The following is a 72,089-nucleotide window of genomic DNA, read 5'->3' as shown; positions in this document are numbered from 1 at the left end:
TCCCTCCAGTCCCACCGTCAGATGGTTGATACGGTCGACCAATGCTTCTTCCACCCCCGTCATTTCATCAATAGCCTCTCTTAGGGCGTAAACATAGTTTATAAGAGAGTCTTCCGCCATTGATGATCTCCTCCCATGTCAATTATTTCTTGATGAAGACGTTCCGCTTGTTCTGCTTGCCATTTCTGGGAAATAGACCGAAGAGAGTTCAATCTTTATGAAACAGAACCTCGGACAAGGCCCCGTGCTCGCTGAGCACGGCCCCGTGTCCAGTTGTCTGCAAGTTTTGAGATCAAGGAATCTTGGAGTTTTAAATTATTTTTATGGTTTTTATTCGAGTTTTAAGCACAGATAATTTAAAACAAAGTTATATAACTTACTTTGAGTAAGATCCCTTGGATAATAACCTTACAAACTTCACACCAAAGGCTGGAATCATGGAGTTTCCAAGCTTTAGTGGAGGAGATGTTATGAAAAATTGAAACAGAAGGCAATGAATAAAAGTGGAAAAGACAAGAGGGTTCTTTGGAACCTTCTTTTAGAACTTACCTAGGATAGTATGAGTGAAGATCCCAGGAATCTCTGTCTTTTGAAGTGGTAAAAAATGAGCAGGAATCAGGCTGCATTTAAAGAAAACGACAACGCATTGGACACGGCCCCGTGTTGGTTGGACACAGCCCCGTGTGCAGTTAAAATCCTGACACATTTTGTCCGTATTCTGACAAAATCAGCAGAGAATCTTTTAGGTGGGCACGGGGGCGTGCTGACCTGGACACGACCCCGTGTCTGGAAGCTGTCTTATGGAGTTTCTCCATTTTCTAAGGAACTTATTGATATCGGGTGGTTCCTTACTGGTTGGAACAACCCCAAAGTGCCTAAGATACCTTAATTGCCCTATACTAAGACGAGAACGCAAGAGGTTGTCGGTGAGGGTGATTCCTATTTTTATTTTAGGTGGACAAGTCCAACCCTTTTCTGGGCTCTCGTTAAAGAAGGTATATGTCGAATCGCTCAGGTCTATGTATGCACCGAACGAAGTCGATGGAGAGTCCTTCACGGCACAATCGGCACAGGGACGACTATCGTCCATGTCCTTGCTAGGTACGAAGGTAGGATTGGGAAAAACGAGGTTGTTTTCATGCGACCCTAACATTTCTTCTTGGTCATCGTCTTGGGATGGATCAATGAAATCCTTCCTAAGCTCTTTTAACCAATTTAGGACTAGATTTTCTAGTTGAAATAACTCGTCAAGGAGCATTTCTCCTAGAATATCTGGTTGGGCGCATTCGAGGGAGAGATAGTGATTATTTTTACTTTCGCCTCTCTTAAGGTTATAGGGAGACGGTGGGTCTATATAGTGGGGCTTATAATTTAGAAAGTAACATTCTAATTCTTTATGTTTGCCTCCACATAATTGACACCACGTACCATAAGAGTGCCGAAAGTAAAAAGAATTACCATCACTCATGTTTGTGTCAGAAATTACCAACCGCCGGGATCTAACGGTTCTGTTTTCAGTAACTGAATCTTGGGCACGGGGGCATGTTGAGTGAGCACGGCCCCGTGTTCAGCTTACTGTCTGACTTAAAACAAGATTGCCAGTTCCAATGATTGAGCACGGGGGCGTGTTCAGCAGGCACGGCTCGTGCTGAGCTCTGTAGAAGCTGAAAAACTAAGAAAATCCTAAAAACAAATTAAAAGAAAATAAAAAAATGATTAGGCCGTTGATTCCTAACTTTCTTAAAATCCTTGTGTCCCCGGCAACGGCGCCAAAAACTTGATGCGTGTGTAGTGTAATATATTTTAGATATATATTTTAAACTCTTTTTACACTTTTTAGCCAAGTTTTAAATTTATAAAACACGATATTTACTAACACTAAACACACATATGGGCAAGTGCACCCATCGTGGACGTAGTATAGTGTTGGTAAGATACCGAGGTCGTCCAAGGACACAAGAGCTTTTAGTACCGGTTTATCCTCAACGTCTAATCAAATCAAAATGTTAGAAAAATATTTTTTTTTAAACTAAGAAAATAAAACTAACTAAATGCTGAAAAATAAAATAAAAATAAAAACAGATAGACAAGATGAATCACTTGGATCCGACTCGTGTATTAGTATAACCTTTGATTATTTTCGCACTTTTGCACTTGTTTAAGAGATTATCTTAGTTATTGTAGTAGGCCCCTCTTTTGAAGGCGACGTTACCCTCAACCCAGTAGTTTGAGTCAGCAAGGATACAATCCTAAAGGGTCGGATTATTGAAAGATAATTAATTAAGTTATTAATGCAAATTATGGTAGGCCCCTCTTTTGGAGGTGACGTTACCCTCGACTAAGTAGTCTGAGTCAGCAGGGATACAGTCCTAAATAGCCGGGTTATAGTATTAATAGTAGTTAACTTATGAGGGTATCAAAGAGTTTGAACCTCCGCCATCCAATACCTTTGGGTATTGAAGGAGATCCTACTAAATTTGACCCAGGTCCCTTGCAGGACCTCTAAACACTGAACAAGGGCAAGACCCTTACCAAACCGTTCCCTTAACCCCCGACCAGGTAGCCAACATACCTCCATATAGACCGTGGAGATATGAATGGTGAAAATCTTTTATTTTATATAGACAGTAAAATAATGCCAAGACACCACGGACAAACGATAAGGAAACATCACCTTCAACATAAGCAACTAATTAGTAAAGTCATTAATACAAAACCAATTAAGAAGTGCAAAAGATTAAAAATAAAAAGTATTATACTAAACACTTGTCTTCACCAAGTGATGTAAGAGACTTAGGCAAACATGGCCTTGATTTTCAAGAACTCTTACGATCAATCTTGGATCCCGAGACGACTCACACACTCTATGATGGACAATGGATGGTGGTGTTATGGTGGTGGTGGGTGGTAGGTGAAGTGTGAGAGAGGTGGTGTGCCAAGGGATGAGTTGCAATGAATCCAAGCACTCCTATTTATAGGTTGAACAGAGGCCTTGGCACGGCCCCGTGTCCGCTGGGCACGGCCCCGTGCCTGTCTGACACTATCTCTCTTCATTAATTGTAATTCGCAATTACAATTAATGCGCCTGCAGTACTTTGGGCACGCACCCGTTCACTGGGCACGCCCCCGTGGTGAGCAATAGAAGATTCTACAGGTTTGTCTTTTCTGCTGCTTCTTGGGCACGGCCCCGTGCTCGCTGACCACGGGGCGTGTTCAGCCTTCTGTCTTCCTTGTTTTGCTTAGGAGGATGCTGTCGAGGGGTCGGGCAGTCCACTTTTGTTCCTTTTCTTGTATTTATGTTAGATTTAGCTATCTTTTTGCTTCTTTTGTTAATTTGAGCTCATTTAATCCTGAAAATACAAAAGGAAGACAAAAACACACTTTTTCCAACATTAGTACTTAAAAAGGGTTAGTTTTATGCCTCATTTGATGTAATTTATATATTACATTTTACACACATCACTTCTCTATTTAGAATTACACTTTATTGTCTATCATTTTTATAGTATTTCTCGTCTTTATATATGTTCAAAAGATTATGCTAATATATATCTATGTTAAAAAAAGTATATTTTATATATAAACACTAAATTAATATATTGTGAACATATTAGTATTATAAAAAATTGAATTAATATAATACTAATAGATCAGAAAGTGTATGTTCAAAAGATTATTATATATATTATTATAAAAAAATATCATGTTCTTATTCTCTATCATTAGGAATATTATAGTTAATAAAAGTAATACTTTTTATGATATATATATAAAAGAAGAGAAAAGATGGGTCTGATAGTTTGTACAATCGGTATATATAAAAGAGATTAGATTTTTAGAAGTAAAAGATATTACAAAATGAAAACATCTTTTCTTACCAAACTTAAATCAATAATTTAGTATTTATTTATTTATTTTTCCTGGCACGTTAAAATTTTCCTAAACATTCTTGTTTTTGTTTCATTTTTCAAACTAGAATTAAAATGGATACCCCACATAAAAATAATTGACCCAAATGTGCGTTTAATACGTTTGTTCTTTGTATAACTTTAAAAAAAAATCAATTTACAATTTTAATATTGTAATATCTTTAAACAGATTACTATTATATATATATTATATATATATATTGTTAGTGAAGGTTGATAAATATTAATTTTAATTTTATAATAATATATAGCTTTTTCTTATTTTTTATTTTTAATAACATATTTTTAATTATTTTTCCTTTTCTAAAACCATATATTTCTTATACCTTTTTTTTAATAATTCTCTTTTCTTTTTTAGAACATATATTATCGATTAATTTGATACTTCTTTAATATTATACGTTTATAACTTTACTTAAGTAAGTAGATATGATTGATTTTTTTTTCCCCCGGATATTCCGTTATAAGTTTTGTTAAAAACGAAATTGTATTTATAATAACGTATTTATTTGGTATCATAAAACAGTACGATGATAAATTAATTTGATACTTCTTTAATATTATACGTTTATAACTTAACTTAAGTAAGTAGATATGATTGATTTTTTTCCCGGATATTCCGTTATAAGTTTTGTTAAAAACGAAATTGTATTTATAATAACGTATTTATTTGGTATCATAAAACAGTACGATGATAAACTAAACCGTTCTAATAGTTTAGATTTATAAACAACATGCTTTATTTTCAAATCATGTTTGTTTTACGTTATCATTTGCTCGGTTTCACCGCAATGCGTGACGACAAAAAAAACTAGTTACTATTGTTTGATATATATATATATATATATATACATATTCTAATATATGTATATTACTTAATTACCTAATATATTTAGAATCAATTTTAGAAAACGTCAAACTTTGTACTATCTACTATAATATTTCTTTGAATTAATAATATAATATACAATAAATTAAGAATTAGGTTTTAATATTTTAAACCAATATGGTGCAAACCACTAATTAAAAATGAAATTTTTCCCATAAATTCAGAAAATTTATATTTGATTAATTTATTTCTTTAAACTTTTATTTATCCATCCTTTAACTCCTAAATATTATATTCAACAAATTTAATAGAAATTTACTTCAATATACTGTTACTACTATTATTATAAAAGGGTGAATAAAGTTATGGAAATAAGCTTGATGATTAGTACCATCGGTTATATAGTTAACTTTTTATAAAATAAAGATATTACAAAATGATTTAGTGTATATATATATATATATATGTATGTATATATCTTACTTAAGTTTTGATATTAACTAGAAAGTTGAAATTTTTGTGTTTCTAAATAATAAATATACACATGTATATACATAATAGAATCTCTTGATGTTATACACAATATAATAATCAAATATCTTCTGAAGATAAACATAAGAGAAAATAGCACTAGTGATTCTTATAAAAACATGAAGTTATATAAAAATAAATCATGAAACGTGTTATGTTTTAAAAATACCATATGTCTCAATAAAATATTCCTTGCAACGGAATCTAAGGTTATATATGCATAAATAGAGTTAGCTGTAAGTATACTCATCACATCGAACCTAGCCATAGTGTTAATGGAGACAATGAATTTTTGTCAAAACTCCATTTTCCAAAGAAAAGAAAGTTACAACCATAATAATACCTATGCTTAAACGAAAAAAGCTTAGGATTTTGATATTTACTGGTAACACCCAGGATAGTATTTAGACTTGAACCTAAGGAAAATGCCTTAGTATAAGCTTCAAGATAAGCTAATTACTTGCGTAGATAAAATGTGATGGATGTTGGTATGCCATGATGATGATGACTAGAACAGTGCAAGTATGATAAATAAGCGATAACACCTGGCCACTGTTATTTCTTGTTTATTAGTACTACTCGATTCTAGAATATGATCCATCATGAGAATACTAATTTCCTTGTTTCTTGATATAAGCCATAATAAATGATGCACTTTTAATCATGATTTGAGAGAAAATTCTATTTATGGAAAATACAATGATAATTACCTCTCCGGCAAGACTGGGTATGGTGTAGTAGACTCTCTAGTTTGTCCGAGTAAGATGGGGGTACCTCTCCGGCGAGACCGGGTAAGATGAGGTATATGTTATGGAATTCCCTAAATAGTACCATGACCTGCTGTCTGACCTGTTTTTGGAAATATGAATCTGTTAAATACATTGACTTTATGAATGGTGTGCATAATACTGTATGTGAAATATATGATTATATAGATATGTATATCGATAAGGAAATCCTAAGACCATATGATTGACAATTGGGGATAAATGACAAACAGGTGTGTCAATGATAATTTTAGATTTATTTATCAGGATTCTATCGTGTACATCTATCATTCCAATATCAAACATTATTTCGTTTGATCATCCGTATCGTAATTCGTGCGACAAGAGGAACGACAGGAACCCTTTAAATTGAGACGCCATCGAAAGTATAAGAATCTCAAAGCATAGAGAATAGTTCTGGTCAAAGTAAAGTGGAATTCAAAGCAAGGACCAGAATATACTTAGGAACTAGGATCAGTGACAAACTAAAGGTATTCCTCCATATTTCAGTGAATCTCGAGGACGAGATTTAAAACAAGGTGGGGAGGATGTAACAACTCCAAAATTTTTATTTATAAAATTTAAAATAAAGTATATAAAAACTTATGTTATTAAACGGATAGATCATGGGTAAGTTGACCGATAGAAATATGAGGTATTTTGGCAAACGTAGGAACCGTTTAATAGTTATAATAATAAAAATATGTTATTATTAACCTTACTCTGTTTTTAATGAAACTTAGGCCAAAATGTAGATAAAAATATTCTCATTCTAATGGCATATCTATCATTTTATAAAACGTCATATTTTAGAAGTTATAAGCGCCAAATAAGTGAAGCAGTTAAATTAATTATAATATATATATATATATATATTAAATAAAATAATAATATAATAATAATTCAAAATGAAATGCATTTGTAAAGTACAGTATGTGGAATTAAGGGAATTTAATGAAGATGTACGTGGCTCAATTTTGAAGGATCAGACCAATCTTGCGTGAATTTTAAGCTCACCAAATTTAGTATAAATAGAACATACCTTCAACCATTCTAATTGTTCAGCATCTATCTTTTCTCTCGATCTCTCCGCCTTTTTAATAATTCCTTTTTCTTTAGTACGTTGGGGTTCTGTCTCGTGACATATTGATAAAGTTGAATTGGGTTACTATACTTAACGCGAGTGGATTATATATTTTATTAAATAGTATAACAACACTCCTACACATCCTAAAATATACCCCGTATATGAGAAACGAGCCCATATACCTTTCATATTAATAAAAATAAAATAAAACAAGCAAAATGGGTCGCTCGCGGGCCGCGACCACGACTCTCAAGTCTGTCGCGGGGTGCGACAGAGTGTTACTTGCCGGTAGGCTCGATGCTCACCGCTATCTTGCTTAAGATCGTCGAATTCCCTTTCCAAGGCCCTGATCTCGTAACGAGGACAAAATTCCTTCATCATCAGAGCTCGGAGCTCTTCCCACATTTGAGCCAGTGCCACATCGGCACCCCTATCTCTCATCACACCATTCCACCATCTCAAAGCTCATTTCTCAAAGACACTAGATGCGAATTCTACCTTTCGCTCATTTGGGCATTGAACAAAATAAACAGGTCTTCATAATGTATCGCGAAGACATGCTCGCCTATTAGTGGACACTCACCCCAAGAGTTCCCAGGTAAGAGTGACTGGTCCGATATTGCGGATTTATACGAACACTCTAGCCTTAGACAGAAAGCTCAGGGTACAGGCATCCACCCTTCCAGTTTGCACGTGTTCACATTATGTAGCCCTAAACTTTGACGAGAATTTGAAAGCTTTGAAGGTTCAAAACCTTATAATAAACAATCCTAGAACAGATGATTAGTTTTCAAAGCAGATTCGAATTTTGTGTTCTTATTGTGGTTGCTGCCTAAAGCTAGGCAACGGTATTGTTTTATGACTAAACGCAAGTAAACTCACGTTAGGGTCCTAGGAAGGTTATAGTCTAGGTCAAAGCATTACTAATAACCTAATTCCCTATAACCATTAGCTCTGATACCAACTTTCCTGTCACACCCCGACCACGTAAAACAACAAAACGTGGCGGAAACGTCGGGGAGTGTCGTAACAGAATCATTGTTTCACAACCATGGATTAAACAGTTTTGTTTTATTGAAGTAAATGTATTACATTACATTGGAATAAGAAACAAAACATGAACAAATAGACTTTCATTGTTATTAAGTCACTAAGGCCTCGTCCATTCCTATGTGAGCATACACCGAAATCATCAGCAAACATCATCAACTATTGTACCTGAAACACATGTGAAAATACCTCAGCATAAAAATACCGGCGAGTACATAGGTTTTATTTGAGTGTCAGATTCATGGCTCGTTTTACATGTTGCAATACTTATTTAAAAACCTTATTTTGAAAAGTATAGTATTGCGACATAATTAACCAACTCAAATCAAGTTGGTTAAAATTTATAAAATCTCGTAGCCATGATTCTTAACTCCAAAACATTTGTTTTATTAAATCTAGATTGTAAATCGTTTTTGAAATAAAAACTCGAATAGTATATATATCGTTAGAAAAACCTTGTAGTATAACTTTGTTTTGATAACCTTGCCCAAGTGATCTAGATAACGCAACGATATATAATTTGTTAAAAGCACATATATATAGGAAGTACCAGCGGCGTATCCACCATGCTTTTAACACATTACACCCGCCCCGTTACCTAATCACTTCCCTAACCCAATGGTTCAAAAATTTATAAATGGTTCACACACATCAAATGGTTACAAATGGTTCACACACATCAAACGATTACAAATGGTTCACACACATCAAATGATTACAAATGGTTCACATACATCCAACGATTACAAATGGTTCAAAACGTAAAGCAATTGCGCTAGCATGTTAAGTGAACATACATAGCAAAACATAATGAAATCATGTACTAATAGTGTACTAATGAACATAACAAGTATATGATATGAAAACATGGAAAACACGAAATTAACAAGTAGACACATGTGTTTCACCCCAAAACAGTTTGAAAACAGTAAAAGAGGGGACTATGTACTCACTTGAGATTGCTCAATAGTCCTAGGATAACCACCAAGCAATGCTAGAAGATCACGGAATCAAGCGGCACCTAATACAGGTATCTATGTTAATAAACGGACCTGATCGGAGGATCGGGTAGCATGGGGGTTCGTAAACCAAATGAGTATAAGAACTCATGAAATATGGTTTAACAAAGCCTACATACTAAAACGGAACCTACCCTAAGTCCTTACGACCCTTTACGACTCGTTTAGGTAGCTTATGCTACTTTAACGCGTCGTTCGCGTAAAACGCGTTTGGACCGCCTAACTAGCTCTATGACAAGTAAAATATGCCTAAACATATCTAATATTGTTGTTTAATCAGTTTAGATATCAAAATTTATGTTACATATGCTTAAAATGAATTTTGGCGCAAAAGGGTATTTTGGTCATTTACCCAAGGCATATAAATTACCTATCATACAACTACTTAAACGAAGTGACCATAAGGTATAACCTCGGAAGGTTATTCCCTATACAACTATGGTCACCTAATGTGTTTGGTCGGATCCTAATGATCGACCAAACGGGTCGGGTTCGAAAGTATAAGCGATTGTTTAGATCGCTTACCTTACGACCCTATATAAGCACAATTATAAAAGTGACGAGTTAAACATGTTAAAAACATGTTTAACGAGGTTTGAAAACAAGTTTGATATCAAGACAAAGGGTCCTGATACCCAAAAGTAGTTTGGTTACAAAATAAGCAAGAATACGCATTTTGGCCGAAACTACGACTCGTCACTAAGCCTAGATAACATGGTAATCAGTAGGTATAGTCACTAGGGACTATAACCATCGTGATTACGCTCACGTTATGAAGTTCAAACGAACTTTGCATTGACCATAAACTGGTCAATGCAGAAAGTCAAACACAGTTTGACTTTTAAGCTAAAAACGCATAAACGAACGATGGAGAACTTACCAAGGGTCCAAAGAGATTTGATTTCCAAGTATTCTTAGGTATGAAGTGATAAAACACCCTAACTTATAGAAATATCAGAATCAAATGTGGGTTTTGAACAAAGAGGGTGGGGGTATTTATAGGAAAACAAGAACCATTATGCGCGAAAATGCAAACTTATGCACTTTTTGACGCTTTTAGTCCCTGATTGACCAAAAAGTTTATTTTAGCATACCAGACCCCTCAAAGCCTATTTCTAAGCTATATGAAGGATATTTGGGGTATGTTTAACTTATGATCAAGTTCCGGAATGTCCGTTACAGTACAAATCGGCATACTTTCGCAGTTTGTCGAAATTAGTCCCTGTAAGCGAATAAACTTGATTTCACCACACCAAACCCTCCAAAACTTATTTCTAAGTTATGTAAAGTTTATTTAAGGTATGTTAAGCCTATTTCACTATTCCGGAGTGTTTGTTGCATTAAACTGGTTATATTTACGCATTAGTGCGCGTATAACCTTCCAGAAAGCGATTTAAAGCATGAAATCGAACATGAATTGATATGTGCAAACGATACACATATTTTTACAATTCCTAAGTATGAAACACAATATTTCATTAATTTGGTACTTGTTTGATGGTCGTAGAGGCACAGGTGTCACTGTCTCCCCTACTTTAGGAAATTTCGTCCCGAAATTTATTCGTAGGAGTCTGACTGTGATGCTGGGTTAAATAATTGTCTTGCATGGAATCTAGGGTGTTTATCTATTTGCGTAGAATAACCCATCAAAGATATGCTAGGCATAATCCTCTTATTTCCTTCAATGGACATTCTTCAGAAACGAAAATGGACGGAGTCATTTTCAACAGGCATTCTTCAGAAAAATGGAAATGAAAGAATAATCAAGGATATTCATATCCTTCGATGGATATTCTTCAGAAACAAAAAATGAACGGAATAATCAAGGATATTCATTTCCCTCAATGGATATTCTCCAGAAACGAAAATGCACGGAATGAGTCATTTTCCTTAATGGGTATTCTTTAGAAATGGAAATGAAGGAATAATCAAGGATATTCATTTCCCTCGATGGATATTCTTCAGAAACGAAAATGCACGGAATGAGTCATTTTCCTCAGTGGGTATTCTTCAGAAATGGAAATGAAGGAAGAATCAAGGATATTCATTTCCCTCGATGGATATTCTTCAGAAACGAAAATGCACGGAATGAGTCATTTTCCTCAATGGATATTCTTTAGAAATGGAAATGAAGGAAAAATCAAGGATATTCATTTTCCTCGATGGATATTCTTCAGAAACGAAAATGCACGGAATGAGTCATTTTCCTCAATTGATATTCTTCAGAAATGGAAATGAATTGAGTCAACTCTAGACACATGACAAAACTTGCTGTGGTTTCTGTGCACTGAATTCCATAATTATGTATGCATCCATAATTATGTAATTCCTTGCACAGTCCGCACATTTTATTTTGTAATGTGAAGGGGAAGAAAATCAAACCTGTGATGAGTGTGACAAGACTACTATAGGGTCCTTTTAATTAGATCGACAAATGATTTCTTTAATTAGATCACCAAGGAGTCTTTTCAGCTATATCATCACATGATATTCCTAACCAGATTTTTGGATCAGTCTGTTTAATTAGACCACTCAAGGGGTCTAATTTTGGAATAGTACTTTATAATCCAAGGGTCTTAACTATTACATAGAAGCCCATTAAGGATTTAAGGTAGTACCTTTGGATATCATACTATGAATCCCTTATACGAAGATATGGAAGATTCTACGACGATTTGGATAACAAAAATTTGGATCACACAAAAATATAAAAGGGAACACATAAGCACATAATCACATAATTGTTTAACTTGACCTTTAATTTGTTATCTTTGGACACGGATATTTAAAGCACACCAGGAATCTAATCCGTGGATTTCATTTGGCACTTAAATCATTTTCAAGAATCTATCTATGAAGATAGGATGATCTTCCAAAAATTCGATTTTGTTTTCAAAGAAACGTAATATTCGAATTAAGGTACACAACAATTTTAGGATTTACGGAAATACCCTTAGGTACCATATTAAGGATTTATAGTGGTACTTTGGGTATTCGTTCAGAGTTGTAACTTGCGCCTTGTACTTCGTTTCCTTGGAAGAAACGGGTACTTAGGATTTTCATGGAAAACGTAAGAGATCATAAAATGGAAGATTTTTGGGGGTAGTCTGCTCTTCAAGGAATACGATTCCTTGATTGTCGGTATTATAGGGGATATGTTGTTTATACATGCAACCACATAAATACATTGCAATGTAAATAAAAGATTTATTTATAAACAACGATAACAACTGTTTCATGGACCTTGACAACAACAAAAGAAAATAATACATAAGACGTGATTATTTCTAAACGGTGTTGTCTTCTAGTCGGTTAGATGCTCATCCTATTGCTGGATTTGCATTAGCAAGCTTTGGGCAATTTCTTCGGAAATAACCCATCTCTCCACAGTTGTAGCAAGAACCTGGTGGAAAACGAGCTTGAGCAGGATTGTTGTCAGCTTGATTTGGTGCAACTGCAGCTCGGGAAACTCTTGCTGTATGACCTATAAGTCCACAAATTTTGCATTTGCGGCACTTCACACTAGCATGATGATGAAGGTTACATTGGTTGCATAAGGGTGCAGTTCCATTGTATGGCTTCCTAGCAGGGGGTTGAGTTGGTTGGTCGGGGGCAGCTTGATCATTGTGAGCAACCACAACGAAGTTCTGGGAAGCTTTTCGCTTCTTTGACTTCTTGGAGGATCCAGTCTGTTCATCTTTGGGTTTCAATTCCTCGATTGGTTTCTTATCACCTTTTCGGAAAAGTTTACCTACCCTGATTTGAGATTCAGTCAAGGTAGCATATTGCTCAATGGTCTGCCTAAGTGTAGTGGGGTTACTACCAGTCACAATGTCTTGTACTGGGTCAGGGAGGCCATCAATGTACTTTTCGATTGCCTTATCCAAAGGCGTAACCATATTCGGGCATAACAGACTTAACTCCTCATAACGATCCGTGTAGGCTCGATGCTCACCGCTATCTTGCTTAAGATCGTCGAATTCCCTTTCCAAGGCCCTGATCTCGTGACGAGGACAGAATTCCTTCATCAACAGAGCTCGGAGCTCTTCCCACGTTTGAGCCAGTGCCACATCGGCACCCCTATCTCTTATCACACCATTCCACCATGTCAAAGCTCGTTTCTCAAAGACACTAGATACGAATTCTACCTTTCGCTCATTTGGGCATTGAACATGCCTGAAGGTGCTCTCTAGACTCTCGAACCATTGCAGATGTGCAGTCGCTCCTTGAGACCCAGAAAACTTTGATGGCTTAGCCGAGTTGAATGTCTTGAAGTTGCAGGGGGCATTATTGTTGTTGAGAGCTTGGTTACATTGAGCAACGATGTTTGGGATTGCAGCAATCATTTGCTGTGTAATGACCGCTGCCAGCTCTTCAATAGGTACTTGATTTTCGTGTCGTGGAGGCATTCAAAAAAGGGGAAACAAGAGAGAAAACAAATGAAATGGCATTGGGCAAGAATAGGATGTTACAATTACCGACCAAAAATCATGGGTAATGGTCATTTGTTTGAACCACGATGCAAACAAACGACACACAAAGGCTGAATCAAAGTAAACAGGTCTTCATAATGTATCGCGAAGACATGCTCGCCTATAAGTGGACACTCACCCCAAGAGTTCCCAGGTAAGAGTGACTGGTCCGATATTGCGGATTTGTACGAACACTCTAGCCTTAGACAGAAAGCTCTGGGTACAGGCATCCACCCTTCCAGTTTGCACGTGTTCACATTATGTAGCCCTAAACTTTGACGAGAATTTGAAAGCTTTGAAGGTTCAAAACCTTATAATAAACCATCCTAGAACAGATGATTAGTTTCCAAAGCAGATTCGAATTTTGTTTTCTTATTGTGGTTGCTGCCTAAAGATAGGCAACGGTATTGTTTTATGACTAAACGCAAGTAAACTCACGTTATGGTCCTAGGAAGGTTATAGTCTAGGTCAAAGCATTACTAATAACATAATTCCCTATAACCATTGGCTCTAATACCAACTTTTCTGTCACACCCCGACCACGTAAAACAACAAAACGCGGCGGAAACGTCGGGGAGTGTTGTAACAGAATCATTGTTTCACAACCATGGATTAAACAGTTTTGTTTTATTGAATTAAATGTATTACATTACATTGGAATCAGAAACAAAACATGAACAAATAGACTTTCATTGTAATTAAGTTACTAAGGCCTCCTCCATTCCTATGTGAGCATACACCAAAATCATCATCAAACATCATCAACTATTGTACCTGAAACACATGTGAAAATACGTCAGCATAAAAATGTCGGCGAGTACATAGGTTTTATTTGAGTGTCAGATTCATGGCTCGTTTTACATGTTGCAATACTTATTTAAAAACCTTATTTTGAAAAGTGTAGTATTGCGACATAATTAACCAACTCAAATCAAGTTGGTTAAAATTTATAAAATCTCGTAGCCATGATCTTAACTCCAAAACATTTGTTTTATTAAATCCAGATTGTAAATCGTTTTTGAAATAAAAACTCGAATAGTATATATATCGTTAGAAAAACCTTGTAGTATAACTTTGTTTTGATAACCTTGCCCAAGTGATCTAGATAACGCAAGGATATATAATTTGTTAAAAGCACTTATATATAGGAAGTACCAGCGGCGTATCCACCATGCTTTTAACACATTACACCCGCCCCGTTACCTAATCACTTCCCTAACCCAATGGTTCAAACAGTTATAAATGATTCACATAAATCAAACGGTTACAAATGGTTCACACACATCAAACGATTATAAATGGTTCAGACACATCAAATGGTTACAAATAGTTCACATACATCCAATGATTACAAATGGTTCACATACATCCAACGATTACAAATGGTTCACATACATCCAACGATTACAAATGGTTTAAAACATAAAGCAATTGCGCTAGCATGTTAAGTGAACATACATAGCAAAACATAATGAAATCATGTACTAATAGTGTACTAATGAACATAGCAAGTATATGATATGAAAACATGGAAAACACAAAAGTAACAAGTAGGCACATGTGTTTCACCCCAAAATAGTTTGAAAACAGTAAAAGAGGGGACTATGTACTAACTTGAGATTGCTCAATAGTCCTAGGATAACCACCAAGCAATGCTAGAAGATCACGGAATCAAGCGGCACCTAATACAGGTATCTATGTTAATAAACGGACCTAATCGGAGGATCGGGTAGAATGAGGGTTCGTAAACCAAATGAGTATAAGAACTCATGCAATATGGTTTAACAAAGCCTATATACTAAAACGGAACCTACCCTAAGTGCTTACGACCCTTTACAACTCGTTTAGGTAGCTTATGCTACTTTAACGCGTCGTTCGCGTAAAACGCGTTTGGACCGCCTAACTAGCCCTATGACAAGTGAAATATGCCTTAACATGTCTAATATTGTTGTCTAATCAGTTTAGATATCACAATTTATGTTACATATGCTTAAAATGAATTTTGGCGCAAAAAGGGTATTTTGGTCATTTACCCAAGGCATATAAATTACCTATCATACAACTACTTAAACGAAGTGACCATAAGGTATAACCTCGGAAGGTTATTCCCTATATAACTATGGTAACCTAATGTGTTTGGTCGAATCCTAATGATCGACCAAACGGGTCGGGTTCGAAAGTATAAGCGATTGTTTAGATCGCTTACCTTACGACCCTATATAAGCACAATTCTAAAAGTGACGAGTTAAACATGTTAAAAACATGTTTAACGAGGTTTGAAAACAAGTTTGATATCAAGACAAAAGGTCTTGATACCCAAAAGTAATTTGGTTACAAAATACGCAAGAATACGTATTTTGGCCAAAACTACGACTCGTCACTAAGCCTAGATAACGTGGTAATCAGTAGGTATAGACACTAGGGACTATAAGCATCGTGATTATGCTCACGTTATGAAGTCCAAACAAACTTCGCATTGACCATAAACTGGTCAATGCAGAAAGTCAAACGCAGTTTGACTTTTAAGCTAAAAACGCATAAAAGAACGAAGGAGAACTTACAAAGGCTCCAAAGAGATTTGATTTCCAAGTATTCTCATGTATGAAGTGATAAAACACCCCAACTTAGAGAAATCTCAGAATCAAATGTGGGTTTTGAACAAAGACGGTGGGGGCATTTATAGGAAAACAAGAACCGTTAGGATCGTTTCTTGAAAAACGAGCTTTAATCCGGGCCTTACATGTGTACCCCCTGATTTGAAATACCTTGGGCACTTGAAAACAAGCCCACAGGTTCAAAAATACCATTTGCAAGCCCCCAAATCAGTTGGAACATCTGGAAACAGGCTGGAAAATGGTTTTTGTAGGTCTGACAGTTTTAGGCGGGCCACGTAAGAGTAAGGGGAGATCTTACGCGGGCCGCCTGAGCCTCTGATCAGCAAATAAGTTTCAAAAGCTGCAGTTTTGGTCCCTGCATGCTTCTAAGCTCATTTCCGACACGTTTAAGGCCCGTTAAGCCAAATTTAAGGCCCTATAATGATGCCTAAACATAGTGGACATGAAACATGCTCAAAAATATGTCGGATGTTGGTTCGTTTGGTCATACGATCGCGATATTCGCTTAATTACGACGAAATGCGCATGAACGCGAAAAACGATCCAAATTATGCGACGAATGGATTTTTCTCATGCCAAACACTAAAATAAAATATTTTAATGCTTACATAAATTTTTGGATGTTCGGATGTATTCAGAACGTAAGTTATGCGCGAAAATGCAAACTTATGCACTTTTTGACGCTTTTAGTCCCTGAATGACCAAAAAGTTTATTTTAGCATACCGGACCCCTCAAAGCCTATTTCTAAGCTATCTGAAGGATATTAGGGGTATGTTTAACTTATGATCAAGTTCCGGAATGTCCGTTACAGTAAAATCGGCCTACTTTCGCAGTTTGTCGAAATTAGTCCCTGTAAGCGAATAAACTTGATTTCGCCACACCAAACTCTCCAAAACTTATTTCTAAGTTATGTAAAGGTTATTTAAGGTTTGTTAAGCCTATTTCACTATTCCGTAGTATTCATTGCGTTAAACTGGTTATATTTACGCATTATTGCGCGTATAACCTTCTAGAAAGCGATTTAAAGCTTGAAATCGAACATGAATTGATATGTGCAAACGATACACATATTTTTACAATTCCTAAGTATGAAACACAATATTTCATTAATTTGGTACTTGTTTGATGGTCGCAGAGGCACAAGTGTCACAGGCCGCCCTTCAACCAGCTATAAAACAGGCCGCACAAGTGTCAATCGCCAGTATTTCTTGCTGATAAAACCTTTTTAAAACGCATTTCAGGTAACTTAAAGTAAAGCTAATAGAAGCCAACTGGAGAGCACTGAAGGCTTAAAGAAATGGCTATAAAAGTTACCTAAATAAAAAGGAGATTTTATTTCCAGTTATTAGGGTTTATCCCTATAAATGTATTGTAAAGGAATCTTGGGTTCTATCCCATGTATTTATTATTATATATGAAAAGTTTGGTGTTTTAAACTCTGATAAATATTTCCTTACTACGGTCCTGATGTTTAAATTCCGCTGCCAAATTAATAAACACCGATACCACTTGACTGGCTCGCGGCTCCCGCTCCCAGGGTAGGGTCGGGGGCTGTGACAGCGAAAGTCATTCATGTATTGTCACCTAATGGGGCTCGGGTAAGTATTCGTGGGGAAAGAAAATTAGAGGCGAAATTGTGCACGATTGTCGAGGCGTTTAAGTACGCAAGAAATGAGGGCAAGGCATTTTTGGCCTACGTAGTAGACACTAGACAGAAGACGCCTGAATTTGGAGAAGTAGAAGTTGTGAACGAGTATCCGGATGTGTTTCCGGATGAATTATCGGGATTACCACCTGAGCGAGAGGTGGAATTCCGAATCGAACTAAACCCGAGCGCCAAACCAGTGGCAAAGCTCCCTATAGACTAGCTCCCGCTGAAATGCGAGAGCTAATGACATAAATACAAGAATTGCTCGATAAGGGCTTCATACGCCCGAGTGTGTCACCCTGGGGAGCCCCAGTGCTTTTTGTGAAAAAGAAAGATGGTTCGTTGCGCATGTGCATCGACTAGCGAGAGTTGAACAAGTTGACAGTGAAGAATCGATATCCCCTACCCCGAATAGATGATCTTTTTGATCAATTGCAAGGAGCAAACTGGTTTTCAAAAATTGATCTGTGCTCGGGATATCACCAACTACGGGTAAGAGAGGAGGACGTTGCGAAAACCGCGTTTAGAACCCGATATGGACATTACGAGTTTTTAGTAATGTCATTCGGACTAACTAACGCGCCGGCCGCTGATGTGTGCAAAATGCAACATATAAATTACATCAAATGAGGCATAAAACTAACCCTTTTTTAGTACTAATGTTGGAAAAAGTGTGCTTTTGTCTTCCTTTTGTATTTTCAGGATTAAATGAGCTCAAATAAACAAAAGAAGCAAAAAAGCAGCCAAATCTAACATTAATAAAAGAAAAGGAATAAACGTGGCATGCCCAACCCCTCGACAGCATCTTCCCCAGCAAAAACAAGAGAACAGAAAGCTGAACACGCCTCGTGCTCATTGAGCACGGGGGCGTGCCCAAGTGTCTGTAGAAAAGACAAAGTTGTAGAAGCTTCTATCACCCAACACGGGGGCGTGTCCAGTGGACACGGGGCCGTGGTCAACGCAAAGATTCGCAGAATCCAAGCAAATCTTGATAGTACAGATACGCTTCTGCACACGGGGTCGTGCCCAGCGGACACGGGGGCGTGGTCGACTAATGCAAACAAACAGCAATTAATGAAGAAAGAGAAGATGGTTGGACACGGGGCCGTGCCCAATGGACACGGGGCCGTGTCCGGGCTTCTGTACAGGCTATAAATAGGGGTGCTTGGCTCACTTGCAAATCATCCCTTGGCAAACCACCTCTCTCACACTTCACCCACCCACCACCACCATCACAACCCACATCCACCAACATCATCTATCATCCATCATAGAGTGTGTATAGTAGTCTCGGGACCAAGATTGATAGTAAGAGTTCTTGACAATCAAAGGCCATGTTTGCCTAAGTCTCTTACAGCACTTGGTGAAGACAAGCATTTAGTGTAATACTTTTTATTTTTTTTATCTTTTTGCACTTTTTATTTGGTTATGTATTAATGACTTTAACAACTAGTTTCTTATGTTGAATGTGAATCTTCCTTATCATTTGTCCGTGGTGTCTTGGCGTTATTTTACTGTATATATAGGGATAGCGGACCAAAAGCTATGGAACTTGGGTGTGGGTCTTTTGTCGAAATGGTATGGCCTTTTTCTTTATTATTTATCGTAAATGAGTGAAGCATTACACATAATATGCAAATAAAAGATTTACACCATTCATATCTCCACGGTCTATATGGAGATATGTTGGCTACCTGGTCGGGGGGTTAAGGGAATGGTTTGGTAAGAGTCTTGCCTTGTTCGGTGTATAGATCGTGCAAGGACCTGGGTCAAGCTTAGTAGGACCTCCTTCGATACCCACTTGTATTGGATGGCGGGGGTTCGAATTTCTTGATCCCCTCATATGTAAACTACATTTAAAACATTAACCCGGCTACTTAGGATTGGATCCTTGCTGACTCAAACTACTTAGCCGAGGGTAACGTCACCTTCAAAAGAGGGGCCTACCACATTACGCATTAATAACTTAATTAATTATCTTTCAATAATCCAACCCTTTAGCATTGTATCCTTGCTGACTCAAACTACTGGGTTGAGGGTAACGTCACCTTCAAAAGAGGGGCCTACTACTATAACTAAGATAATCTCTTAAAAAGTGTAAAAGTGCGGAAATAATCAAAGGTTACACTAAAGGCGACTCGGATCCAAGTGATTCATCTTGTCTATCTGTTTTTATTTTATTTTTATTTTCAACATTTTTAGTTTTTATTTTCTAGTTTAAAACCTTTTTCTAAATCTTTGATTTGATTAGACGTTGAGGATAAACCGGTACTAAAAGCTCTTGTGTCCTTGGACGACCTCAGTATCTTACCAACACTATACTACGCTCACGATGGGTGCACTTGCCCATATGTGTGTTTGGTGTTAGTAAAATATCGTGTTTTATAATTTAAAACTTGACTAAAGTGTAAAAAGGGCTAAAAATATACATAAAAATATATTACACCGCACACACATCAAGTTTTTGGCACTGCTGCCAGGGATACAAGGATTTTAAGAAAATTAGGAATCAACAGCCTAATCGTTTTTTCTTATTTTTCTGTTTTTTTAGGATTTTTCGTAAATTTTCAGCTTCTGCAGAACTCAGCACGGGCCGTACCCGCTGAACACGCCCCGGTGCCCAATCTTTGGTACTGGCAATCCTGCTTTAAGTCAGACAGTAGCTGAACATGGGGCCGTGCCCACTCAACACGCCTCGTGCCCAAGTATCAGTTACTGAAAACAGAACCGTAAGATCCCGACGGTTGGTAATTTCTGACACAAACATGAGCGATACTGATTTTTTTACTATCGGCCCTCTTATGGTACATGGTGTCAAATATGTGGTGGCAATCATGAAGATTTAGAATGTTATTTTTTTAAATTACAAGCCCCACTATATAGACCCATTGTTTCCTGTAGCCTTAAGAGGGGCGAAAGTAAAAATAATCCCTATCTTTCTCTCGAATGCTCTCAATCGACCCTTCTAGGAGAAATGCTTCTTGATGAATTATTTCAAATGGAAGATCTAATTCTTAATTGGGTAAAAGAACTTGAGATGGATATCATTAATTCACCTCAAGACGATACCCAAGAAGAATTATTGAGACCGCATTCGGATAAAAACAACTTCGTTGTTCCCGATACCGCATTTACCTCTTGCGAAGACTTGAGCGATAGTCATCCCTGTGCCAATTGTGCCGTGAAGGACTCCCCATCGACTTCTTTCAATGCATTCATAGACCCGAGCGAGCATACACCTTCTTTAACGAGAGCCCGGGAAAGGGTTGGACTTGTCCACCTACGTTTAAAATAGGAATCACCCTTACCGATAACATCTTGCATTCTCGTCTTAATCTAGAGCAATTAAGGTATCTCAGGCACTTCGGTGTTGTTCCATCCAGTAAGGAACCAGCCGATCTGGACAAATTCCTTAAAAATAAACGAAACTCCATAAATAGCCTTTAGACACGGGGTCGTGTCCAGGTCAGCACGCCCCCGTGTCCACCGAAAGATTCCCGTCTGACCTGTGGTCAGAATACGGACAAAATGTGGCAGGATCTTGCCTGCACACGAGGCCGTGTCCAGCCGACACGGGGCCGTGTGCAGCGTGCTGTCGTTTTCTATAAAGGCAGCAAGATTCCTGCACATTTGGACCACTCCAAAGACAAAGATCTGGTGAGATCTTCACACATACCATCCTAGGTATATTCTAAAAGAAGGTTCTCAACAACCATCTTGTCTTTTCTACTTTTGTCCATTGCCTTCTTCTTCAATTTTTCTTCAATACCTCCATTAGAGCTTGAAATCACCATGGTTCCAAGCTTTATTGTGATGTTTGTTAGGTTTTTATTCAAGGAATCTTGTTAAAAATAAGTTCTACAACATTATTTTAAGTTATTTCTGCTTAAAAATGCTTAAAAAAACAGAAAAATAATTTGAAACTCCAAGATTCCTTGTTCTAAAAATCTGCAGACAAGTGACCATGGGGTCGTGCCCATTGAGCACGGGGCCGTGTCCGAGGTACTGTTCCAGTAAAAATTGAACTCTTTTCGGTCTGTTTTCTTAGAATGGCGAGCAGAACTAGCGGAACATCTTCATCGCACTCCAGGAACAACCGACAAGGGAGAAGGTCATCAACAGTTGAAGACTCTCTCGTAAACAACGTTTACGCTTTAAGAAAGGCCATTGATGAGATGACGGGAGTAGAAGAAGCATTGGTCGACCGTATCAATCATTTGACAGTGGGGCTAGAGGGATGTCTTCGAGAGGTCAACCTTTTGCACCAAAGGTTGAACATTCTCGCTTCTCCTCCTTTGGTACCAATCATCACCCAAAGGGCATGGAATGCGGTACCGGAAGTCATCATACCGGCCGAGTGGTATACCATACACCCGGAGCCCCCTCGAGACATATTACAAGGGATTCCGGTTGGTGTCACTCCCCTTCCACAAGATGTTGAGGAAAATGAGCCCGCCTTCTTCCTCCCAAGAGAGATAGAAGAATGGCTTTAACAACGTCTAGGGGACACCCCTCGGGTCAGAGCTCTACAAATCCTTTAAATACCGGAAAGCTATTTCCGGAATTTTGATTCCTAATGTAAAAGTAGAACTCCTTAGGATGATTTTATGTATCACTTGACCTATCTATCTTAGGGCTTTAAATTTTTTATTTTTCAGCTTTGTTTTTAATTTTCTAGGACCCTATGTAATGTGTTAGTTTTAATGAATGATGGTTTTATAAATTTTTTGGTGTTTGGATGATGTCGTAATGGGTAAAACACACTCGGGATGGTGAAGGATGCTAAGGGAAACTTGAACCAACACCCCATGCACAAAAAACAGAGCCTCCCGACAATTTTTCGTCATTACAGCAAGTTCGGCACGGGCCGTGTCCAGCCAACACGGTCCCGTGCTGAACAATCTGCAGGAAATCACGCAGTTCAGGTAACTGGACACGGGGCGTGTTCGCTGGACACGCCCCCGTGCCCAGGCTTCTGTTACTTTTTAATAATTTTTGTTACTGGCAACCTAAACACGGGGCAGTGCCAGGACACCACGGGCCTGTGTCCAGATGCCCAGTAACATAAAAATTTGTTTTTAACACACCTTTTACAAATTCAATCAACCTAAAAACTTATTTTTGGGACACATTGACGACAATGTTTTATTTAAGTGTGGGGGGATGCTAAAACCTTGAATTTTGCAAGTCCTAATTACAAGGCTTACACAAAACTCTATTGGAACCGCTAAAAACCCCAAATGTTTCAAAAACTTTTTATTTTTCGTACTTGTCTTGGTTTAATTTGGGAATTACAAGTTTTAAAAGGTTATATTTTTACAAATTTACAACCGATAGCGTCGTGATAAAAAGAACCAACATAAAAAAATTATGAAACGGCATGACAAATTTAGTTAAAATTTGATTATATATATATATACTTGATCACATAAAAACCCATTCCCACAAAAAGTGAGTTTTGAGCCTTTATTGAGCATACAAATACACATCTTTAAACTAAATGCTCATTTTTCGTTTCTTGTGTGAATAGCCGCTTGGTTCTTACGACTCTAGAACTTGCCATAACGATACATTCCCGATCCTTACCAACTTAAACCCAAGTAAGTAAATGATGGAGGCATTAGGACTAACCTTTTTTTTTCTTTCTACACCATTATTTTTCTTTTTTCTTTTACGACCTACCCAAAATCCCCCTAGTTAACCTCTTTGAGCCTAAATCTTTTCATTTCTTAACCCACAAAACAAACACCCTTTACCCACCAAAACCCTTTTTTTCATTTTAAACCCTTTATTTAGTGAGAAGCTCGGTTTTTCATACGACATTCCTTATAAAAAAAATGATGAAGCCAAGAAATAAAACAAACAAGTTCATCAAAAAGAACTTTGTTTGAAGATTTGCTTCATTAAAATAAAAAGTTATAAAAATAAAAAGTCTTACGAAAACCGACGCTTTTTACGCCTTTCGCCCTTTTCTACTAACCACTAACCCAACCACCTACCTTTAACCCAAGCCTAACCCTTCCTCCAAAAGTTCTCTTGATATTTACAAAGGTGTATAGTTAAAAAGGAGGAGGATTGATTGCTTGGCAAGCTTATGGTAGAAGTAAGTTCCATGCCGCTCTCGAGTGTTTCACAAAAATACATCTTCGGCCGAGTGTTGAGTGATCTCCCGTGAGGTATTTGAACTTGTATATAAATGGAATTTTAAAGAGGCATGTTATGCCCAAATAAGTAATTTATCTTATGTAATGTTCTAAATAAATCATGACGAATAGGATTGTAAATAACATAAAGATAAAGCCTAATAAAAATCTTGGAATCCCGACACTCAAGACAAGCCCAAACCCTCTCTTCTACCCATTCCATTTGGGAGTGTAAGCCACATTATAAAGAGTTTTGCTTGAGGACAAGGAAAGATTCAAGTGTGGGGGTATTTGATGTGTGCAAAGTGCAACATATAAATTACATCAAATGAGGCATAAAACTAACCCTTTTTTAGTACTAATGTTGGTAAAAGTGTGCTTTTGTCTTCCTTTTGTATTTTCAGGATTAAATGAGCTCAAATAAACAAAAGAAACAAAAATGCGGCCAAATCTAACAATAATACAAGAAAAGGAATAAACGTGGCATGCCCGATCCCTCGACAGCATCTTCCCAAGCAAAAACAAGAGAATAGAAGGCTTAACACGCCCCGTGCTCATGAGCACGGGGGCGTGCCCAAGTGTCTGCAGAAAAGACAAAGTTGTAGAAGCTTCTATCACCCAACACGGGGGCGTGTCCAGCGGACACGGGGCTGTGGTCAACGGAAAGATTCGCAGAATCCAAGCAAATCTTGGTAGTACAGATACACTTCTGCACACAGGGTCGTGCCCAGTGGACACGGGGGCGTGGTCGACTAATGCAAACAAACTGTAATTAATGAAGAAAGAGAAGAGGGTGGACACGGGGCCATGCCCAATAGACACGGGGCCGTGTCCGGGCTTCTGAACAGGCTATAAATAGGGGTGCTTGGCTCACTTGCAAATCATCCCTTGGCAAACCACCTCTCTCACACTTCACCCACCCACCACCACCATCATCACAACCCACATCCACCACCATCATCCATCGTCCATCATAGAGTGTGTGTAGTAATCTCGGGATCCAAGATTGATAGTAATAGTTCTTGACAAGCAAAGGCCATGTTTGCTTAAGTCTCTTACATCACTTGGTGAAGACAAGCATTTAGTGTAATACTTTTTATTTTTAATCTTTTCGCACTTTTTATTTGGTTATGTATTAATGACTTTAGTAACTAGTTTCTTATGTTGAAGGTGAATCTTCCTTATCATTTGTCCGTGGTGTCTTGGCGTTATTTTACTGTCTATATAAAATAAAAGATTTACACCATTCATATCACCACGGTCTATATGGAGATATGTTGGCTACCTGGTCCGGGGGTTAAGGGAATGGTTTGGTAAGAGTCTTGCCTTGTTCAATGTATAGATCCTGCAAGGACCTGGGTCAAGCTTAGTAGGACCTCCTTCGATACCCACTGGTATTGGATGGCGGGGGTTCGAATTTCTTGATCCCCTCATATGTAAACTACTATTAAAACATTAACCCGGCTACTTAGGATTGTATCCCTGCTGACTCAAACTACTTAGCCGAGGGTAACGTCACCTTCAAAAGAGGGGCCTACCACATTACACATTAATAACTTAATTAATTATCTTTCAATAATCCAACCCTTTAGGATTGTATCCTTGCTGACTCAAACTACTGGGTTGAGGGTAACGTCACCTTCAAAAGAGGGGCCTACTACTATAACTAAGATAATCTCTTAAAAAGTGCAAAAGTGCGGAAATAATCAAAGGTTACACTAAAGGCGAGTCGGATCCAAGTGATTCATCTTATCTATCTGTTTTTATTTTATTTTCATTTTCAGCATTTTTAGTTTTTATTTTCTAGTTTAAAACCTTTTTCTAAATCTTTGATTTGATTAGAGGTTGAGGATAAACCGGTACTAAAAGCTCTTGTGTCCTTGGACGACCTCGGTATCTTACCAACACTATACTACGCTCTAGATGGGTGCACTTGCCCATATGTGTGTTTGGTGTTAGTAAAATATCGTGTTTTATAAATTTAAAACTTTACTAAAGTGTAAAAATGGCTAAAAATATACATAAAAATATATTACACCGCACGCACATCAGCCGCATTCATGGATCTTATGAATAGAGTATGTGGGGCCATGTTGGATAAGTCCGTAATAGTATTCATAGACGATATCCTGGTTTACTCCCGTAGTAGAGCCGAACATGCGAATCATTTACGTAAAGTATTAGAAACTCTTCGGAGGTAAAAGCTTTATGCAAAGTTTTCAAAATGTGCTCTTTGGCTTAGAGAAGTACAATTTCTCGGCCATGTCATCAATAAGGATGGTGTTTTGGTGGATCCAACTAAAGGGGAGGCCGTTATGAACTGGGTTCCTCCAAAGAACCCGAGTGAAGTAAGAAGTTTTCTGGGTTTGGCTGGGTATTATCGAAGGTTTATACATGATTTTTCCATAATAGCTTTACCCTTGACCAAACTGACTAAGAAGAATGAGAAATTTATGTGGGGGCCTGAACAAGAGAAAGCATTTCAAACGTTAAAGAGTAGGTTGTATAGTGCACCAGTGTTAACCTTACCCGAGGGATCCGAAGACTTGGTTGTATACACCGATGCTTCACATCAGGGGTTGGGAGGTGTTTTAATGCAACGGGGTAAGGTGATAGCCTATGCCTCAAGGCAGCTTAAACCACACGAAAGCAACTACCCAACGCACGATCTGGAATTAGCCGCAGTGGTATTCGTGTTGAAACTGTGGCGACATTATCTGTACGGAACGAAATGCACGATATATTCAAACCACAAAAGTCTCACGTATTTCTTCGAACAAAAAGATTTGAATATGAGACAGCGAAGGTGGTTGGAACTAATTAAGGATTATGACTGCGAAATCCTTTATCACCCGGGGAAGGCCAATATTGTAGTAGATGCATTAAGTCGGAAGGAATACCCACCACTAATACAAGTTAAATTTATGAGAATGATAGTCACTCCTAAACTTTTGGAGTTGATAAAAGAGGCCCAAACAAAGTCCTTAAATGCTAATGATCCGATGAAGGAAAGAACTAAAGGATTTATTGATGAATTAAAAATAATGCTGATGGCATCATGACCAGGTATGGCCGAATCTCGGTACCTTGGTTATGTGAAGTGAAATCACTGTTACTTGAGGAGGCTCACAAATCTTGTTATGCGGCACACCCCTGAGCAACAAAAATGTATCAAGATTTAAAAAGGGGATATTGGTGGCCCGAAATGAAACGCGACATTATTAAGTACGTTGCCAAGTGTTTGACATGTTCCCAAGTGAAGGCGGAACACCAGAAACCGTATGGCAAATTTCAACCCTTAGAAGTGCCGGTTTGGAAGTGGGAAGACATAACCATGGATCTCGTTACGAAACTCCCCAAAACAAAGCGATGCCACGATGCTATTTAGGTTATTGTCGACCGACTCACGAAAAGTGCTCATTTTCTGCCCATACGAGAAACCAATTCTTCTGAAAAGTTGGCGGAGATTTACACGAATGAAATAATAGCTCGTCACGGAGTGCCCGTGTCTATTGTGTCGGATTGTGACACAAGATTCACATCTCGATTCTGGCATAGATTTCATGAAAGTGTGGGCACCAAGTTGAGATTGAGTACCGTGTACCATCCGCAAACGGATGGGCAGTCAGAAAGGACTATACAAATGTTAGTAGACATGTTAAGGGCTTGTGTCATAGATTTTGGGGGAAACTGGGACGACCATTTGCCGTTGGTAGAGTTCGCATATAATAACAGCTACCAAAGCAGTATTCAAATGGCGCTCTATGATATGTTGTACGGTAGAAAGTGCAGAACCCCGCGTGTTGGGGAGAAATAGGACAAAGAGAACTCACTCCTAAAGATGTTGTGGAAATAACGAATTAAAAGATTAATCTAGTACGGGCTCGTTTGAAGGCAGCGCAGGACCGACAAAAGTCTTACGCGGACAAAAGAAGGCGCCCTATTGAATTTCAAAATGGAGATCGAGTGTTTCTAAAGGTCTCGCCGTGGAAGGGTATAATACGGTTCCGTAAACGGGGGAAGTTGGGCCCTCGGTACATTGGGTTGTTCAAAGTTATAGCCCGTGTTGGAAAGGTGGCATACCAGTTGGAATTACCTCCGGCTTTAGATGAAATCCATAATACTTTTCATGTGTCACAACTAAGGAAATGTCTCGCGGATGAATCGACTTATGTGCCACTTGACGATATCGAATTGGATGAGAAAATGAACTATGTTGAAAGGCCGGTGGCTATTAAGGATTCCAAAATAACACATCTTCGAAATAAATCCATTCGACGAGTTCTAGTTCAATGGCAACATCGGAAAGGATCGGATCTAACGTGAGAATCGGAAGATGAAATGCGAAAGCACTACCCGTCTCTATTTGGTACCTATTAAGGTTTCGGGGACGAAACCTCCTTTAAGGAGGGTAGACTTGTAACACCCCATAATTTGGATGATAAAATATTTTGATGTTTAAATGTTTTACACAATTAGTTAAGTTTTTAAATATAAAGAAAGTTCATAAACCTTGAAAAAGTGTACAAAGTGACAACAAAAGGTAACTTGGGGGTTGAATATGTAAAATTAGATAATTAACATAATAAAAATAAAAACCCAATATTTGGGTGTGTGCGTGTGGATCGCGACCAGAGGGAAGGAAGAGGAGAAAAACCCTACTCCATCAATTGAACTCAAAATTCAGCAATTAGTAGTGATTCTTGACATAATTCGAATGCATGTGCTTAATTACTCCATAATCCAAGTGTCTTGAACATAAGGTGAGTTAGAATTTTATGTTTTGATGCATTTTGGTGAAGTGGGTTTTAACTAAACCGTGAAATAGTATGAAATTGAATTTATATATGAGTTAGAATCATCAAATAGAATGTGTATTATGCTTGAATCTGATTGTATTAAATGTTTGGGGGAAAACCCACTTGTTCTAGTAGGATGATGATTTTGTATGTTGAATAAGTAGAGTAATTTCTATGAATATATGTGTGTGTACTAGAACATTGATAGATTATTATGTTGTCGGACGAGTGATTTATGCAAGAGTAGTTGATTGTATGAATTGTGAAGATTTCTAGTGAAATTGTGCATAGGATACATGTACATAATGCATAAAATGTTGTACGCACACTATGTGTTTGATGAAATGCCTCAATGACAATCTAATTAGTTTTGAATGAAAAATGAACTAATGTTTTGCATAAGGAACTTTCGGAAATTGATATATTGTCAATTGTGATATAAAATACGAATGGTACATGAGTGTAAGTGTTGTGTGAACAAATGACACAATCTAAATAAGAATGAATTATGTGTAGGATTGAAAGAAGAAGGAGCTAGTTCCGGTTCGCAACAAAAGGCTCAAGAACAAGGTAAGTTCATTTACTTACAATTGTATGTAATGTTGGTAGTAGTAAATTGTTATTACAAATCCATGTATGTCGTTAGTCTTATAATCCGTTAGTTTCTAGTCAAACTATAGAAGGTATATTTCAAATTGAATGAGTAGCCAAGAATAAGGTTCCATATTGATTCGGGATGAACGGGTCAATTGGGATTTGAATGAGAATGTTCAAGATTAGGCTTTATGATGATGGTCCTTTATGAACGGATTAATTAGTATGAAATGAGAATGTAAAATAATGATAATTTGTCGAACCGTATCCAAACAGGTCAACCGCTTAGAAGGAAGATAAGAAAGAAGGTCTTAATATATGTTGACCCATTCGTTGGGGTTTACATATTGATGTTGATATATGTTAAAGAATGAATATTAGAAAGGTGGATGTTATTGTTAACAGAATTTAGCATTACAATATGCAAACTTATTGACAAATTTTGTTGTTGTGATATTAGGTAAATCTCATGCTTAGGATGGAGAGCTCGGATCGAACACACCACATCGTCCATATATGCGCTTCCAGTTAAAGTCGCCTACTTGAAAAAGGGTCAAAATGGTTTTTGTAATGTAATGTTAAACTTAAGTTTAGGATGTTCGTTAGTAGCTTGGATATTTTCCTTTAAATCTTATTTTGGGTGGTTTCGTCAAAATACTTGTAATGAATTTTTGTATGGTTGCATCCTTCGTATCTTTAAAAAGTGTCTTAGCACTATATTTTGAATGAAATTGGTTTAAAAGCAGGGAATCGATTATTGTACGAATGGGTCATGCCCAAATTTTCTTTACTTTTTGTGAAAAAGTTATATGTCAATTTGTATCTTTTCGGATGTTGAAATAGTGGGCGTTTCCCCTTCACCGCCACCCATCATCACCATCGCACCCACCCACCACCGTACACCTTGTTAGGCCCAGAGTTTTACGCTTATCTTTATTACGTTTATTTATGTTTGTTTGGTTTAGATTAGCACTTGGGCTTGGGCTAGGCCATGTGGGCCAATGGGGTAGAGGTTCCTATAAATAGTCTTGATTAGATTATTAGTGGTAGAGCTCTTATATTGTGTAACAATGTAATCCCCAAATGAGAACCTTATACCAGACAATCCTAGAGATTGTGTGCAAGGTTCTCGAAGATCGTACCAGACAGTCCTAGAGACTGTGTGCGAGCTAAGCAGCGGCACTAAGTTTTGCAATGAAAAATCTCTTTTTGTTCATATGGTTTGATCTTATTTCCCGCGTTCGGTTGAACCGTCGAGTGATGTCACAGTTTTTTCGGGACTAACAAGTGGTATCAGAGCCATTGAAGTCTTTCAAAGGCTCGATTTTGATATCGCTCGAAGAACAAGAAGACGCGTTGCACAGTGTCGGGGATGTGTGTTCATAAAGGAAGAGATCTCGGTTCATAAGATCCGGTATTCATCCACAGATCTGTAAGTTTTCAGCTTGTTTCTCTTATTCCAACGAATCAGTTTATTGCCGGTTGAAGAAAGGATTATCGGAAATGATTTACACGGTTGGGGTTTTCACAATGATTATTACTGGTTGTCATTCAAACCGAGAAATTGGATTCACGTTTGGTTCTCGTTTGGTGCTAACTTCAATGGGTTTTGATGTTTTAGAGACTTGGTTGGATACCGGTGCGATTTTACCGTTTCTCTTTCTCGCCCGAGGTTCACTTGGTCGCCGGAGCTTATGAGTATTACGGTGGTTGTGTGTGTTTTTGTAGAAAGAGAGCTGAGAAGAGTGAGGACTGGAGCAAGCTGAGAGTTTCAGCGAGCTTGATCTTGGTTCTGATGGTCGGATTCTTGTCGAGTTCTCTGTTCTTGTTTTTAGATTCATGTGTTCTTCTCTGTGTTTTTGTTCGTATCTCGTGAAAGGGTGGTAATCAGGTTGCGTATGGCGGAGCATGGTGTTTAATGACTGATGATGGGTGGCTGGTTATGTGATAATAAGAAAGAAACAGGTTGCAGGTTGGTGATGTCGACCGTTAGATGATGATGATGAGTCTCAAAATGAATTTGATGATTGATGATGCTTCAAGATGATGTCAGGAATGAATATTTTAATAATAAGAAAGGTAATGATGAGATGATGATGAGTAATGTTGATTATCGGCTGCTGTTGATGATGATCTCAGATAACATTGATGTTTCCCGATGAATTATCAAATGATTCCGGATGATAAGTTGATGACATCTGCAAAAAATGTGGTTGGCGGCTGCACATGGGTTACATCATTCACTCAAAAAGCCCTAAGGAATATGAACCGTTAGATGAGTTGAATGATCTACGGTCAGGAAATGAAGGAAATGTTTTGAATTCAGCGCAAATGTTGCGGGGACCATAGTGGAATCTGATAATGGTTTGGTTGTGAATTTCTTGTGCAAACATTCTGTGGGGCCAATAGTGTAGCCTAGAAGCTTCAGTGGCTGGTGATTTTTAAGCCCAATAAGAGAAGAGCCTAGGTATACGTTGTAATATTGATGCCCAACAACTCTCGTATACTTTAAGCCCAACAGCCACTTGGATTGTGCTTCAGCCGTAATATAGATGGCAGCCTCCATATTTATTCTCGTGCGTCTCCAGGTTCTTTTTGACGGCCCAATAGGAATTATCAGGGTCCATTTTTTATAAGATTGGTGCTCTTGTTTGAGCCCAATAGAAAGAGCCCAGGTATGTGCGACTTGAATACCAGACGGATCTTTTTGAATCCGTGCGTTCTTGTTAGTAAAAAATTCATATCATTCTTCGACCCTGATCCGAGACACATCCGAGACCTCTGTCATTCGTCCGACATTATTAATTATCATCACATTTCATTCGACATAGATTCTACCATCATCCGAGATACGCTGCTGGACTTGTTCACTGCTGGGCCACTAAAGGAGAAGACCCAAGGTTGGAGATCATCTAAACCGTAATAAAGAGAGCATAAAACTAGGGGGAGATTGTTAGGCACAGAGTTTTACGCTTATCTTTATTACGTTTATTTATGTTTGTTTGGTTTAGATTAGCACTTGGGCTTGGGCTAGGCCATGTGGGCCAATGGGGTAGAGGTTCCTATAAATAGTCTTGATTAGATTATTAGTGGTAGAGCTCTCATATTGTGTAACAATGTAATCCCCAAATGAAAACCTTTTACCAAACAATCCTAGAGATTGTGTGCAAGGTTCTCGAAGATCGTACCAGACAGTCCTAGAGACTGTGTGCGATCTAAGCAGCGGCACTAAGTTTTGCAATGAAAAATCTCTTTTTGTTCATACAGTTTGATCTTATTTTCCGTGTTCGATTGAACGGTCGAGTGATGTCACGGCTTTTTCGGGACTAAAACGCCTCCCACCACCGCTAAACCCACCACAATTCACTACCTACCACCGTACATCTCCTACCACCGCTAAACCCACCACTCCCGCAGTGGTTTTTTATAGAGAAAATGTGGAAAGCTTAGAGAGAGAGGAAAGAGGGAGAGAAAGTTAGAGAGAGAGAAAAAAGAGGGAGAGAAAGTTAGAGTGAGAGAGAAACACTGAAGAAGAAAGAGGTAAAAATCTTTTTTATTTTTATAAAACAGTCTATATCTATATATTATTTACATAATAACCCCTTAAATGGTCAAATGACAAGAATGCCCTCATGTGCATGGCACATGGCCAGATTTAACCAAAAAAAAAAAAAAAACTATTTTAGGCTCAAAGGATATACCGTGCAAGATTTTGAAACATTAAGTACAAAACCCGTCAATTTTAAAGGAAAGAAAATCACCTATAATTTGTTGTAAACATAAAGAACAAAATTTGTAATTTACTCCAAATTTAATGTAGTAGACTAGTAGGTTAGAAAGTAGTATGGGACAAGAAAGAAGTAGTATTCGACTATGTGCTATTGGGGTTAATGATGTTATGAACTTATCTCTTATAGATGTAGGTTAGACTTTGACTCAAATTTAAAAGCTTTTTTTTGCATGTGTATATGTATGTCTGTGTGTGTATATATATACGAAAAAGTGAATTTCAAAGATTATCCTTTATTTTTATACCTATTTTCAGGCGTTGTCTTTTATGTTTAAAATTGACGAGTTTTGTCCTTTATTTTTTCATATCATACATGTTTTGTCCTTTAGGCCTAACCCAGTTAGTTTTTTCAGTTAAATTATGTCATATGCTTTGCACATGAGGGCATTTTTGTTAATTCAAAGTTAAGTTCAACGGTAGATTTACAGCTTAAAGCTTCTCCAACCTTTGAATTGACAAAAATGCCCTCATGTGCAAAGCACATGTTCAAATTTAACTGAAAAAACTAACTGAGTTAGGCCTAAAGGACAAAACGTGTATGATATGAAAATATAAAGGATAAAACTCGTCAATTTTAAACATAAAGGACAACGCCTGAAAATAAGTATAAAGATAAAGGACAATCCTTGAAATTCACTCTATACGAAAATAAAAAAAATATATGTATAATTTGAATTCATGCATCGAATCAAATTGAAAATCACAAATTCGAATTTGAAACAAATTCAACTACTAAACTCGAATTTGAACTAAATCGCATTCGGATTTTTGAAAACCGAATTAGAACCTTGATAATCGAATTCGAATACAGGCAAATTTCGAATTTTTCGAATAAGTTCATTTTTCAGCACAACCCAAATATATTTCCAACTTTTAAAATTTGCTATAAAACTTAGTAAGGACTCTTTAAAGAAATATTATTTCCTGAATGACAGTTATTACATTTAGACATTGTTACAACACATCAGGGCCGGTTTTGGGTCTGTGCTGGAGGTGCCACCGCACGGGGCCCAAAATATCTAGGGGCCCAAAATTGTTTAAAATATATAAATATATATATAATTAGTGTAGAAATTATAAACAAATTCACCATGTGGTTCAGTGGATGCGGCTTCTTTCTATTGAATCGGCAATCCCGGGTTCGAATCCCACGCTTGTCACTTTTGTATTCTTATTTTCTTTATGTAATGTTATGTTTTTCTTTGGCCTTAAGGGCTGATTATAAAACAAGGGGAAATGCCCCATATAGCCACATTTAAATTTGGGTCTCAAGAAATTGTAAACTGCTTCAATTTTTTTTTTTCTCATTTAACCATTTACATAATAAACTTTACATGTTTTCTTGTTTAAATTTGTAGGTTTCTAATTTCTTATTTAACCATCTGCAATATAAACTTAGAAGAAATCAATATCTTGCTCGATTTATCTTTTTTTTTTTTTTGTATGAAAAGATTCGTGTTGCCAAATTAGTTTGGATATGTTTACACATATTACAGTTCTTTTTACGTAAAGGATTCAAGTGGGTTAGTTATTTTTGCTTATCCGGAGAGTGTTGAAACTAATGTTATGTGTATTAATTTATTTGTAACATAAAACTAGAATTTATTGTTTTTAATCGATGCTAGCATTCACTTTGTACATTGAAATACAGAGAAGAAATGACATGAATTATAAATACTTGATCTAGAACTTTACTTTCAAAATGCTAAAAAAGGCTCATGATTCGCTTAAGTAAGTAATTTTGTTCATTTTACTACACTATTTTTGTTTTGTTTATTTTATAATAATTATCATCGTATTGTGGTTTTTTTTATATATGATTAATGAGTTTATATTATAGGAAAGGGGCCCAAAGTTTTTGTCTCGCACGGGGCCCAAAAGTTTTTTATCTTTTTAGGAGACGACCCTGCAACACATCAGATGCGGTTAGTATGATCCATCGGTTTGCGGTTGGTGTGAACAATAGTTCAACTTAGAGTTGGTCAGCTTAGAGTCATGACTCGGTGGTGGTCGCTTTGTTCAGACTAAATAATGTTGAGTTTAGTTATGAGAAATTCCCAAGAGTTTTGATTTGATATCTGTCTGTAGGTCATGATCACTATGATTTTAAACCTATTTTTTCACCCGTGTGTGTGTGTACGTAGGAGTGAGGGTAAAACTCCATGCAATGAACTTACCATGCATCTTGACTCCTCAATTTTAAACCTTTTTACTTTATTATAGCCATATGTGAAACAACTTTACCCATTTTCTCATTTCAAATTGCCATTCAAAGACACTACTTGAAGTATCAATATCTCATTTACACTAACTTTATTGCATAGCTCGTTGTAAATCTCTCACTATGAGTATTCTCTACATATAAAGTTCTATATAACCCTATTTTAGTTATTTTAACACCATACAAAACAAACATTTGCTATAAATTTTTACTACTTCGGTCATAAATTATTCCCGGGATTAGCAAGAAATACATTTTGCTACAGTTTAGCTACAATTATTCTGTTGCAAACGATATCCCTAGAAATTTTGAGAAAATATTAAAGAAAACAACTTAATAAAATATGTATGTAGCAATTCCCTACGAAAATCGAGAAAGTAAATAATTAAATAATAGCAAAATAGTGTAGCCTAGAAGCTTCAGTGGCTGGTGATTTTTAAGCCCAATAAGAGAAGAGCCTAGGAATACGTTGTAATATTGATGCCCAACAACTCTCGTATACTTTAAGCCCAACAGCCACTTGGATTGTGCTTCAGCCGTAATATAGATGGCAGCCTCCATATTTATTCTCGTGCGTCTCCAGGTTCTTTTTGACGGCCCAATAGGAATTATCAGGGTCCATTTTTTATAAGATTGGTGCTCTTGTTTGAGCCCAATAGAAAGAGCCCAGGTATGTGCGACTTGAATACCAGACGGATCTTTTTGAATCCGTGTGTTCTTGTTAGTAAAAAATTCATATCATTCTTCGACCCTGATCCGAGACACATCCGAGACCTCTGTCATTCGTCCGACATTATTAATTATCATCACATTTCATTCGACATAGATTCTACCATCATCCGAGATACGCTGCTGGACTTGTTCACTGCTGGGCCACTAAAGGAGAAGACCCAAGGTTGGAGATCATCTAAACCGTAATAAAGAGAGCATAAAACTAGGGGGAGATTGTTAGGCACAGAGTTTTACGCTTATCTTTATTACGTTTATTTATGTTTGTTTGGTTTAGATTAGCACTTGGGCTTGGGCTAGGCCATGTGGGCCAATGGGGTAGAGGTTCCTATAAATAGTCTTGATTAGATTATTAGTGGTAGAGCTCTCATATTGTGTAACAATGTAATCCCCAAATGAAAACCTTTTACCAAACAATCCTAGAGATTGTGTGCAAGGTTCTCGAAGATCGTACCAGACAGTCCTAGAGACTGTGTGCGATCTAAGCAGCGGCACTAAGTTTTGCAATGAAAAATCTCTTTTTGTTCATACAGTTTGATCTTATTTTCCGTGTTCGATTGAACGGTCGAGTGATGTCACGGCTTTTTCGGGACTAAAACGCCTCCCACCACCGCTAAACCCACCACAATTCACTACCTACCACCGTACATCTCCTACCACCGCTAAACCCACCACTCCCGCAGTGGTTTTTTATAGAGAAAATGTGGAAAGCTTAGCGAGAGAGGAAAGAGGGAGAGAAAGTTAGAGAGAGAGAAAAAAGAGGGAGAGAAAGTTAGAGTGAGAGAGAAACACTGAAGAAGAAAGAGGTAAAAATCTTTTTTATTTTTATAACACAGTCTATATCTATATATTATTTACATAATAACCCCTTAAATGGTCAAATGACAAGAATGCCCTCATGTGCATGGCACATGGCCAGATTTAACCAAAAAAAAAAAAAAAAAACTATTTTAGGCTCAAAGGATATACCGTGTAAGATTTTGAAACATTAAGTACAAAACCCGTCAATTTTAAAGGAAAGAAAATCACCTATAATTTGTTGTAAACATAAAGAACAAAATTTGTAATTTACTCCAAATTTAATGTAGTAGACTAGTAGGTTAGAAAGTAGTATGGGACAAGAAAGAAGTAGTATTCGACTATGTGCTATTGGGGTTAATGATGTTATGAACTTATCTCTTATAGATGTAGGTTAGACTTTGGCTCAAATTTAAAAGCTTTTTTTTGCATGTGTATATGTATGTCTGTGTGTGTATATATATACGAAAAAGTGAATTTCAAAGATTATCCTTTATCTTTATACCTATTTTCAGGCGTTGTCTTTTATGTTTAAAATTGACGAGTTTTGTCCTTTATTTTTTCATATCATACACGTTTTGTCCTTTAGGCCTAACCCAGTTAGTTTTTTCAGTTAAATTATGTCATATGCTTTGCACATGAGGGCATTTTTGTTAATTCAAAGTTAAGTTCAACGGTAGATTTACAGCTCAAAGCTTCTCCAACCTTTGAATTGACAAAAATGCCCTCATGTGCAAAGCACATGTTCAAATTTAACTGAAAAAACTAACTGAGTTAGGCCTAAAGGACAAAACGTGTATGATATGAAAATATAAAGGATAAAACTCGTCAATTTTAAACATAAAGGACAACGCCTGAAAATAAGTATAAAGATAAAGGACAATCCTTGAAATTCACTCTATACGAAAATAAAAAAAATATATGTATAATTTGAATTCATGCATCGAATCAAATTGAAAATCACAAATTCGAATTTGAAACAAATTCAACTACTAAACTCGAATTTGAACTAAATCGCATTCGGATTTTTGAAAACCGAATTAGAACCTTGATAATCGAATTCGAATACAGGCAAATTTCGAATTTTTCGAATAAGTTCATTTTTCAGCACAACCCAAATATATTTCCAACTTTTAAAATTTGCTATAAAACTTAGTAAGGACTCTTTAAAGAAATATTATTTCCTGAATGACAGTTATTACATTTAGACATTGTTACAACACATCAGGGCCGGTTTTGGGTCTGTGCTGGAGGTGCCACCGCACGGGGCCCAAAATATCTAGGGGCCCAAAATTGTTTAAAATATATAAATATATATATAATTAGTGTAGAAATTATAAACAAATTCACCATGTGGTTCAGTGGATGCGGCTTCTTTCTATTGAATCGGCAATCCCGGGTTCGAATCCCACGCTTGTCACTTTTGTATTCTTATTTTCTTTATGTAATGTTATGTTTTTCTTTGGCCTTAAGGGCTGATTATAAAACAAGGGGAAATGCCCCATATAGCCACATTTAAATTTGGGCCTCAATAAATTGTAAACTGGTTCAATTTTTTTTTTCTCATTTAACCATTTACATAATAAACTTTACATGTTTTCTTGTTTAAATTTGTAGGTTTCTAATTTCTTATTTAACCATCTGCAATATAAACTTAGAAGAACTCAATATCTTGCTCGATTTATCTTTTTTTTTTTTTGTATGAAAAGATTCGTGTTGCCAAATTAGTTTGGATATGTTTACACATATTACAGTTCTTTTTACGTAAAGGATTCAAGTGGGTTAGTTATTTTTGCTTATCCGGAGAGTGTTGAAACTAATGTTATGTGTATTAATTTATTTGTAACATAAAACTAGAATTTATTGTTTTTAATCGATGCTAGCATTCACTTTATGAACATAGATAACTATGGTACATTGAAATACAGAGAAGAAATGACATGAATTATAAATACTTGATCTAGAACTTTACTTTCAAAATGCTAAAAAAGGCTCATGATTCGCTTAAGTAAGTAATTTTGTTCATTTTGCTACACTATTTTTGTTTTGTTTATTTTATAATAATTATCATCGTATTGTGGTTTTTTTATATATGATTAATGAGTTTATATTATAAGAAAGGGGCCCAAAGTTTTTGTCTCGCACGGGGCCCAAAAGTTTTTTATCTTTTTAGGAGACGACCCTGCAACATATCAGATGCGGTTAGTATGATCCATCGGTTTGCGGTTGGTGTGAACAATAGTTCAACTTAGAGTTGGTCAGCTTAGAGTCATGACTCGGTGGTGGTCGCTTTGTTCAGACTAAATAATGTTGAGTTTAGTTATGAGAAATTCCCAAGAGTTTTGATTTGATATCTGTCTGTAGGTCATGATCACTATGATTTTAAACCTATTTTTTCACCCGTGTGTGTGTGTACGTAGGAGTGAGGGTAAAACTCCATGCAATGAACTTACCATGCATCTTGACTCCTCAATTTTAAACCTTTTTACTTTATTATAGCCATATGTGAAACAACTTTACCCATTTTCTCATTTCAAATTGCCATTCAAAGACACTACTTGAAGTATCAATATCTCATTTACACTAACTTTATTGCATAGCTCGTTGTAAATCTCTCACTATGAGTATTCTCTACATATAAAGTTCTATATAACCCTATTTTAGTTATTTTAACACCATACAAAACAAACATTTGCTATAAATTTTTACTACTTCGGTCATAAATTATTCCCGGGATTAGCAAGAAATACATTTTGCTACAGTTTAGCTACAATTATTCTGTTGCAAACGATATCCCTAGAAATTTTGAGAAAATATTAAAGAAAACAACTTAATAAAATATGTATGTAGCAATTCCCTACGAAAATCGAGAAAGTAAATAATTAAATAATAGCAAAATATACCTCAATAAAACCTACCACAAAACTTAATATGTTATTAGTGGTGATGCGCTAATTTTTATAATTATAGGTGAAACGTTGAAGAAACATGTAGTAGAGTTGGCACCAATGGCGAAGCTTGACCATGAAAATGGGGGATCGAAAACGTATATACCTAAAAATTTTTATAGAACCGGGGGTCAAAAACGTATATACCAAAAAATTTCTATACGAAAACTACATATATAACACTACTGAGCGAAAAGTTCGGGGGGTCGGGCGCACCTCCCGGCCCCTCTTAAGCTACGCCCTTGGTTGGCACACGATAAAGTAGAGAAAATTAAAGAAAATGCGAGGTTATGAGCCAAATGAATAAGAGAGTCCAAGTGTGTTTAAAAAGCCCGTCACAAAATTAACTTCCCACCAACTTAAGATATGTTGAATTTATTTTATAACTTTTTGATAATATGTAATTACATTTAAATAAGTTAGATTCTTTTTATTTGATTTGGATATTTATCTTTGATATGATTTTTTTTTTAATTTATTGACATTTGAATATGGTGTTTACATGACAAAAATTAGGAAACAATAATAAAAGAAAGTTCTTGTAAAATTCATAGCTAAATTTGTAACAAAAACCTTATAAAAATGTAGCTTTAGTTGCAGCAAAAATCAAACAAAATTCTCTAGTAGAATTGGTAGCAAAAATTGTTGCAAATTTTCGTAGCCATACATAGCTATAATTCGTAGCAACAACTTTGTAGTAAAGTCTGTAGTTAGATAGTTGTAGCATACTTCGTAGCTTATAATCTGTGGCAAATTTCTATAGTTCGTAAATCCGTAACTAAAATAGTGATGTCCCTTTTGTAGCTAAAACCCTTGAAAATAATATTCTCGTAGTTAAAATTCATAGCAAATAAATTAGCGACGAGACTTGTCAGGCCAAATCTGTAGCAAATGCTTGTTTTTTAGTAGCGTGTAACCGATAAATGAATATACTACAATGTAAAGAACCAAGAATATGTATAGCAAGCAAAGCAAACAAAGAGTCATCCACAAGTAGTACTAGCACCTACATTTTGATTCTCTCAATATACAACTTAGCTTCGCTTATTTATGCTACATTGTCTTTATTGATTGATTAATGTTCCGGGGTCGAAGACTTTTATACTTTAACATTTCTTTTCAATATCAATTAAAATTCTCGAATCACAACTTATGTTCTTATACAAATGTAATTATTAGCCGACATAAAAATATACATATACTTTTCTTAGTTCATGTTGGTATCATAACCAAGTCCCTCCTAAACCCTGGTTCGTGTCTCACCTAATGAGACGCGACTTCCACTTCTAAACCCAAGCCGCCACGTACAATATCTCACAAGCTACAACAATCGCACACAATAGTCGTTGGCAACCCTAGTCGCCACCACAAACCCCTTACAACATTTATTCATTGTAGTCATTGTAAACCCAAGCATAATTTTGAGGTTTAGTGCTCTTTGAGACACTGGCAAAAACAACCTACATTTTGATATCCTAGTCGTCACCACATGACATGTCTCACTAAACTCTAGCAATAACAACCTACTTTCTCAAACCCTAGCCCCTATTATAAGTCGTTTCTCCCTACAACCGTGCTACCATTTTGTTCGCATTCAACACATTATTGGAACCCTAGAAAATCTTCGTCGTATCACTGCCCATGTGTCGCCACTCGTCATTATTGAATTTCACAAAAAATGGCCATAATCCTTCATTATTGTATGCCGCCTTTGCCCCTGTATGCCACTGTCCACAGCCTCTAGCCTATTTTAAAACCCTAATTAAACAATCTAGAAACACAAAAAACAAGATAAATTCTCCAAGTTGCAAATTTGATTAGGCTGGAGGGTGTGGTTGGAGTCTCCTGGGGGCTTTATCAGGCCACGTCAGCGTCACCTAGGGTCCACCTCCGTCATGGAGCCCCCTTTAATTTGCATGGTGTAGATGGAGCCCCCTATTAAACAAAATTAAAAAAAAAAGATTTCATTGGTTTAAATTAAGTGGGCCCATCTATAGCGCCCCTTCTCAATCTTTACCATGATGGGGCCCCTCCTATAGCGCCCCCCCCTTTAATTCGGACGGTTTGGTCATATAGCGCCCCGGGGCGCTATAGTTGCTGAGTTGACGGGGGTGGCGCCCCCACACCCTCTAGTATTACTAGAGAATATTAGACTAGTTATATAATTATCGTATTTAGAAGGTATCGTATATATAGCCCCTATATTACTCTATGGGAATATGCCACAGAATAGTAATGAAGTTTTAGAAGTGTTCCAATTAGGTCACTGATAAAATTTATTGTTCTAATTAGATCATTCTACTTTATTTTGGTATTCTAATGCTAGAGATTTTACCTGAATAACAGGTCATAGTCCTACATGACATTTATTTAACTTTTTTTTTTAAAACATGATGACATGGAATAAAAAAAAAGAAATATAATAAACAAAACAAAATCAAAACCTAAAAGGATCAAATATTACAAATCGTTGAAATTTTATCGTTAGTTGTTTATCTTCATTTAGAACTTTTCAGATATTTTGAAAAAAAAAATCACATTTTTTAATTTTTTTCGATTTTTTTAACTTTTTTGCAATTTAAAAAAAATAAACCTATTTCGCATTTTTTTCTAATCCATTTGGCATTTATGTGTCATGTCAACAAATTTTTTTAAATAAAAAAACCTAAATAAATGCCATGTAGGATGGATGACCTTCTATTTAGGTAAAATATATAGGATTGAAACAATAAATGAAACTTGAATGACCTAATTGAAACAAAAAAAAATGAGTGACCTAATTAGAACACTCTTAAAACTTGGTTACTATTGTACAAAGTTAACTCTTATTCTATTATATAAACTAGTGGACTTCCCCCGCGCGTTGCGGCGTAAAGTCGGTCGGTATGGGTTCGATGCAATAAGGTATCGGTACCGTAATCAGCACTTTGTATAGCGATCGAAAGATAAACCCAAAAAAAGTCATGATATACCCAAAAGGAAATCGACAGATGTTTAAATTGATAGAAAACTATAAAAATGAATATTGATAAGATTTTAAAAGTACAAATATCGACACCGATGTTCGGCCAAAATCGACATGGTACCGATGTTGTTTGGACGGTATCGGTTTTGTTCATCAACAACACTCGCGACACTTGCTATAGCATATGATATAAAAAATACTCAATACCGCTACCAAAGTCGTAAAAAGGTATTGTTTCAACAATGTCGGCTTAGTTTAACGAAACACAGATGTAATAATCATGTCGCGATAGTACATTCGAAGTTTTATAAAACATTGCACTATATTATTATAATAAATAAAATGACAAACGATGTTAATATATAAAATATCATATCTTAGCTATAACAGAAAACAAAATAAATTAATTATAATAACAAAATATTAAAAAAAAAACTATAATGTTACTATTATCCATGTATGATATTATAAAAATAAAATATTAAAGATTAAGATAGCTATCATAATATTTAAAAATTAGGTTATTATAATAAAATATTAAAGATTAAAAAAAGTTATAATAATATTGAAAAATTAGATTACTATTCATGAAACTTTGTATTAAAATATAATATAATATAATATAATATAATATATAATATATAATATATAATATAATATAATATAATATAATATAATATAATATAATATAATATAATATAATATAATATAATATAATATAATATAATATAATATAATATAATATAATATAATATAATATAATATAATATAATATAATATAATATAATATAATATAATATATAATATATAATTTGTATTAATATATAATATAATAATAATAATAATAATAATAATAATAATAATAATAATAATAATAATAATAATAATAATAATAATAATAATATATGATTAATATACAAACTCTCTTCATGATTTAAACGTGTGAATTATAAATTATATATCTCATATATAATAATCATTTATGTCAAAGTTTGTGAAGTCATTTTTCAACTACATCTTGATAAAGAAAGTCGTTTTTTTTATATATGATGTACATATGACCATTGTACTATAAACTTTGAAAATGAAATATAGTTAACTTTCAAGTGGAATTTAATTCCTTTTTTGATGTATCTTAACTAATGGTTGCTAATTTGCAGAAAAATGGAAGATTGTTGTTTTGCTATCATAATAAAATCTAATTAATATCTTTGAATAATCATCCAATTATTGGTAGACACTCATTCCCCCTTATAAATTGCAGATAGATGGTAGTTGTAGTGGGCTTCTTCTTCACACAGTAAAAGCAATGTAATCACTCTCAAATGACAACTAATTAAACACACACTACTACTTTTTCTTAATCAATAAACATTTATGCTTGTTAAAGTTCCATCATTATAAACCTGTAGGACCAGACCACAACAAGTTTGCATGTGCTACACCTTCAATGACCTTAATAATCTTTCTTTGAATCCTGATTTGAAGTATCACCTGGTAAATTATTACTAATATTCAATCAGTTTGAAACAATGTACATGTCTTGTCAAGTTTACTACTCATGTATCTATGTATTCTAGTCAGTCTTGAAGACCAATGCTTAACTGTAAAGTTATGATTTTGTTGGCATTTTTTTGCTATACTAAAAGGTGCTGTAGCTTTCCATCTCTCAACGTACCAACCTTTTCGACAGTTACATTCATGCATTATCTAGTTGGTTAGTCGGTCCGACCGTCGTAATCATCATCTATCACTTTCTAAAGGGGACAGATCCAACACAACCAATTGAATAGATTATTAAGAAAAAACATATCATGTATATGATTGTCTTGCAATTATATTATACAATTTACTTATAAGCCAAGTGCATGATGGCACCATTCTGATAATATTCCACGTATATAATAGACATACATATACAAGGGTAGACATGAAGTAGGATGAAAACAAATATGTTTGTGTTTTACAAACAATGATATATAGTTAGACCACAAAACATTACCAAATTGAACGCACACAGGAAGTGTCGGAGAAGAAAGTAATATTGTCATCTTGTATATCTTCTCAACATATTAAAATCTGTATATTGAATGATACTTCATGATTTAATTAGAACTTACCCATTAAAAAAATAATAAGAGTTCATTTAAACAAAGTATTCAATGAAGCAAAGAGTATACGTTGGGATATTTTGTTGTATCGGCATGAAAAATATGGGGGATGTTTTTGCCATATATATGTATACATCAATCACAATACAATGATAATTGATAACCTTTGATTCAACACCTAGATCAACAACCTATTTATCTAGATAAACACACCATATACAAACCAATTTCTCATATAAAATATGTCCAAATATATAACAAACAAACGTACACAGTAAGATCCCACCGGTGACACAGCTAGGGTAACAAACAACAGAGTGATATAAAGAGCAAACATTTCTTCTATCCCATATGACAGAGAGACTGCCTCAGCTAAGACCATCTAAACAAAGAAAGAATTGCTAAAAAACCCTTTTATGTCCATATAAACATACCTTAAAATATGTATAAGGGTTTATTTCATTTGTTTTTTCCATAAATTATAGTTTGAGTTAAAAATTAAAAAAAAAAGTATATCAAGCAAACTGAAATTGGATAATGTGAACTATACGTCTATATCGACAAATGGTAAAAGGGATCTGTCGTTATTGACTGTGAGGAAGATTGTGCAAAGCTCCACAGATAGGCTGCTTCATTTGGTTTAGCCATAAATGATGGCTGTGGTGGATCTTGATGATCATGGTCAAGTGAGAAACATATGTCTTCTTCATTTGGTTCATCATAGCCATTGAGCTGGGAGGCCACGAGTCGATCCACATCAGCCCAACTGTCCAGATTCTCATGATGTTCACTATCTTTGGAGTGTTCGACTTCTTTCAGCAAGCGGGTCATGGAGTTATGGACCTGAGAGCTTGAAACTTGATCAAACAAGTTCCCGGAGGTACTGTCGAGCCTTGGCATATGTAGGAATCTGTCGTTGATGGGGTTCATGAAATGTTGCATTGGGTTATATTCATGGGTGATGGTGATATTTGTAAGTGACTCAGTTTCTTGCTTGCAGGATCTACCATTGATGTATGCAAGAAATTGATCATGAACACTTCCATCTTTCTTTAAACATTGCATTTCAGCTACTGATGATGACCTTTGGGGACTCTCAAGTGTTTTATGGTAGTTTTTCTTTTTAAACACTCGACATACGACCCACCCGTCTTCCTGAGTCGAGTCACACAAGTTAGAACCCTAAATCAAGAAAAAGGTTGTAGCTTTTGTTAGCAATATATATTACTAGAGACAATATATTAGCTAGGGTTTACGGGATATAATTTGATTAGTTTTCCTTTGTAATTATAATCTTCACTGTATCCTTACTTATAGTTGATTAATAGTACACAATACTTTACAGGGGTTTTGAAGATGAAACACAATTAAATCCATACCAAAAAAACTTACATAACTATAATCTTGGGTGGTAATAGTATTATCATCTAGCCTGTATTCATGCATTATCCAATCTGATTTTTGTCCATGAGGTGCTCTTCCTTTGTAGAAAACAAGTGTTTTCCTCATACCGGTTCTTCTCAAGCTACTGTGAATGACCTTATCTCGGCCTGTGGCTTTCCAAAAGCCCGCAGCAGTTGCACGATTTGTACGCGTCCCAGTAGGGTATTTCTTATCTTTATGACTAAAGAAGTACCAATCGTTTTGCGGGGTTGATCCGATCCTACACTTCTCTATAGAGCCAGACACATGTAAATGATCATATTTAGAGTTTTTTTGGATTAGTAGATCGATGGTTTAGGATTCGCCTAACTAATTCTATGCGTTTTTTGAAAATTCTCGTATAATTAGCTAGTTTCCTACACTGCAAACGAACTTGACAAATGATCTTAGGTGGCAAACGAATTTCGTATAGTTTGGTGAATACTTGTAAGCCATGGATTAAGTTTAGTGAAAAATTTTATGGAGTTCACCAATTGTCACACAAGCAAACTTGTGTAATTCACTTGCCACACCGGCAAACTCTAAAAAGAACTATCAGAACTTGCATGAGTTCGCGAATTCAAGAAATTTCGAAAAACGTTTAAAAGTACTAGCGGAATCCTGAACCACCTACTAATCCAAAAGTATAAAGTTATCATGCGAAACAAACAAACGAAAAATCACCTTGGATATCCCATGGTTCAAGCTTGTTAAGATCAATTTCTCGAATAACATCAAGATCAATCTTTTCGTACGCAACTTTCTTTCGTAAGTAGTAATGGAGAAGCTCTTCTTCGGTAGGGTGGAACCGGAACCCAGGTGGCACCTTAGATTGACCATTTACATTCACTGATAAACTCGCTTCTTCTTTAGACATATCAAAAGCAAGAAACAAAGAGAGTTAGAGAGAATAATGACAGAAAAGCAAGAAGGACAAGATGATAATTTATATGAAAGGATTAATGCGTAGCTATGAATCAATGTGTATGAAATACACCTTATCACAACGTAGTTAGCAAAAGAAAACATGAAAATGGAATAGAAGGTTCATAATGATGCACTAGACTTCGGATTGTTGGGTCACGGGGTTTTGAAAACTACTAGCTACCTACTCATCTAACACAAAGGACATGAGATTGGGTCCCTATTTAAAGTAGCTAGGGGGGTTAGGGGTGCATTCCATGGCTAGTGAATGTGGAGCCACATTCTCAAAGATCTAGTCACAACCATAAACGAATATTATCTACCAATGATATCATGGTTTACTTATGCAATTCGAAGTGACATTGACTAAGCCGAATACGATACTGGGGTGTAAATGAATCAAACCGAGCTGGAGGTCAACTAGTTTAACTTATGAGAGCTTGAACTCAATCTTGGTTCGTAATTAGATTTTCTAGTTCAGGCTTGACTCGTGTGTTGTTTATTAATTAATTTATATAAGTTTACGATTCTTTTGTATCTATATAGAAATATTTTTGTATATATTTATAGTTACAATTTTTATTTATACCATAATATACATTATTTTAGTTATTTATATCATAGTTTTATATATTATAACTATCATAATATAATGGATTATTGAATTTTAATAATCCAAATTTTCACCCATCGGCTGACATTAATCCCAATTTTAAAACTTATCTCTGACAACCCAACTTGTAAGATTTAATTTGGCCCATATCGATCCTTTTTTAACTGGGTTATAATCAGTTAGTTTTTTTGCTGACGTGACAGCTTACGTGGCATAAACCTAGCTATTGGCTGATGGTGGTGGTGGGTGATGGTGGTGGTGGCGGTGGCGGCAATGGTGGTGGTGAAAGTTAGGATTATTAAAATTTAATAACTAGGTTTGTGCTACATAAGCAGACACATCAGCCAATGACTAAGTTTGTGTCACGTAAGTTGTCACGTCAGCACAAAACTAACTGGGTTATAACCTATTAGAAAAGGGTCTATGAGGGCCAAATTCTTAAAGGTTGAAATCGTGAGTGAATTTTTTAAGTTGGGATTAATGCCGACCAATGAATGAAAGGTAGGATTACTAAAATCTAATAACCCTTATATAATTACGTACATGGTATATTAAATAAAACTGTATAAATTATAGTTGCGTTTATGCTTGCGAGCCTACTCGAGCACAATAAATAAAGCTAGGGTTCATGCTCGTTTATTAAACAAACTTATTTTAAACTCGGGTTCAGACTCATTTAATATGTTGGTGCGATTCGAGATCTTATTAAACAATCATGACTAGCTCAGGTGCGATTCAAGATTTTATTAAACAATCTTGACTAGCTCAGAAGTTGCTCGAGTCATTTGCACCATCTTGCATGGAGTAGACTAGTCACCGAAATCATGGTATAATGATTGATTTTAAAATCATTACGGTGTAAGTATTTCAACTATAGATATCATTGAAAACTTGGTAAATTCTTGGCTTTTCCGGATACATATTAGGACCATGTTTTTGTTTGTCTTGTAGCTACCGGTTAAGAAGAGTTGAAATTGGTGTCCTTTGGAGGTTTGATGTCTCTTCGACACGTGTAAGTATTATTTCTGCAAAACGTGTATATCCGGACACGTTAGTCGGGTCTGTAACCCCAGTCTCGTCAGGTTGTGGCAGACGACCCCTTGGCAGTCCTGGTCAGGGACGAAGGAAAGAAGGCAGAGAAACGGATGGGAACGACAGCTACACGGGTTCGAACCCGGGGTCTTATCTGCAACTTGTTGAATGCTTTATGCCCCTGGGGACATGTAAGTATTATTTGACATAAATTCTATTTAAAGGGATTAATTTTTTTATTTGACATAAAGGGATTAATTAATATTGATTTTTTCCGGACCTAGTGGTAGGAGGTTTTGATGCTTCAGTTGAGACACAAGTTTGATCTTTATTGTCACTTTTGGTGGATTAAGGCAGCGAAGGATTTGACCTAGGCCTTGTGCGAAGTTGTCAGTTCGAATCCTGAGCCCAACTGGGTTTTCGTCCCGGTGTGTGTTACACAAGAGAGTTCTGCTTGTAATGTCTCGATGGGGGGTGGGGGAGGGGGGGAGTTATCTTTTAATCTCTTCTCTTGATCAATGTAAGCTGGAATCTCCTAAGTGTGATATGCAAAACTCAAACAACATCGTGAACTCGTTACGAGAAGGAGAGGTGGGGAGTTCTTCTCGTAACTTCCCTCCGGCGTTAGAATAAGTATATGTTTTTCTAGTGAGAAAGGAAACAAGTGTGTGTTAAGAGTGAAAGAGTAGGAAAATCGGATCCTTAAACTTTTGGTGAGGGCTGATATTTATAGCCAAAGGGTTCGAGAAGAAGATTGGTTGATTGGGCGAGACGTCGTAGTCAAGAAATATCTATTTGGTCCCCTCTGTCGCTACACGTAATGTGCGCAGAGGTGAGAGCAGTGGCGGAGCTAGCCCACTAATTTAGGGGTATCCCGGATTTTTTTTTACCGTGTAATCATACAATAAAAAAACGATAATCAATAAAGTAGAACAAATACCTAATAGATTTGTCCTCTTCTTTGTTTTCATAGCTTGAAATCGTTCCATTACATCGTCGTCTTTTGCTTTATCAAAAGTTTCTTTTTCAACCACAGAAACCATAACATTGTTCAAATATTCCGGGCCCATTCGATTGCGTAAATCCGTCTTAAAAAGCTTTTATTTAGAAAAAAAACATCTTTCAACGGTTGCGGTTGCAACTGGTAAAACCAAAGCTAGCTTCACTACCCGATAAACCAAAGGACAAGAACTATGTGTTACGGTTTCCACCATAAAACGAGCAAGATCACTTATTCAATTATAATATTGTTTTGGATCATGCGCTAACTTTATCAATTATATTTAGGGTCTTCTTTCAATTCTATTTTTGTTAATTCAGGCTTATTTTATCATTCGTACTTAATTATTAGACAAGTTTTCGGGTTGTAAAATGTTTGGGCTTATAACAAAATGAGATTTCAGTAATATTAAGTATCCTATTTTGTTGTTAGGAGTATCCTCGTATTTTTTAGGGGAATCATTTTTATAAAACCGGGAAAAAACATTACAAATACGGGGTTGAGCCGTAGCCCGTAGGGATGGGATTGGTACAGTACCCGTACCTATACCCGTACCAGTACCGAAAATACCGGTACCGAATTTGAACAAAACTAGGTACCAAATACCGTACCAAATATATAGGTACGGTACGGGTACGGGTACTGGTACGGGTATTTTCGGTACAGTACCCGCTTGGTACCATTTTGTTTTTATTTACTTTTTGAGCCCTTGTACGAGTACTAAATAGGTAAAATTGACATGAGTACCAATATAAAACGAGTACCAAATAGGTAAAATTGGTACGAGTACCAATACGATACGAGTATCATATAGGTAAAATCAATACGAGTACACTATAAATACCATAATATGAAATAAAACATAATACAAAAAAAAACTTTTAAAGGTATACATAGAATTCGGTACCAGTACCCGTTTTTACCCGTACCCGTACCCGTACCAATACCGAAAGTACCGAATACCAAAATCAATACCGCCAGAAAACGCCGGTATGATTGGCTACATGTCGTTTTTCAAATATACTTGTTGTCTCACCTGCCCTCATCTGTTAGACCAACCGTACTGTTAGACCAACCGTACTGGGGCGTGTTCTCCCCTTAATACCGCCAGAAAACGCCGGAAAACGCCGGAACACCCATTACACCCGGCGTGATGTGGCGTTTTTTTACAAAAAAAATTGCCCCAACGTTTTTTCAATAACGCTGCAAATGGGTTTGACTGGCCAATGATAAAATAGTTTGTTTTTTTTTGTTTAATGATTGGAAGGGGCATTATTAGGCATTATTCCCACTACGCCACTTTTGCAATAACGTCCCATGCTGACTGGACTGCCACGTGTCGAATAATGCCCCATGATAGAGGCATTATTTTATTTAACCACTACACATGGTCTTAGTCGCATACCCGTTCCCATCGGTGTTTTGAACGGCTAGAAACCCGTAGACACTATATATGCTGTAAATGCCTATTTATATATACTCTAATTTGTAACATGTTTTGGCAATATGGTGTTGTACCCTAGGCTTTATTGGTATTTTGTGTTTATTATTGTTGTACATAGCTTTGTGTTGTTGTACATCATGTAAAACCCTAAAAAAGAGAGCTTCACTCATAATACCGCCGTTCCTTCCCGATCTTAACATCACCACTACCATCCATCCCCGTCAGTCCGTCACCACCACCGTTCCTCTCTCCTCTGTCTCTTCCCTCTGTGAAACTACGACCACCATCTTTGCCTCTGATAGCCGCTGTAAACAACCCAGCCTTGAAGTACCGAAATTGTAAAATCAGTTATTGTTAGCGGTGATTTAAAGTCGACGCTATCGATTTCGCTTGAGGATACGGTATGCACTTCTCTGCATCTTTGTTTGATTTGGCCAATAGTCGGATTTCCTTTGATTGTTTCGTGCGTTTCTTATGTTGCATGTGAATCTTTAAGGTTTTGTTGATTCTCATTTGGGGATTGCATTTTGGGGGTTTCGGGATTCGAACTTCACCTGTGTGGTTGGGGTTCAAAAAGAACTGAACTACTGAAGGTTTGCCTTATTGAGACCTTAACCTTTGTGAACCAATAAAGGGTTAAAAGAGTAGTTCAAATCGAAGATTAATGATAGAGAAGTGTACATATTAGACGTCTTTCTCCAATGCTAGACTTTTCATAGCTTATGGTTGGTTTATATTTCAAATTCTTTTACTGGTCTTTAGAATTTTATGTAAATTGTAAAGTTCACTCCATTTTTTTTATTTTTTCTATTGTATATAACAGTTAGGAGAGGGAAACCATGGGACTACAAAGGTTGTCTAGAATACCGAAGAAAAGTTTACGAATAAAAATCACACGTGGTCACGCGGCACTCACGAAAACATCAAAGAACCCAAATTGATGTACGTCTAGCGAGACTGTTAAGCCGTTTTCTATCAAAGGTGTAATGGCCCAGGCTGTGAACTCCTAGGTCAAACGACCTCACCATGGACCGTTTGTTAAACCTGGATACTGGACCACAACAGGCGGCGACAGAAAAAAAGAGTCTCATATCAGACACTTATTAGGCTCATTCTGCAAAAAAAAAAAAATAATAATAAAAAGCTTATCCAAATTCCAGGTACTGTACACTTACCTTAGCAAAAGTGAGCTGCAAATTAACATGTTATCTCAATATTTACTGATACCCTACTATTTAAGTATTAGTTGATTAAATTTGATGAGGGATTCATTTTCAAAACTTTCTTTCTTTATATTGTTGTGGTTCTGTTTTATATCTTGGTACATGTTTTTGTTTTAAATCTTGGTACATGTTTCTTTCTTTGCTGATCCGACAATGAGGCATGTCTGCTTTTCCAGTTATTAAGGTAAACTCCATCTACTTTCCGATTATACGACCCCAAATGGGTGTCTTCACTCACTAGAGTGTACATGATACGTTCCTAGGTGAGTATCTTACTATCTTCTCCTGTAGATCACTTTGCCTATCTTTATAATTTTAACTTAACTGTTTGTTTTATGTGTTGTTTCAGGTTACGTTCATGGTTATTCATTATATAAGTAACTGTAATAGAGTCTCTCATTCCGGTTCATAATAGGAAGTGATCAAATGACTTCTGAATGCATTTATGTGGAAAATGTCGCTCACGCCCTTATGTGTCGAAGTTGCTTTGACTTCGCACATGCTCATTGTATCTGGAAAGGTATCATTAAATATTCTTGCATTATTCTGTTTTTTTAATGTGAGATCAAAGACTGAATGCCATGGTATGCCCTGATGGATTACAAGTATTTTTCATCACTAATTTCAGCCTAGAAAATCTTAGCAATTTGCCTTATGTGTGCTGGAGGGCTTAAGTTATTATAGGTAATGAATGATAAATTTTGTTCACTATTTTTTTTATTTGGCATTGTCATAAATTACAATAACCAGCAAACTTAGAAATTTTAAACAGCAAATTTGAAGCATAGTTTGAAATTAAAATATTGGTATTGTTTGGGTTATTATGATGGATATGGTATCTTGAAGAAACTTTTCTTTTATTTTAAAAGAAGGAAATGAACAGTGAATTAAAGAATATGGATCTTCAGTTTTTAATCAAGGGCTTCGAATTGCTTCATTTTCAGATTTGAACGCGCTCGCACTGAGGTGTTTTTTAATGCATTCCACGCGTCATCATCATCTAAGCGTAGCCACCTCCCAACACATCCTCTCTATGGCCCTTAATGAAGGCCAAACTCCGTGGCGGCAAGAACGTTAGCAAAAAACACTGTCGTTCTCGCCCTGGCCGGCTTCTCAGCAACAGCCGTAATGTCAAGCCGGGTCCGGTTTGCGAGCCGTTTTACTTCGAAACCCTAGCAGCAAACGAGAATCCACGGGTACTGACGTTTTCTAGCCATATCAGCTTAGAACTCCAATTGAGTCGGTTAAGAAACGAGGTGTGTTTTCGCTTTTCACTATGGTTCTTTTTTTGTTAGTAATTTTGGATTTTACTAAAATTGCTATTTGTGACTGTTTCCAGATCTGACTCTAATTTTTTAATTTTTCATTTGGATGCTACAGGATGTTCAATGACATTCAGTTTGATATTGGAAGCCATGGGAGCTGAATTTATCTAAAATATTCTGATAGACAAAAGACAAGGCATAAGGTTACTTCCATTGAAGATGAGACAGAAGTCATGGACAGCACAGGTCCAGATCAACTTGAGGTTTACTATGTGCCATCACACATATTTACATGCCACTATATTTTATCACATAACTGAATAAATCTGTCACTGTTCCGTATGTGAAGGCTTCGGCAACTCATCCAAAACTTCACTGTGTTGATTACTTCATTTTGTTGATAGCTTCTTGACGATGAAATATATTTGTTTAGGATGCTCTTAATTGGTATCATTGATCATAATCCCCAACATATGACCTAAAACATTTAGAACTTAAGTAGATTGGAAGTTTATATGTACTATTGTTTAAGTTTCGGTTGATTAAATGAAATTCCTGAATGAATATGTATCTGTTTGGATTTGTGTTTTTGCAAGTAATCGTGAAATTGATGGTTTTTGTTGTTACAAGCTGTCTCTTCTTTGACTACATCGCTTCAATTCGATGGGGCGCTGAATGTCGGCGTGAATGAGTTTCAGACCAATTTTTGAGAGAGGATTTGGCTACTCTTGAGAAGGATTATGAAGAGTTTGGGCTCGAGTCTGCTGATAAAACGAGGAAGACCATGGGGAAGAGTATTAGTTTAATTAGTATTAAGTCTGCTTTTTATGTTTCCTAAGTTTAAAAACTAATGTGTTTAAAACAAGGCATATGTATAACCAGGTACTACCCTTATTATGAAGAGATTTCATACGGAATAACTTTGAAATCTGATAGAATGCACGTCCACGATGTTTCTACCCTCTTGGCCCGCGGCGCAACGCGCGCGGGTCAATCTTCTAGTTTATTTAGAATGGGCAAAAATATATGAGAATTGAATTGAGAGTGGTTGCTCCACTAACATGGAAGGTCTTTTTCATAATTAAACAGGAGTAAATGGGCCTGCTACAGAAGAATCCACTTGCGATTGCCACATAGATAATAGACAGCTCATGACTCACATAATGTCCACAGGTGAATTGTCTTTAGTATATGAGCTTCAGGCCTATTGGATATATCAAAGATCAATGATTTGGGCCTAATCAAGAAATTAGTCTTTTATTTGGCAATAAACAGTCTAATGTTATGTTACTTAGGGATGGTGAACTTTAAACCATACAAGAGAATGAAGAGATACATTATTGAAATTTGTAAGTTTGAGTTTATGCCCCACTTACGGTATGCGAATATAATGTATATATGTGTAGGCCCTCGGGGGTAAAAGTGAAAGTGCACTAATTTTAATGTTATTTTACTAATTTCGGGAAAATAACGTTAAAAACCGAGGGATGGTTAATCATGCATCATATGGTGGCGTTGATAGCCGAAAGACAAGGGGGTACATGCACTAATCGCTTTTGTCCCAATTGCTGAGTGTTATGTGTCTTATGTCCAAGGTTTGATGCAAAACTACTATCGAGCCGGGGGTCTCACTGGAAGCGGCCTCTCTATTCTTACAGGGTAGAGGTAAGGTTATCTACATCTTACTCTTCTCAGACCCTACCTTAGCTTTGTTATTGGTGAGATTTACTAAGTATGATGATGATGATATAAGTTTGAGTTTAGTTTTGATGTCTTAGGTTTCGTGTCAACCTAATGGGTTCATCCGTTTATTTTGTAAAACAATTTAATGATATTTAATGTTAAAACTTATAATGGCTTAGATGTTTTATATAAAAATTCAAAAGCTAAAAGAGAAATAAGTGTCGGATATCGTAGTTTGAGCTCAGTTATTTTATATACATTTATAAATTAAGTGTATCTTTATAATTTGAAGACGTTAACATTAGAAAATAAAAATAAGTCAAACAGGTTGTGTCCATATCAATATATCAACACGCATGAGCCGTGCTTGGGTTCATCTGATATGGTTCTTAAGTTTTTATGTTTAAATTTGTACCGGATTCAACCTGTTAACCATGAACATGACAACATGACAACCAGTGGCGAAGTATAGAAGGGGCGGGGAGGGGCGCCCGAAACTCTGAACTTTTTGCTCAGTAGTATTATATATGTAGTTTCCGTATAGAAACTCTTGGGTATATACGTTTTCGACCCCCAGTTCTAGAGAAAATTTTTTGTATATACGTTTTCGACCCCTCCGACATGCAGTTTGAGAAAAGAAAGGTTAATAATTAACTAATGTAAAAAGCCCTTTGGGCATGTGCAAGGTATCATTTTCTTTTATCTTTGGGTGAGTTTGTAATTGTATTGAAACTCTCAATTTAAGCCATCAATATCTCTGCTGCCCTGGTATCACCATCAATTTCATGCAAATCAAACATATTGAATATGATAATGCACATATGACACAAGATTTAATTAAAGAATTTCCAAATTACAAGAATAAGGAATAACATTAACATTAACATCAACATCAACACATTTTCCTGACATGGAATATGGTAGGTTGTCTCTTCCTCTAATTTTCTAATCCCATTCAAACCATAATAATCTAACACATCAAATATCAAAGGCCATTGCCATCAAGATTAACATCAAACCCATGCCCAATCTTCTCCAACTGCTTCGAATAACTTTTTCCTGAAAGTAAGTAAAACAATTCACTCATTCAACTCGAAATTTGAGACCCTCTTTTATCATATAATACTAATTAACACTTATAACTAAAAAATCAATTTTATGTGTTTTCCATACCTATATTAATTAAAACATGTAATTGGATTTTAGTAATATAATCAACAATCTATTAGCTGATAATCATACTTATTTACAATTTAACCAGTGACGTTCTTAACTTTGATTTTCGTCGTCACACTCGCATAATCATCAAAGTTTACACTCGATTTTGTTCACAAGGATTTTCACTCATAGTCATTAGTACGAGCAAAATCAAGTGAAAATCAAATGTAAATATATGATAATTATGTGAATATGATTTCTCTTGACAAGAAAAATAAAAAATTAAAGATAGAAATATCATAAATCATATTTTCAATATAAATTATTTGGACAATAAGTCAAGGTTTCAATAATGATGTTTTAAATTCTTAAAACACTTAACATGTGAAGTGAATAAAACGACGTAGTTTATCCCTTTAGGACCAGTGACAAACACTATCATCCGACGTGCATTACATCAAATGATGCACATCGTGACCCACTGACCCGTAACATGTCACTATCTACATGTCCAAAAATTAATTAATATTCATTCACAAATCACAACCCATAACTTAAGCAATTTAGCAAATCATACACTAATAACAACAACCATAAAACAAAACTTACCGGAGACAAAGATATGTCCATATACCCATCGGACGAGTTGGCGGGCGGCGACAAATATACCCCCGGCCCATTCGTACCCGGACTGTTACCACCCGTACTTGTCGAATTACCGCCAGAGACACCGATTCCCGAAAAACCCAACCCATACGCCGGAGTTCCATCCGGTTTAAACAAACCATAATTCCTTTCTGACGTCGGGCCGGGCTTCAAATTCTCATTAAACATAGCGAACACGAAGATGTTCAAATCGGTGTTGGGTCTCGCCGGGGTTCCTTTCTTCTGACTAATTATTTTCAAAAGGTTTCCATTATATTTCTTAGCGTTTTCGGGCGATGCTCCTAGCTCGTCATCGTCTCCTTTTGACGGCCAACCGGTTTCGGATATCTGGACCGTCATTTTATTGTAACCTAACCGGTTAAGAGCCGCGTAAACCGCGTCAATTTGAGCGAACAACATGTTGTCGTAGTGTAAGTTGTTAGCCGGATCAGTGATACCGGCATTGGGCTGAAAGAGAACGAAATCAAGCGAAACTTGCTTCGGATTCGCCTTGTATGCGAAGAATGGGTACGCATTGATTAGAAATGGCGAACATGTTTTCGAAAGGAAATCCAGGATTGGAGAGATGCATCCCTTTAGATCCGGCCGGAAAGCCCCCGAGGAAGGGGGGTACGAGTTCTGGAGTACTGCCACCGAGTGTGCAGTCGTAACCGTGACCTGATATGATATTAGAGATAATATATTAGTTAAGGCTTATTATCTTCTTTTATTCACTCAAAATTTCATATATTTTCTAAAAACATAAGTTTTTAATGCATATTTTACAATGTTATTTAAATATATGTAATTTATGTAAAATTGTCTATAACAATAAACTCTAACTAATATATTATCGAAAATAAAAATTATATATTTTCTCAAAACACAAGTTTTTAGTGTATAATTTACAATGTTGTTTTAAATATGTAATTTTTCAAGTTTATAACGTAAAATGAAATTTCCAATATTTCATTCTATGCTCATAACAATAAATTCTAACTAATATATTATCTCCGTAATACCTGACTATCCAATTTCAAGTTAACGAGCGCGTTATGAACACTTTGCATCGCCGGAAGCAAACATCCCGAAAGAGAAGTATCATTAAAAGTCAAAACTTCATTGCCAACAGCAATGGAGGTGATTTTAGTTGCGGGCAAGTACGCTTGAACGTTGGCTTTAACCCACGCTTGAGCGTTATTCGGATCGGTCATCTTGGATAAATACTCATTACCAAGACCTACAATAAACTCAACTCCCGTGTTTGCAAAAGCTTTCAGAACCTTAGGATCTGCATCATAGAGCTTAACCCGTGTCGCACCGATGGATTTAACCAACGGAACTACGCGTTCGGGTGATGGGAGATTGTTGGCGATTTGTCCATAGTTGATCCCTACTGATGCCACCATTGCTGGAAAAAGAAACCCTGGTGAAAAAAAAAAAAAAAAGATTAAGGAACATGATTAATGAAGAAAAATAGATAAAACATGAGTATAATGTTGGATTACATGTGATGAAAAGAAGAAGTTTTGAGGTGAAATGTGGATCTTCCATTGAGGATGTTGTCGGTAGAGATGAAGATGATGATATTTAGTGAGAGTAGAAGTGGAAGTGTTTGATTGTTGGATGTTTATTGTTTTATTTTTTATTATTATTATTTTGGGTGTAAAAATGGTGTGTGTGGACAAGGGTGTTTGGTTTATAACTAGTGCAAGATTCTCTAGGATATGTTTGGGCTTGATTTCCATGTTTACTTTCTATTTGTTTTGGTAATTTAACATTTTTATTTCGTGAATCTTCAAATAGTTACAGGATATAATTCCATATATACCCTTAGGCTAGCCGGGGCGTTTCATGATGGAGCGTCCTGAAAGTCGTAATCACTGTGAAAGACCGTCGCAAATGATATGGTCACGGTTCATGATGGATATTTGATATGGTGGTCATGACTGTGATGTGATCATTTGAACGTTGAGCAAGAGTCATTTAATCTTTAAATTTAAAAAAAATTACCCCTTTCCAACTTTATAAACTTAAAATCCTTTAAAATTTTCCATACACTTCTTTTCCTACAACTCAAGATTCTCTACCAAAAAAAAAAATCAAATGGGGAGTTCAAGCACTTCTTTGTACCCGACCCACCAACTTCTTTCGACTCTTTCGATTCTACCATGAATTTCTTGCCACAATTGCTGAAACAGCAGAAGAACTTGAAAATATAGGATAATCAAAGAAAAATAGTGTGGGTCATGATCGAGAAGGGCTCATGAAGTTCTAATGAATGATTACTTTGCCGAAACCCCAATTTACAATATTTTTTAGAGCGAGATTTCGTTTATCGAAAGAGTTACTTTTAATATGGATGCTCAATATGAATGGTTTCAGTCTTTCAGATAGGTTACGGGGGGAGGTACAAAAAAAGTTTCACGCCGCTACAAAAATGCACATATGCAATTCATCAACTTGCAACCGCTAATGCTCCCAATGAATACGATGAATATTTAGTTATGTATGAAAGCACTTCAAGTGAATTTTAGAATATTTTTGCAATGCAATTATTAAGTTATTCAGTACAGAGTTTCTACGAAGATCGAATAGCCATGACATTACACGCTTGTATACCGCATATGTAGCTAGATGGCACCTTCTAGGGATGCTCGGCAGCATCGACTCTACACATATGTTTGGAGAATGTGTCCGACGAGCTTGCGAGACCAGCTTATGAGAGGTGACCACAAAAAAATCAACGATCATGCTCCAAGCATTGGCGTCGAATGATTTATAGATTTGGCATAAACTTTGGTGTTCCCAGTTCAAACAGCGACATCAATTTTCTTCATCAATCCTGGCTATTCACTAACGGAATGCACCGATGTGTCCGACTTGGTCTGTTTTTGTAAATGCTTTTTCATACCCAACCGACGATAAAGAAAAAATATTCAAAAAGTTGAAGAAATCACTAAGAAAATATGTTGAGCGAGCGTTCAGTGTTTGGAAAAGCAAATGGGGATATTTAATCGACATGCACGTGCAACTAAGCAATAAAAATAAAGACCGTGGTGTACACGTGTATTATATTGCACAATATAATAATAACGGATGATGAGAACACAATATCCGAGGTAGTCATTTCCAATGATATTTTTTTGAAGTTGCAAGATGAGTTAAAAATAGGCAAATGACATTAAAAAGTTTTAAGAAGATTAAGGGTAAAAGAGTGGTATTATGATCATTATAAGCGGATGTGCATGATACTTGGAAATTGGATTGGATATATATATATATATATATATATATATATATATATATATATATATATATATATATATATATATATATATATATATATATATATATGAGATGTGGCATGTGATTTTGGAGCTTTTTGATGATGTGGCAACCTATGGTTGAGGTGTTTTGTGAGTTTGGGAGGGAATTGATAAAAGAATTCTAACTTGACTACTTTGTTCACAAATGGACGCGGGATCCGAATGGAGTTGGGTCGGGTTAATGGCTTTCAAATACACCGTAGTATGTTATTCGGATCATATAAGTTAGGTCAATTATTGTGACCCAAATCATACCTACCGAGCTCTCCCTTCTCTCTCTTCTCTTTCTTCTACAATCGTTCATCATTTCATCGGATGTTCATATTTTATCAAGATCAAAGGTAAATACACCAAATCGAACCAAAATTTGTGTTATTTATGTTATTCGATTGTATACAAAGTTGATTTTATAAAGATTGTTTCGATTGCTAATAACTTCTTTTTTGTTCTGATTTCTATAGATCCGATCAAAAAAAATAAAGGTATGCTGTTTTAGTTAGTTGTTTATCATGTCTTCCACATTTATCACAGTTATTGAATTTTGTTGATTTTGTTTTCCATGTGAATCCGTAATCTGTCATAACAACCGGACTCCGATAATTCGTCAAACAAAACAGGTTAGTTAAATGTTATAGTTCTTTTATCTTTTTTAAGTTAGAAAGATTTAATTTTATCCTTTCTGTTTAGTAATTTTTTTTAAAATTATTAATATATGTTGTGAATGATTTATGATTTGTATTTTCCCATGGTGAACCCTCAATGTTTGTGAAATTCGGACTCGGAATGTTCGTATACCAAAACAGGTTAGTTAAATGTTGTTGGTATTGTTTGTTTTTTGATCTATAGTCTTTCTTATTTCTTATTAAATTTTGTGTCACTAATTTTTTTTTTTAAATTAGTAATATATGTTCTGAATGATTTATGGTTTGTATTTTCCCATGGTGAACCCTCAATCTTTTGTGAAATTCAGACTCGGAATGTTCGTCTACCAAAACAGGTTAGTTAAATGTTGTTGGTATTGTTTGTTTTTTGATATGTATAGTCTTTCTTATTTCTTATTAAATTTTGTGTTTAGGCGTAATTTTGAAACTTTATGTGATTATCGTTTGAAGTTCATATTGTTAGTTTTGTCAGTTATGAGTTTTTCTATTTAGCTTTAAAGATACCTTTAATTTTTTTTTTTTAAGATTTTTTTCCATAAACACATTATTGTTTTAAAGGTTAATTTTTGTATTCTGAATTTTAACTCGGTTTCTCGAATTAGACATTGTTTCTATAAATAAGTTACCGTTACATTTTTTTAAAACATTCCTTACAACCTTTACAGTTATGGATCCTAAAAGCAACGCTCCTTCGTTTTTAAAGTTGATTGATGACTATGATCCTATATTCTTGGTATGTTTCTTTGGTTTTCATTTTTTCAACAGACAATAAGTTATTTAAGCTTATATGTTTTTTGTTTTGATTCATAGGAAATACCGTATGATTTTGCAAGCTTATTGTGGGGAGGAAAAGTTCCATATGGTCAATGTCTGGAACTTATTGATGATGACTTATCATGGGTCGTTAGACTTAAAAGAAATGTTTCGGGACCTATCTTAGGAGATGGATTCAACAAATTCGTTAAAGATTCTGGTCTCAAAAAGAATGATTATCTATTCGTTAAAGATTCTGGTCTTACTATTCAGTTACATTTCTAAAGTTATTTTAAGAAATATCGTAATTTTAGCAATTCGATTTTAGTTATCACACATTCTCTTTAATTTCCGAAACTAATAAATATAAGATTGTTTCCATATTTCAGGTCATTAATTTGATTGCAATTAAATTTAGTAATCTTTATTATTAATTCCATAAATAACTTATAGCTTATGTCTATAAATAGAAATACTTCACACACTTTCAAACATCTTCAAGTTTATTTGAATTTGCATTCTTAACTTCCTTCTACAGTGGAAAATTTTTTTCATCACTCTTTACATTTCCGGTAAGTTTTAATGTATTCATTATAATTTTATTTATTCACATGTTTGTTTTTCATGGTAAAGCTATTTGTTTTTTGCTGTAGTTCTTTGTGGTGGTTAAAAATGCATAATAGTTTAGAACAAGTTACTTCATCTTCTTCTGAACTATTTAATGTATTTTTCGGAATTTCTCTAATATCCGTATTAAAAATCTGATTGTAGTTCATATCGTCCATCTGCTGATTACGTCAAGGTATGAACTATTTAATGTATTTTTTTGGAATTTCTCTAATATCCGTTTTTATTGTCATTGACTGCTTAGTTGTCGTTCCCTTATCGTCATATGTTAGTTTATAACTTTGTAAATCCAATAAACTTATGTCTTTTTAGTTCAGTACTTGAAAAATATTGTTGTAAAAATTTATTGATCTAAATAAAGTTTCCCTAATATCATAGTCTATACATACATTAACATTAACAATTAAATTGAAAATAAGACAAAGCAGTTTGTTAGCCAATCTCATTAATAATGTTTATACAAGAAAACTTTAATTCTACAATATATACTATATTTGCTTTTAACCACCTCTACATATTTGTTTTTCAAAAACAAGGGAAAGAAACCGGTAAAGGCTGTTCAAAATGCGAAGCATCAAAAGAAGATGGCAACAAATGCAAGAAAAGTTTCTGGTGATGGCATGGATGCTGAATTCTTCAACTTTAGTCGTAAAGCAGAATATAGGCTGGTATGTTCTTTTTACATGAATTACCATCATATTTATTCATTTTTCTATTGACTTGTATTTGTCTTTCTTTCAACGCATTTAGCGTCTTCCTGTTGAAGTTATAAATAGAGCAGGCCTTTCTGATAACTTGCAACCTTTATCTGTTCAAAACATGACCGGAGATGTTGAGGTTTATGAAACGAAGACCGAGCTAAACATTGGTACATTACGTTACGCCATTGATGGTTGGAGGAAGTTCATGTCAGATAACCACTTGGAGTTTGGTCATATGCTGCACTTCACTTATGTGACTTCCCAGAAGAAGATTGTCTTGAATGATGTAACCTCGATCTAAGCAAGAATGGTATGCAATTTGTTTATAACAGCTATGGTTTGCTAAGTTGTTGGTTAGTATTTTTGTGGTGCACATTTTGATGGTTGTGGTGATAGACATTAAAACTTTGGTTACTTTGTTATGGTTTAGTTTATGTAGATGTTTTGTAATGGTACAAAAAACTTACTTAAATATGTGGTTGAATGGTGTTAGTGTTTGATGTTACTATTGTCGCAACCCCAGTCCCCTAGTTAACCGGGAACAGGCGGCCGCGGCCAGTTTCAGTGGTATCGGTGTTTATCAATTTGGCAGCGGAATTTACATCAGGACCGTAGTTAGGAAATATTTTATCAGAGTAAAATACCACGCTTTTATAATATTAAACACATGGGAAAATCCCAAGTTTCAAGTACAAACATTTTTATAGGGACAAACCCTATTTTATTTAAATAAAAACATCTCTTTATTTAGGTAACTTTTATAGCCACTTTTCCAAGCCTTCAGTGCTGTCCAGTTGGCTTCTATTTGGCTTTCACATTTTGTTCCTGAAACGCGTTTAAAACATTTTGTCAGTGGGAAATACTGGTGAGTGAATCCCAGTTCAATCAAGATAAGTAAAACCGTTTTACAGCATTGAGGGCGGTCGCGCAATTACATTTGTTTCCATCTACTTTAGTTACCACCCACGGTACTGTCAACCCGACTTGTGGTCATGTTACTACTCACAATTTAGTAACAAATTTTGTATACAAAACCCCAACATACCGACGATAATTGTAGAATACAAATACTCAATCACTGTTTAATATAATGTTAATCATTTGAGGTTTTGTAAAAACAGTTTGCAAAAAGGAGGATTACTCACATTGCTGTCTTAGTGTTTTCTTTAAGATTTCCTGGTGATTATCTATTAATTACACAAATGCACACACGTTAGTATAATAACCCAATATTTACATTAGTAATACCCTCCCCGAGACGGCATTCCAACGACTACGTCGGGCAGAACCTCGACAGCCGTTACGGAACCCTAAATCAATCGGGCAGCGTATCTAATACGTAACCGGGGGTTATGCTACTTACAACGAGGCAGAACTTCGTTATTTAGGGGGGTATTATGCCCGAGTATAATTTTATCACTTCAGAATTGAGAGAGATTGAGAAAATTTTGAGCGAATTGAACTGAAGGCCAACGGCCTCTATTTATAGGGCTGATCCGACATCGGGTCGCGGCCCGCGATAGCCACAACTGTCTTTCTTGCGGCCCGCGAGCTAGGTAGCTAGGGATTAGCTTGAGTTAGTCACCACTATAGGCTTGCCGGGTGTTGTGCCACGTGGCACCCCAGGGTTCCGCCACCCCTTTACTCACTCGCGCCCCGCGACGGACCACGGGGGATCTGTCGCGCCACGCCAGAACCATTTGATTTTTGTTTTTAATTAATTTTAATAAAAATAAAGGTATTTGGGGCCTGTTTTTCGTATACGGGGTGTATTTTAGGACGTATAGGGCACTTTAAATATATTGGGGTGTCGGAATAAATTTAGGAGGGTTGTTATATCCTCCCTACCTTGTTTTAGAACTCGTCCTTGAGGTCTACTAGAACAGGTGTGGATATTTCCTTTGCATTTCTGATTCAAGCTCCCAAGTGTATTCTGGTCCTCACTTGGAATCCCATTTTACTTTGATTAAGACCAATCTCTTGTGCTTGAGATTCTTGACTTTTCCATCCTCAATTTGTAGAGGTCTTTCTACAAATTTTAACTGTTCATTTACCTCTATATCCTTAAGAGGTACTACCAGTGATTCATCGACTAAGCATTTCTTGAGATTACATACATGAAATACATCATGTATTCCTGCCATTTCATCTAGCAGTTGTAGCTGATAGGCTACAGGTCCTATTCTTCTAATAATCTCAAAAGGTCCAACATACCTGGGGCTTAGCTTTCCCCTTTTTATGAATCTTACCACTCCTTTCCAAGGATAAACTTTTAATAACACCTTGTCTCCTATTTGAAACTCCAGCGGTTTTCGTCTGTTATCTGCATAACTCTTCTGTCGATCACATGCTGCTTTTAGTGTTTCCTTGACTTGAACAATCTTGTTGGTTGTTCCTTGCACTATCTCAGGTCCTGATAGTTGCTTTTCTACAATTTCTGCCCAACAAACTGGAGTTCGACACTTTCGTCCATAAAGTGCTTCGAGTGGTGTAGCATTGATACTGGTATGATAGCTGTTGTTATAGGGAAATTCTATTAATGGTAAGTGATCATCCCAATTTCCTCCGAAATCAATTACACAAGCTCTAAGCATATCCTCCATAGTCTGAATTGTCCTTTTGCTTTGTCCATCCATTTGAGGATGATAAGCTGTGCTTAGATTTAACTTGGTTCCCATTGCTTTTTGGAAACTTGTCCAAAAATGAGAGGTAAAACGGCTATCTCTATCAGACACAATTGATAAAGGAATTCCATGTAATGAAACTATTTCATTCACATATAATTTAGCTAATTGCTCCATACTGAAAGTTTCCTTCATAGGTAAGAAATGAGCTGACTTGGTTAGCCTGTCTACAATCACCCAGATTGTATCATTACCTTTCTTTGTTTTGGGTAATTTGGTAACAAAATCCATTGTTGTCAATTCCCATTTCCACACCGGCATTTCTAACTGCTGCAATAAACCTGAGGGTTTTTGATGTTCAGCTTTAACTTGTGAACAAGTTAAACATTTAGAAACATAAGTTGCTATCTCTTTCTTCATTCCTATCCACCAAAAATTCTTTCTTAAGTCCTGATACATTTTATCATTTCCAGGATGCATCGTATACTTAGACTTATGGGCTTCTTCTAATATACGGTGGTGTAGGTTTCCTAATTTGGGTATCCACATTCTTTTCTTATGGAATCTCCAAATTCCATCTGTCCCTTGTTCTAGTTCCTTAATCATTCCTTTCAACTTCTCAGTATCATTCTTGATTACCGATTCTTTTGCTTTTCTAATCTGTTCACTTAAATCTACCTGTAGATTTAATTTAAGAGAACACACTCGTTTTGGCTTTTCATGATACTTTCCACTTAAAGCGTCAGCTACTACATTTACCTTTCCTGCATGGTACTGGATATTACAATCGTAATCACTAAGAATTTCCAATATCCAACGTCTTTGTCTCATATTCAACTCCTTTTGCCCGAAAACATACCTTAAACTCTTATGATCAGTGGAAATGGTAAACTTACTACCGTAAAGGTAATGTCTCCAAATTTTTAGGGGTTGAATGATTCTCTTCATGATTCTTAAGTTGTCTAGAGGTGTAAGCTATAACCTTTTGACGTTGCATTAACACACATCCATAGCCTAATTTAGAAGCGTCACAATAGACTACAAAGTCTTCAGTTCCTTCAGGTAGCGCTAGTATGGGTGCGTTGGTTAATCTTTGCTTAAGAATTCTAAAGGCTTCTTCTTGTTTTGGTCCCCATTCAAACTTAACGGATTTACAGGTTAGCTTAGTTAAGGGAATGGCTATTCTAGAAAAATCTCAAATAAATCTTCTATAATAACCAGCCAATCCTAAGAAACTTCTAACCTCGGTTGGTGATTCAGGGTTTTTCCATTTAGTAATTGCCTTGATCTTAGTGGGATCCACATGAATTCCTTCATGATTAACTAAATGCCCAAGAAACTGTATCTGTTCTAACCAGAACTCACACTTCGAAAACTTAGCATAAAGCTTTTCTTTTCTCAATAAACTTAGAAGTGCATGCATATGCGTTGCGTGTTCCTCTTTACTTTTAGAGTAAATGAGAATATCATCTATAAAGACAATTATGAATTTATCCAAATATGGCTTACATATTCGGTTCATCATGTCCATAAATGCGGCTGGGGCATTGGTTAAACTAAATGACATGATAGTAAATTCATAATGGCCATACCTTGTTCTAAATGTGGTCTTAGGAATGTCTTCTTCCTGTACCTTTAATTGATGATATCCTGACCGTAAATCGATCTTTGAGAAAAATCGAGATCCTTGCAATTGATCGAACAGATCATCGATTCTTGGTAATGGATACCAATTTTTAATCGTGACCTTGTTCAATTCGCGGTAGTCAATGCACATACGCATCGATCCGTCTTTCTTTTTAACGAATAAGATCGGTGCTCCCACGACGATGAACTTGGCTGTATGAATCCCTTCTCTAGTAGTTCGTCTAACTGTTTCTTCAATTCTTGCATTTCTGCCGGAGCCAAACGGTAAGGTGCTTTGGCAATTGGTGCTGTTCCTAGTAGTAGATGAATCCTGAATTCAACTTCCCTATCCGGTGGTAGTCCTGGTAGTTCTTCTGGAAACACATCTAAAAACTGAGATACTACTGGAATATCTTTCAGTTCTTTTCCTTTAGTGTTAATGATTATGGAAATCAAATACACTAATGATCCTTTTCTTACATAACTAGCCGTTTTTATCACAGAGATGAATTTTGTGGATTTAGACGGCTTATTTCCTTTAATTGTGATATGTTCAACCCTTGGTGAATTTACATGGATTGACTTTTTATCACATAAAATACTGGCTTTATTGGCTATTAACCAATCCATTCCTAGTACAACATCAAATTCTGCCAGATTCATTGGATAAAGGTTTGCGATAAACTTTTGATTTAAAAATTCTATTCTTTCTCCCTGCAAGATTTCAGAAATCTTAATGGTTTCCCCATCTGTTGTCTCTACTAAACATTCTTGTGGGAGTTTAGTTAATGGTTGGTTGAGAAGTTTGCAAAATAAAGTATTAATAAAACTTTGGTTTGCACCAGTGTCAAATAATACTTTAGCAAAAACATCATTAACTAAAAACGTACCAGCTATCACGTCCGGAATCATCTTAGCTTCTTCCACAATCAGAACAAATGCCCTAGCATTTTTAGTAGTCTTGTTGTTCATGGCTGGAGCTAGTTTCGGACAATTTGGCTTGATGTGACCCTTTTCCCCACAGTTGAAGCACATTCCATTATTAGGTTTCTTCCTACAATCTTCTTCCTTGTGTCTTGGTATCTTGCAGAAATTGCAGTAGGTAGAGCATCTTCCTGAATGCTTCTTCTTGCAAGCCTTACAATAAGGTGCAGAGGTAGAACCTATATTTTTCCCACGGTTGGAATTACCGTAGCGAAATTCCTGGGTAAGCCTTTGAGCTAGGTTCCTCCTCTGGTCCTCCTCTCATGTACGCACTAATTCATTAGTCAATGTGTTTGCTAGTTCTACAGCTTCTTCTATAGTTTGGGGTCTAGCTACCTTGACTACATGTCTAATCTCACTGATTAATCCCCAGATGTAACGGGAGATTAATACTGGTTCTGGTGATGCAAGGGTGGACACTATTCTAGCATATTCAAAGAATGTAGTAGTGTAACCCTTACTATCCACTCCAGTCATTCTAAGGTTTAGGAATTTATTTGCTATTTGTTCCTTTTCATTAGGAGGGCAGAATTTCCTTTCTACCATGTTTCCTCCCATTCCATATTATACACCATGTCACTTCCCCTGGATTGGAGGATAGTGTTCCACCATTCTAAGGCTGAGTTCTTAAACAGGTTGGAGGCAAACATTATCTTATTCTCTTCCGCGCACTTGCTTATTTTTAAGACTGCCTCAGTCTTTTCTATCCAACGTATAGCTGCAACGGCTCCTTCATTGCCCGAGAATTCCATTGGTTTACAAGACCAGAATTCTTTATAAGAACAACCATAAGACATGGTTCTTCTTCTTTTGGGAATGGGCACTTGAAGTATGGGTCAATTGTTTACATTGTGATCTGGTTCAGTAGGTCGCTTACTGCCATTGTTACTTTTATTATCTGCTTCCTTAACCGTTTTGATAATATATGGCATCGCATCTATTATCCCTTGTGCCACTATGTGTTGGATGGCACTGTTATCCACTTGGTTTCCATTATTATTGTTGTTCGGGTTATCGTTATTCTGTTTATTGTTATTCTGGTTTTCCTGGTTTACTTCATTGTCCATCTAAATTTTAAACATTTGCCAATTATTAATATCACAAGATAATATTTAATGCAAACAATCACACAACACACATATTGATCAAAATCGTCGAACATTGCGACTTTTACTCTTTCTTATATATTATGCATCTAATACAAACTGGAACTTGGAATTTAAAACTACAATACTATTAGGCATCCGTAACCATTGTCTAAATATTATCATATTTTTTCTCAAACATACACACATATTATATATTATTATTATTATTGTTATTATTATTATTATTATTATTATTATTATTATTATTATTATTATTATTATTATTATTATTATTATTATTATTATTATTATTATTATTATTACTATTACTATCACTGGTAGGGGTTCATCCAGAACTCCATATTACGCTCGTCATACTTCCAGAAGAGACGTTCTCCTATCTACCTCATCCTCTCACTACCTTCTAAAATCTCCTCACCAAAGGTTCGGAGTTCGTGCACATTTTCTGCACTCATTGGGGGTGCAGGAGCTGGTACTGTGTTTGGGAACTGGGGCATGCGTTCTTGGTAAGGATAAGGGTTCTCTAGAATTTCCCTGATGTATTGGTCGTTATCATAGTAGGGATCTAGAGGGTCCAGGTATGGGTAAGCTGCTAGGTTTGGCATGGGTTCCTCTGGTATTGGGTAACGTTGTTGGTAATCCCTATGGTCGTCAAACCACGGGTCGTAATCTTGGTCTAAGGGATTAGGTGTTGGTACTCTAGGTATCTCAGTGGGGTCAAAATCAGGCATTGGGATTTGATTTTCTGAGTTGACTTCAATTTTCATTGCTTGTGTGGGAAACAATGGTAATGGTTGGGGTGCTATGAGTTGCTCCAGGTTAGGGTCGGCAGCTGTGGTTGCTAGGATATGGAAATTTGCTAGACTCCTATTGAGCATATCCTGTGTGTGAGCATCTGTTTCTCTCTTAGCGGCTGCTAAAACTCGCTGTTGTTGTAACTTTTTCATCATTTTCCTACGTTCATGCGCACCTCTACTGAACCATCCTCTCTTCTTAGGAGAGAATGGCTCTTCAGATTGGGCCTTGAACACGATTATCCCATCTTCATTGTCAGCTGAATACCCTGAGAGGGTAGGCTGTGAAGAGGTGCCTTCGTCCCTAGGTAAGCGTCTGAAGGTCCTTGGTCGCTCATACTGTAAACTAACAAATAGTCAAATAACATGCAACGATAAAATACAGATATGCACATAGTTCCGTAGAAAATTTCCCAACATTTGGAGTAATATCTTGGTATCGGCGGAACACTTTTGTGGCTGAATCAATGGCTTAGCTCTGATACCACCTTCTGTCGCAACCCTAGTCCCTTAGTTAACCGGGAACAGGCGGCCGCGGCCAGTTTCAGTGGTATTGGTGTTTATCAATTTGGCAGCGGAATTTACATCGGGATCGTAGTTAAGAAATATTTTATCAGAGTAAAATACCACGCTTTTATAATATTAAACACATGGGAAAATCCCACTTTTCAAGTACACACATTTTTATAGGGACAAACCCTATTTTATTTAAATAAAAACATCTCTTTATTTAGGTAACTTTTATAGCCACTTTTCCAAGTCTTCAGTGCTGTCCAGCTGGCTTCTATTTGGCTTTCACATTTTGTTACCTGAAACGCGTTTAAAAACATTTTGTCAGTGAGAAATACTGGTGAGTGAATCCCAGTTCAATCAAGATAAGTAAAACCGTTTTACAGCATTGAGGGCGGTCGCGCAATTACATTTGTTTCCATCTACTTTAATTACCACCCACGTTACTATCAACCCGACTTGTGGTCATGTTACTACTCAGAATGTAGTAACAAATTTTGTATACAAAACCATACAGACGATAATTGTAGAATACAAATACTCAATCACTGTTTAATATAATGTTAATCATTTGAGGTTTTGTAAAAAACAGTTTGCAAAAAGGAGGATTACTCACATTGTTGTCTTAGGGTTTTCTTTAAGATTTCATGGTGATTATCTATTAATTACACAAATGCACACAATAACCCAATATTTACATTAGTAATACCCTCCCCGAGACGGCATTCCAACGACTACGTCGGGCAGAACCTCGACAGCCGTTACGGAACCCTAGATCAATCGGGCAGCGTATCTAATACGTAACCGGGGTTATGATACTTACAACGAGGCAGAACTTCGTTATTTAGGGGGGGGGTATTATGCCCGAGTATAATTTTATCACTTCAGAATTGAGAAAGATTGAGAAAATTTTGA

The 72,089-nt window shown here is 36.1% G+C and overlaps 2 protein-coding genes and 1 long non-coding RNA gene across 5 annotated transcripts; 1 reads left to right on the top strand and 2 right to left on the bottom strand.

The window, feature by feature from the left end:
• Window positions 1–45,328: 45,328 nt before the first annotated feature.
• Window positions 45,329–47,407, bottom strand: LOC110903284 (NAC domain-containing protein 43). Its single transcript, XM_022149331.2, has 3 exons — window positions 47,153–47,407; window positions 46,439–46,719; window positions 45,329–46,228 (listed from the first exon to the last, which is right to left on the bottom strand). The coding sequence occupies exons 1-3, from the start codon at window positions 47,343–47,345 to the stop codon at window positions 45,599–45,601; spliced, it is 1,104 nt and encodes a 367-aa protein (XP_022005023.1). The 5' UTR covers window positions 47,346–47,407; the 3' UTR covers window positions 45,329–45,598.
• Window positions 47,408–51,600: 4,193 nt separating this feature from the next.
• On the top strand, window positions 51,601–54,551 carry LOC110899443. Of its 3 annotated transcripts, none has more exons than XR_004876977.1 (5): window positions 51,601–51,882; window positions 52,305–52,967; window positions 53,054–53,224; window positions 53,649–53,960; window positions 54,085–54,551. It is a non-coding gene; the product is annotated as an uncharacterized LOC110899443 (long non-coding RNA). The 3 variants fall into 3 exon arrangements; XR_002570283.2 differs by adding an exon at window positions 51,978–52,206 and having other exon boundaries at window positions 51,612–51,882; window positions 52,305–53,224; XR_002570284.2 differs by having other exon boundaries at window positions 52,305–53,224.
• Window positions 54,552–56,438: 1,887 nt separating this feature from the next.
• On the bottom strand, window positions 56,439–59,124 carry LOC110899444 (glucan endo-1,3-beta-glucosidase 11). The gene is made up of 4 exons (XM_022146334.2): window positions 58,964–59,124; window positions 58,478–58,881; window positions 57,420–58,133; window positions 56,439–56,711 (listed from the first exon to the last, which is right to left on the bottom strand). The coding sequence occupies exons 1-4, from the start codon at window positions 59,007–59,009 to the stop codon at window positions 56,631–56,633; spliced, it is 1,245 nt and encodes a 414-aa protein (XP_022002026.1). The 5' UTR covers window positions 59,010–59,124; the 3' UTR covers window positions 56,439–56,630.
• Window positions 59,125–72,089: the final 12,965 nt, after the last annotated feature.

Source organism: Helianthus annuus, chromosome 13 (genome assembly GCF_002127325.2).
Source record: "Helianthus annuus cultivar XRQ/B chromosome 13, HanXRQr2.0-SUNRISE, whole genome shotgun sequence".
Classification (NCBI taxonomy): Eukaryota; Viridiplantae; Streptophyta; class Magnoliopsida; order Asterales; family Asteraceae; genus Helianthus; species Helianthus annuus.
Note: the sequence above shows the minus strand (reverse complement) of the source record. Positions and strands in the feature narration are given on the sequence as shown.

Excerpts from the sequence above, each read along its gene's own strand:
- LOC110903284 (XM_022149331.2), bottom strand. The coding sequence starts at position 47,345 with ATGTCTAAAGAAGAAGCGAGTTTATCAGTGAATGTAAATGGTCAATCT. Across the intron at positions 46,720-47,152 it reads TGAACCATGGGATATCCAAG|AGAAGTGTAGGATCGGATCA; the intron begins GTGATTTTTCGT and ends CTGGCTCTATAG. Across the intron at positions 46,229-46,438 it reads CCACCCAAGATTATAGTTAT|GGTTCTAACTTGTGTGACTC; the intron begins GTAAGTTTTTTT and ends TTCTTGATTTAG.
- LOC110899444 (XM_022146334.2), bottom strand. The coding sequence starts at position 59,009 with ATGGAAGATCCACATTTCACCTCAAAACTTCTTCTTTTCATCACAT. Across the intron at positions 58,882-58,963 it reads ACTTCTTCTTTTCATCACAT|GGTTTCTTTTTCCAGCAATG; the intron begins GTAATCCAACAT and ends TTTTTTCACCAG. Across the intron at positions 56,712-57,419 it reads TGGACATATCTTTGTCTCCG|GAAAAAGTTATTCGAAGCAG; the intron begins GTAAGTTTTGTT and ends ACTTACTTTCAG.